This window comes from Schistocerca serialis, chromosome 2 (genome assembly GCF_023864345.2).
Source record: "Schistocerca serialis cubense isolate TAMUIC-IGC-003099 chromosome 2, iqSchSeri2.2, whole genome shotgun sequence".
NCBI lineage: Eukaryota > Metazoa > Arthropoda > Insecta > Orthoptera > Acrididae > Schistocerca > Schistocerca serialis.
The window spans coordinates 147,130,659-147,202,747 of record NC_064639.1 but is presented as its reverse complement, the minus strand read 5'-3'; the positions used below and the strand labels follow the sequence as shown (position 1 = coordinate 147,202,747).

Below are 72,089 nucleotides of genomic sequence, written 5' to 3'. Positions count from 1 at the left end.
CAAAAGTAATAGGGGCCGGCCGAAGTGGCCGTGCGGTTAAAGGCGCTGCAGTCTGGAACCGCAAGACCGCTACGGTCGCAGGTTCGAATCCTGCCTCGGGCATGGATGTTTGTGATGTCCTTAGGTTAGTTAGGTTTAACTAGTTCTAAGTTCTAGGGGACTAATGACCTGAGCAGTTGAGTCCCATAGTGCTCAGAGCCATTTGAACCATTTGAAAAGTAATAGGTCCTTGCAGTAACTCCTGTTGACCAGTCTCATTTGGTGTAATTGAAAATGTATCCACTGTTTTGTACACTGGAAGTGTGCTCCTCCTCCTGTATCTTCTACGACGGTACGGCATGGCTGTGTGCTTCGTGCGGCTGCCTCGAGTCGAATGAACATCCTGCTGCCTCTCCACACAGTTATCAAGCACCATGACGTCATAACTTCCGGCCCCCACTCGCGCGCACAGAGCCAGCGCGCCTTATCAGTGTTGCGCAATCTTGATTTTTCAGCAACACGGGCCTAGTGATACTAGGGCCCGTGTTGCCCGGCAGCTCCGTCGAGCGGCTAAGTCCCGCTCAAGGTCACACGCCTTACACAGCAGCATAAGGCAAATTCACACACAAGGAATCGTCGGAGGATTAATGCAGATGAGAAGATAAATGTTTGGTGCAAACTGTCTGGTGTTTCAACTAAATATATTCTTGTACAAGGAGATATCACTTTGTATTACCATTCCTAATAAAGATCCTTATCCTAAAAAAATGTCTTATCAGCTACTGAAGCATCTTTCTCTTCTATGGGTTGCAGGGGTTACGACCCCTGGGGAGGTGGGTGGGTTTTATTTCATGGCTGTGTGAATTTGCCTTATGCTGCTGTGTAAGGCGTGTGACCTTGAGCGGGACTTCGCCGCTCGACGAGGCTGCCGGGCAACACGGGCCCTAGTATTACTAGTATTATTTGTGATTGATTACTATAACGATGATAACATTGACAGTACAGCACATATTTAACAACGTTTTACGATGTAATAGGTGTCGTACTCATCGGATCTTGTGAGACTCTCGCAGTCAAAAGGCTGCATTTTGAAACCACTTCGTATCCTCTGTTATGCCAGCGTCGCCTGGATCTCCGCCCCCACCCGCTTTTACAAGGCTCTCCAAATCCTTGAACGCCATGCGCTCCGCCTTGCCTTCCGTATCCGCCTTCCTTCCCCCACACGGCTCCTGTATGAACTGATCCCCTTCCCCCACCTCCTCTTGTTCCTCCAACATCTCCGCATCCTTTACATTGTTCGCAGGCTTGATCCCCCCCACCCTCTGGTTTCCTCCTTCCTCTCCACCCCTCGCCCGTTGCCGCGCCTCTATCGCTGTATCCCTCCCTCTCTCCACCTCCACACCCTCCTTCTCCTTCATCAGGGCAATTTCCAACGCCTCCCCCTCCCAGATGACGAACTTCGCCGTGACATATACCCTTCCTTCCAACTATAACCCGGCCTTGTTGCCCCCCCCCTCCCCAGGGCCCCCTTCTCCTCTTTCCTCCTTCCCCCAGAGCGGATTCTCCTCCATCCCCCCCTCCCCTGAGACCCTGCACCCCATACTTGCCTCTCTCCTTCCCACATCCCTCCCTACCTGGCCCTCTTCCGAGCGACCCCCATTCCCCTCCCCCATCTCTTCCCCTCCCTCCCTTCTTCAGGTCTCCCTCATCTCCTTGAACCTGGCAGATCCTCTGTATTGATCATCATCAGTGTGCCACGTCAGTGTTGTGTTTCGTGCTATTTCTCGTGTGCGTCCAGAGGTGTGATTTTAATTGTGTGCTGCCTTGAGGTTCACCGTCAGTGTGCTATGCCATCCGTCAACACCTTCATGCTCCAGTCATACTGTGCCTTGTGTTCTTTTAATCGTCGCAGAGTGTGGCTTTTTGTGTGTGCTACTTTTAAACAGTTTTTTTTTTTTATCTCCATTTTACAGTCACCCCGTTTTTTTGTATATTGCCTTCCATGATGTTCTCCCTTTTGTATATCTATGTTCGCCTTCTTCTCTCCTTTGCTGTTTTTAAATGTCTTCTATTGTTTTGTTCTATGTCTTTCGGCTGAAGAGCAGCGCATATGCTGCTGCCAGTCCGCCCCGATGGGGAATTGACATACAATAAAGAAAAAAAAAAAAAAAAAAAAAAAAAACCACTTCGTCCCCCTCCCGGATGATGAACTTCGCCGTGACATATACCCTTCCTTCCAACTATAACCCGGCCTTGTTCCCCCCCCCCCCCTCCCCAGGGCCCCCTTCTCCTCTTTCCTCCTTCTCCCAGAGCGGATTTTCCTCTGTCCCCCCTCCCCTGAGACCCTACACCCCATACTTGCCTCTCTCCTTCCCACATCCCTCCCTACCTGGCCCTCTTCCGAGCGCCCCCCATTCCCCTCCCCCATCTCTTCCCCTCCCTCCCTTCTTCAGGTCTCCCTCATCCCCTTGAACCTGGCAGATCCTCTGTATTGATCATCATCAGTGTGCCACGTCAGTGTTGTGTTTCGTGCTGTTTCTCGTGTGCGTCCAGAGGTGTGATTTTAATTGTGTACTGCCTTGAGGTTCGCCGTCAGTGTTACGTTGTGTGCTATGCCATCCGTCAACACCTTTATGCTCCAGTCATACTGTGCCTTGTGTTCTTTTAATCGTCGCAGTGTGTGGCCTTTTGTGTGTGCTACTTTTAAACAGTTTTTTATCTCCATTTTACAGTCACCCCGTTTTTTGTATATTGCCTTCCATGATGTTCTCCCTTTTTTATATCTATGTTCGCCTTCTTCTCTCCTTTGCTGTTTTTTTAAATGTCTTCTATTGTTTTGTTCTATGTCTTTCGGCTGAAGAGCAGCGCATATGCTGCTGCCAGCCCGCCCCGCTGGGGAATTGAAATACAATAAAGAAAAAAAAAAAAAAAACCACTTCGCTTAGATAACGGCGGTAGCATAGCGCTTTGTCGTCGGAGGTAAACGATAACATGCGGAAAGGCTTAGTACTGGATGGCGTAGGAAAGGAAAACAGAATGAAACTAAATACAGGGTGTTTCAAAAATGACCGGTATATTTGCAACGGCAATAAAAACTAAACGAGCAGCGATAGAAATACACCGTTTGTTGCAATATGCTTGGGACAACAGTACATTTTCAGGCAGACAAACTTTCGAAATTACAGTAGTTACAATTTTCAACAACAGATGGCGCTGCAGTCTGGGAAACTCTATAGTACGATATTTTCCACATATCCACCATGCGTAGCAATAATATTGCGTAGTCTCTGAATGAAATTACCCGAAACCTTTGACAACGTGTCTGACGGAATGGCTTCACATGCAGATGAGATGTACTGCTTCAGCTGTTCAATTGTTTCTGGATTCTGGCGGTACACCTGGTATTTCAAGTGTCCCCACAGAAAGAAGTCACAGGGGTTCATGTCTGGCGAATAGGGAGGCCAATCCACGCCGCCTCCTGTATGTTTCGGATAGCCCAAAGCAATCACACGATCATCGAAATATTCATTCAGGAAATTAAAGACGTCGGCCGTGCGATGTGGCCGGGCACCATCTTGCATAAACCACGAGGTGTTCGCAGTGTCGTCTAAGGCAGTTTGTATCGCCACAAATTCACGAAGAATGTCCAGATAGCGTGATGCAGTAATCGTTTCGGATCTGAAAAATGGGCCAATGATTCCTTTGGAAGAAATGGCGGCCCAGACCAGTACTTTTTGAGGATGCAGGGACGATGGGACTGCAACATGGGGCTTTTCGGTTCCCCATATGCGCCAGTTCTGTTTATTGACGAAGCCATCGAGGTAAAAATAAGCTTCGTCAGTAAACCAAATGCTGCCCACATGCATATCGCCGTCATCAATCCTGTGCACTATATCGTTAGCGAATGTCTCTCATGCAGCAATGGTAGCGGCGCTGAGGGGTTGCCGCGTTTGAATTTTGTATGGATAGAGGTGTAAACTCTGGCGCATGAGACGATACGTGGACGTTGGCGTCATTTGGACCGCAGCTGCAACACGGCGAACGGAAACCCGAGGCCGCTGTTGGATCACCTGCTGCACTAGCTGCGCGTTACCCTCTGTGGTTGCCGTACGCGGTCGCCCTACCTTTCCAGCACGTTCATCCGTCACGTTCCCAGTCCGCTGAAATTTTTCAAACAGATCCTTTATTGTATCGCTTTTCGGTCCTTTGGTTACATTAAACCTCCGTTGAAAACTTCGTCTTGCTACAACAACACTGTGTTCTAGGCGGTGGAATTCCAACACCAGAAAAATCCTCTGTTCTAAGGAATAAACCATGTTGTCTACAGCACACTTGCACGTTGTGAACAGCACACGCTTACAGCAGAAAGACGACGTACAGAATTGCGCACCCACAGACTGCGTTGTCTTCTATATCTTTCACATCACTTGCAGCGCCATCTGTTGTTGAAAATTGTAACTACTGTAATTTCGAAAGTTTGTCTGCCTGAAAATGTACTGTTGTCCCAAGCATATTGCAACAAACGGTGTATTTCTATCGCTGCTCGTTTAGTTTTTATTGCCGTTTCAAATATACCGGTCATTTTTAAACACCCTGTACATTCAGAATGAAGTGCTGACATTGTGTTAAAGATAGTGATTACATGACTTAAGTCAGAGACACAGAGTCGTCAAAGCATGGAAGCGGAGTACTTGTGGAGTGCACATGAGGGATTTTTATGCTAGGCGGTAGTTTGATGTGCTCTGATGAAAACTCGCCCGTCGATTCACAGCAAGGGAAGCCATATGGCGTTCAGAGTAAAGACACTTTGACTGTCACAATTTTATCAGTAAACTGTCGAAATATTCGTAACAAAGGTTCCGAATTTACTGCCCTCCAGGAAAGTTCTCGCGCTCAAATTATTCTTGGGACTGAGAGCCGGATGGGACCCGAAATTGAAAGCTCTGAAAAAATGAAATGATCGTACGGCATTGTTGGCCGGGACACCCCATGCGGGGTGTTCTGACGCCGAAATTGCAAGTCCTTTATAATTGACGCCACTGCGGCAACTTGCGAGTCAATGATGATGGAAGACACAAAACACCCAGTCATCTCGAGGCAGAAAAAAATCACTCATCCCGCCGGGAATCAAACCCGGGACCCCGTGCGCGGGAAGCGAGAACGCTACCGCAAGACCACGAGCTGCGCGATGTTTAGAGAGTTGTGGAAAGTATATCGGGAAGACAAATTGTAGGCCATAGGAGGGGGAGTTTTCATTGCAATTGACAAAAACATTGTCTCTATTGAGGCAGAAGTTGAGTGTGACAGTGAAGTCGTCTGGTTGCGTATAACAGGTGTAGTTGAAACTAAGCTAATTGTTGGATGTTGTTACCGGCCACCCGATTCCACTGTGGCAGTTCTAGAGTCATTAAAAGGAAGTGTACGTCTATAGCAAGTAAAAACCAGATCATGCAGTAGTAGTTGGTGGCGACTTTAACCAGCTGAGTAGAGACTGGGATGTCTATGGATTCATTGCGGGGATGCAGACGGGGGATCCAGACAGAAGGTCATACGAAATACTTTTGAACACCATTTCTGAAAATTGTCTTGAGCAGCTAGCTCGGCAGCTCACACGCAGTAGAAATAGCTTAGACCTTGTAGTTACAAATAGGCCGGACCTCATCGACAATGTCAGTACAGAAACGTGAATTAAGGATTGTGATGTCAACATAGCAACTATGATTACGAAAGTTAATAAATCAATCAAGAAAGCTAGGAGAGTGGTTCTGCTAGATACAGCAGATAAACAGTTATTAACATCTCACTTAGACAGTGAATTGGCATCACTTAGTACCAGTAAAATGGATGTAGAGGAATTATGGGCAAAGTTTAAGCAGATTCTATATCTTGGTCTGGACAGTTACGTGCTAAGTAAGTGTAATCCAAAGATCCAACATGGTTTAACGACGAAATTATTAAAGTGCTGAGAAAGCAGAGGCTGTTGCACTCTACGTTCAAAAGGGGATGCACAAACGACGACAAACGAAGGTTAGTAGATATTCGTGCGTCTCTGAAAAGATCTATGCAACAACTACCACCGTCACACCTTAGCAAAAGATCTGGTAGAGAACCCGAGAAAATACTGGTCGTACGTATAATCGCCATGCTTGTCAAAGGCTTCCATTCAGCCCCTTGTTGACCAGTCTGGCGTGGCGGTTGAAGAGAGCAAAACGAAAGCCGAAGTTTTAAATTTCACGTTTAAGAAATCTTTAACTCAGGAGGCGGTACAAACATACCGTCATTAGACCATCGCACAGACTCCCGTATGGACTACACAGAAATAAACATACCTGACGCAGAGAAGCAACTTAAAGATTTGAAAACAAATACATCACCAGGTCCGGATGGAACCCCAGTCCGAATTTACAAAAGAAACTTTACGGTATTGGCCCATTAGCTAACTTGCATTTATCGTGAATCTCTCGCCCACCACGAAGTCCCAAGCGACTGAAAAAAAGAGCAGGTGGCTCCAGTATATAAGAAAGGTACAAGAACGGACCCGCAAAATTACAGACAAATATCCCTAACTTCTGTCTGCTGCAGAATCCTTGAACACATTCTCAGTTCGAATATAATAAACTTTCTTGAGGCTAAGCAGCTTGTGACCACGAATCAGCAAGGTTTTAGAAAGCGTCGCTAGTGCGAAACTCGGCTTGTTCTTTACTCACATAATATACTGAGAACTACAGATGAAGGTCAGCAGGCAGAGTCCATATATCTAGATTTCCGGAAAGCATTGCCCCATTGAAGGCTGTTAACGAAGGTACGAGTATATGGAATAAATTCACAAATATGTGAGTGGCTCGAAGACTTCTTGAGTAATAGAGCCCAGTACGTTGCCCTCGACGCCGAGTGTTCATCAAAGACAAGGGTATGGTCAGGAGTGTCCCAAGGAAGTGTGATAGTTCCGCTGTTGTTCTCTATATACATAAATGATTTGGGGGACAGGGTGTGCAGCAGTCTGCGATTGATGATGCCGTGGTGTACGGTAAGGTGTCGAAGTTGAGTGACTGTAGGAAGATACAAAATGACTTAGAAAAAGTTTCCAGTTGGTGTGACGAATGGCAGCTACCTCTAAATGTAGAAAGACGTAAGTTAATGCGGATGAGTAGGAAGAACAAACCTGTAATGTTAGGATACCGTATTATTAGTGTCCAGCTTGACACAGTCAAGTCGTTTAAAGATCTGTGCGTAACATTGCAAAGCGATATGAGGTGAAACGAGCATGTGAAAACTGTGGTGGGGAAGGCAAGTAGTCGACTTAGGATTATTGTGAGAATTTCAGAAAATAGTGGTTCACTTGAAAAGGAGATCGCATGTTGGACGCTGGTGCGACCGATTCTTGAGTACTGCTCGAGTATTTGGGACCCATATCAGGTCAGACTGAAGGAAGACATCGAAACGATTCAGAGGAGGACAGCTAGATTTGTTACCGGTAGGTTCGAACAAAACTTAAGTGCTACGGAGATGCTTCGGGAACTCAAATGGGAATCCTTGGAGGGAGGCGGCGTTCTTTTCGGGAAACTCTATTAACAAATTTAGAGAACCGTCATTTGAATCTGACTGCCGAACGATTGTGCTCCAGCCAACACACATCACGCGCAAGGACCATGAAGATAAGGTTCGGGGAATTAGGGCTCATACAGAGGCTGGTGGTGGTCGAAGTAGAGAGGATATAAAATGTAGAGTGGCAATGACAAGGAAAGCGTTTCTGAAGAAGAGAAATTTGTTAAATCGAGTGTAGATTTAAGTGTATGGAAGTCTTTATGATAGTCCCTTGCAAGCACTTCCTGTAAGTGTCCTCGAGAGAAGATATCGGAAGAGTTTACACACTGCAGGGTGAGAGTGTCTGTGAGGGCTGAGAAATCACTCTCCGTGAATTTTTCTGAAAGTGTTTGTATGGAGTGTAGCCCTGTATGGAAGTGAAACACAGACGATAACTAGTTTAGACAAGAAGACAATAGACGCTTTCGAAATGTGGTGCTACAAAAAAAAAAAATGCTGAAAATTAGATGGGTAGATCACGTAACTAATGAGGAGGTACTGAATAGAATTGCGGAGAAGAGAAATCTGTGGCACAGCTTGACTAGAAGAAGGGATCAGTTGATAGGACATGTTCTGAGGCATCAAGGGATCACCAATTTAGTATTGGAGGGCAGCGAAGAGGGTAAAAACCGTGGAGGGAGACCAAGAGATGAATACAATAAGCAGATTCAGTAGTATGTAGGTTGCAGTAAGTACTTGGAGGTGAAGAAGGTTGCAAAGGATAGAGTAGCATGGAGAGCTGCATCAAACCAGTCTCTAGACTGAAGACCACAACAACAACAACAGAGGCAGACAGACAGTCGTTTTTCCCTCTCTCTATTTACGAGTGAAACAGGAGGGGAAATGTCAAGTAGTGGTACAGGGTACCCTCCGCCACTCACCTTACGCTGGTTTGCGGACTATCTATGTAGATGTAGAAGCAACACCTGCCAGTGGGACTTTCCTGTAACCTACCAGCAGGCAAGTTATCTACATTTAGTGGCAAGTCTTATCTGATCTTTGTCCTCGATAGTTTTACCTCCGTGTCTTGCAGGAAGGCTGTACTCGTGTTGGGTATCAACGTAGTCATTTGAAATAGGAATTTGTATTTTAACGCAGATTTGTTCCTAAATGCAGAATACTTTCTGCTGTGAGGTGGCCACGAAAGTCTGAACCGGACTATCCTGCAACGTCAAAAATCTACAGTCGACTGTCGGTAGTACGAAGTTCAAGGGGCCAAAGAAAAAGTTCGAATAATTGAGAGTGCGACCTACTGAAAGTTTGACTGAGATGGGATAAGGGAAAAGTCGAAGTAAGAATATAAGTTTTTTTGTGTGTACACTGAAGCGGCGTGTGAAAGTTTGTACTAAGGCTGGGAATCTAACCTGTCGCTCATGGTTACTAGGGAGGTACGTTAGCCACTAAGCCACCTTAGCACAGCTTTCAGATAACTGCACGAATGACTCTGTTAAGCCTCCCTCCTTGATCCAAATACTCGCTCCCGCCCCAGACTAATTTAAATTCCCCCTTACACAGGAACAGAATTTCCGAGGCTCTCCATGATCTGGAATCGCGCTTCAACTGAATGACTTTGACTTTTTTATCGCTTAACTTTAGTTACGTATGTTTTGTCCTCTATACTGAACTTCAATACGCATTCTCGAAGAGTCAGGAACGTAACTCTCCGGACCTGTCCCCTCCCGTTGTATGATACTGTTTCAGCAATCTTATCTTTCTGCTTCAAGTTAATGGACATCGAGGAAAACTTTCCGTTACATACTTTTTTTTTTTTGTCCACATTCCAATGTCTTCATAAACTTCTTCTTTACTGCGAAAGTCATACTTCTTCATAGACATTGTTACAACTGCCATGTACTGTAGTAAGTGAATCACGGTTGAGAAAACAAAGGAGCGCGGCGAAGAATTGAGTGACGAAGTAGTTATCCGAACAATTGGCGAAACAATTGGAACTGAAGTGTGTTAGGCCACCTTGTCAGTGGCGCTTCCGCTAGCAAAGCATTGGTTTTTATGGGCGCATTTAGACATGCAGCGCCACGGCGATTCCGTGACATTCAATGGCGGACTATTGCCACCGGCAGCCCAGAGGCGCTGGCGGGACATCGAGTCCAACAGCGGCCATCACGGGACGCCACTTCGTGCCACTGCTGACTGGCCAAGCAGTGGATAACGTCTTATGTTAACAGTCGGGTCGTCACGTGTTGGGATTGTCACTCACTGTTATTTCGTTAGTACGGTAGTGTTGGTCGTACCGTTGACTAGAGATGGAAGTCAATGCAGAAGGTTTCATCTGTGATGCTGAAAACCATCAATGATATGGAACAAGGAGTGTGAGGAGTATTCAGATAAACTACACAAAGTTAAGGTTTTCACTGGACATTGGTAGTAAATGTTCTTCAGAGAAGACGACAACTAGTGAGCGTCAGACACTTTTGTTCTGTAACGTACCCTCTCTCTTATTGTTTTTTTTTGTTATTGTTTTTTTATTATTGTAGTTGTGGAGATATGAAATTATTGTAGCGGTTTGCTTAGTGAGCCGTACTTCGGAATTTTTTGACATTAAATGGAGTCTGAAACTTGCGTAATAAATACTTCGCGTGAAGTGTGATTTGCGGCATAAACAAAAATTAATTGCGGAGATGCAATCCACAGAATATTAACAGAAAAGCTTTAGAACAATGCGCATGACTGACTAGACGCATTCAGAGGGTACGTACATTCGCGTACGAGTGGTTGCGATCTGATGAGAAAGATCTATCTTAATTTTTTTGTGTAAAATAATTACGTCGTAACAAACTCGGAGATTGCGAACGTACAATCAGGGTAGAGGCACGTACTTTCTATCATTCCCCGTGGCCTGGGTAAAAGAATTGCAATTATTTAAATTTAAGAATATTTCTTTTTCAATCGGACTCCTATTTTTATACGAAAAGGAAGATTGCAGGTTCTGAATGTCTCGGCAAAAACACATCGAAATTAACCTTAGCGGCCACCAAAGGAGAGTAGTGAGCACAATCACGTACCTCTATTGTTGAGCAGCGCCGTCGTAAAGATCGTCGCCTCCGTCTAAAATTCGCCTTCTCGAATTAACAGAATAATTTGTACTCCATTGGTATGGGATTTAGGCTTGATCTTGACAGAAATTATAAAACACATTTTTCATCATTTAACACCTTCATTTAACACACACATAGTCATGAAACTATACAGTACGTCTTTACGCCAGCACATCAGAACAAAAAAGGCAGTTAATACTAGAAGCAATAAAACAATCTCGAAATTAGTCCTTTGTCTCTCAATGATAAAAAAAGTTTTTGTAGAGTATTCCTCTGGTATGGCAGTCGAACAAATTTGCTTACTGTATCTTTGAGATTAAATTACAACATTTTTAGTTACTTTTCAGTTCCCGCTTGTATTGGGCCTGCAGCCATATCATGTAACACGCAGATACTCAAGATGTCTTCAAATCTGTACCTTTCTCTCTCAGGAACAAAACTGTGCAACACATAGCAAGGTTCTGCAATGTTTTCAGCAAATTATGGAGTACATTCGGAGGCCGATCAAAGATTCTGCACTCGTTTACGAGAATGCCAAAAATACGTTCCACGGACCTCCTAGCCCTACCGAGACTATATCTGAAAACTCTTTGAAAAGAAACTGTCTTCATATTAAGGCAGTAAGAAAGATGACATGCCGAAACCCCAATCACCAACGCCTATAAGAGGAAAATAATCGTAGCCTTCATACAACTGCCAGTTTTCAGGGAATTTAGTTTCACTGTCAATTAACCTCTAATGAAGCAAACAGTTCGTGAGCAAAGAATTTGGAAATTTGTGGTAAGGACTATGGAACCAAACTGCTGAGGTCATCGATCCCTAGGCTTACACACTACTTAATCCAACTTAAACTAACTTACGCTAAGGACAGCGCACATACCCATGCCCGGGGAGGGACTCGCGCCTCCGACGGGGAGAGCCGCGCGAACCGTCGCAAGGCGCCCAGGACCACACGACTACCCCGCGCAGCTAGTTCTTGAACACAGATCAGCGTGAGTCAAAGTGAGTCTGTGTGGTGGTAATCACGCACTGCCAGCAAAAGTATAAAGAAAATGTTATTATTGTTGTACTAAAGCGACTGACGGTCAGCTGCCTTGATGACACGTATACGTTTACCACTTGTAGCAGCCACACAGTTGGTTAAATTGGCTGCCTTTTTAGTAAAGCTTTAGCTAGTCTTCCTGCGAGAAATATTGGCACCTAGGATTTATTGTAGTTTACCTCATTTTGATTTTGTTATTCAGTAAGAGAATTAAAAGAGAGGCATCGTGCTCATCAGCAGCGACAGATAAAAGCGACGCAGAGCGACTACAAAGGGGCTGCTTCTCTTTTCAGTAGCTCCGCGCCCCGCAGCACCATGTGAAGGCTCGATGCGCTGCAGAGAAGCGCTTCTCAACGGCTCGTGTGAAGGGGGAAGATAGCTGCTACCTTCGAATTATAGGCTCTTTACGGGGCGTATGTAACGACAGTAGCTTAGATTTATCGAATGTACCACAACACATACAATTCCTCCGCTTCATCAAGTTTTTTCAAAGGCACTTGACAAGAAGTTCGAATATAGTCGAATTCGATTTATCGAGATTCGAATAAGCATGGGTCGAATGTATACTCTACGTTGTACAAATAACCTCACAGCTAACCGTTTACAGGAATGGCCTTTACATTCAACCTCAAGGAGTGGTACTATGTGGTCGTCGAGAAACAATGGGGTCTATATATGCATCTTTGTTGGATCACCAGTACCAATACAAATACACAGACATCTCATGTCCAACCAGGGTATTTTTCAGACATTTAACGTCATGCAGACCAAAATATAGTCTCAGTTAATTGTTTAGGTTCATCGGCAATGTACGTGGTTGTCGTTGTCTTCTGTCCAAAGACTGGTTTGATGTCGGCCGCTGTGGCCGAGCGGTTGTAGGCGCTTCAGTACGGAACCGCGCTGCTGCTACGGTCGCAGGTTCCAATCCTGCCTCTGGCATCGATGTGTGGATGTCCTTAGGTTAGTTGGGTTTAAGTAGTTCTAAGTCTAGGGGACTGATGACCTCAGATGTTAAGTCCCATAGTGCTTAGGGCCGTTTGAACCATATGAACTGGTTGATGCAGCTCTGCATGATACTATATCCTGTGCATGCCTCTTCATCTCCGAGTAACTACATCCTCCTGGATTTGCTTAGTGTATTCATCCCTTGGTCTCCCTCTACGATTTTTACCCTCCGCGCTTCCCTCCAGTACTAAATAGATGATCTCTTGATGACTCAGAACGTGTCCTACCAGCCGATCCCTTCTTCTAGTCAAGTGCCACAAATTTCTCTTCTCTCCAGTTCTATTCAATACCTCCTCATTAGTTATGTGATCTACCCATCTAATCTTCAACATTCTTCTGTAGCACACCATTTCGAAAGCTTCTATTCTCTTCTTGTCTAAACTGTTTATCGTCCGTATTTCACATCCATACGTGGCTACACTCCACACAAATACTTTCAGAAAAGACTTCCTGACGCTTAAATCAGTACTCGATTTTAACAAATTTCTCTTCTTTAGAAACGCTTTCCTTGCCGTCGCCAGTGCACATTTTTATTCCTCACTTCTCGACCATCCTTAATTATTTTGCTGCCCAAGCATTAAACCAATCTACTAATTCAAGTGTCTCATTTCCTAATTCAAATCCCTCAGCATCGCTTGATTTAATGCGACTACATTCCATTATCCTCGTCTTGCTTTTGTTGATGTTCATCTTACAGCCTCCTTTCAAAAAAACACTGTCCCTTCCGTTCATCTGCTCTTCAAGGTCTTTTGCTGTCCCGACAGAATTACATTGTCATCGGCAAACTTCAAAGCTTTTATTTCTTCTCCCTGGATTTTATTTCCTACTCCATTTTTTTTCTTTTGTTTCCTTTACTGCTTGTTCAATGTACAGATTAAATATAATCAGGGATGGACTACAATCCTGTCTCATGCCCTTCTCAACCATTGCTTCCCTTTCGTGCCTCACGACTCTTATATCTGCCTTCTGGTTTCTGTACAAATTATAAATAGCCTTTCGTTCCTTGATTTTACCTTTGCCACCTTCAGCATTTGAATGAGAGTATTCCAGAGAACACTGTCAAAAGCTTTCTGAAAATCTACAAATGCTATAAACGAAGGTTTGCGTTTCGTTAGCCTAGCTCCTAAGATAAATCGTAGGGTCAGATCTGCCTCGCGTATTCCTACATTTCTGCGGAATCCAGACTGATCTTCGCAGAGGTCGGCTTCTACCAGTTTTTCCATTCGTCTGTAAAGAATTCGTGTTAGTATTTTGCAACGGTAACTTATTAAACTGATAGTTCGGTAATTTTCACATCCGTCAGCACCTGCTTTCTTTGGAACTGGAATCGCACTCCCAACCTGGGAATTGTGCAGACATTTGACTTCATGCAGGTCAAAATATAGTCTCACTTAAATTCAATTAATTGTTTAGGTTCATCAGCAACGTCCATACAAGTTATAAACGTTTACCATCTGTGTGCGAAGTTCAGAGGAACAGGCCACTCCTTAGACACGTGCCGTACAGTTATTACGAGCCCAGCATTTTCATGGCCGCTCTGGTCCATTGCCCACCTCCCGCTGAGCGGCCCGCAACTTTCGCCGCTGTCGCAGCACCAGGTGTGTCCCGTATATAAGGCTGTGCGCTACTGGTATCCGACACCACTCATCGGCCACCTCCACCCCCGCCGTCATGAAATCCGCCGTGGCCGTCGTCCTCGTAGTGTGCGCAGCGGCCGCCGCCCACGCCGGGCTGCTGCCCCACGCGCCGCCCCCGCCCCCGCAGCACGAGATCATCTACGACTACGTGGCGCCGCCCCAGTACCGCTACGACTACGCGGTGCGCGACGGCCACACGGGCGACGCCAAGACGCAGTGGGAGTCGCGAGACGGCGACCGCGTCACCGGCGCCTACTCGCTCGTCGACGCCGACGGCACGACGCGCATCGTCGAGTACACGGCCGACGACCACAACGGCTTCCAGGCGGTCGTGAAGCGCGTCGGTCACCCCGCGCCGCCGCCCCCGCAGCCTCCGCGTCTTCCCGCCCACCCCGCCCCCGCTCCGCACCCCTACCATTTGCCTTATCACGGTTGATCGACCAGTCCATTGGTGAGGCCTACATTACCATCCTCACTCCACTTTATCAGACGATAAATACTCCACGAACTCTCTCCCTAATCGTCTTTCTTTGATTCAACTTGTACAAAATTGCCTTGTTGATATCACACTGTTTGTTGTTAAATATACTACAATAAAATTGTTCAATTAAAATTCGCTCGGTATTTTATCTTTTCTATCCAAACCAAATGAAAGTTCTCTGTTTTACCTCAAATGATATTAGCTGGAATACCAAGAGGTCTAAGGTGTCAATGGGATTTGGATTAAGAAGAAGCACATGCAGTTGTGGAAAGCCACGGTGCCAGGGTAGCAAAGTGGTTAGTGCATCTGCCTAGTGAACAGGAGACTTGGGTTCGAATTCCTGCCACTGTACAAATTTTCACTCGTCGCTTCAGTCTGCATGTATGCACGATGAAACTATTCCTTCAGATAGCACCGACGTCCATAGCGTGGATAGACAATGTGCCTCTGTGCTGTGGCGCTCGACTCGGATGTAAATTGGTTCGAATCCTGCTCGTGGATGAAATCTTTACTGCCAGTATTTGGCTGACACGGGGAGGTGAGGTGATGGCATAAATTTCCTGATAACCAGTCTTTGTGCCAATGTGTTGCGTTAAATTGTAAGCCTCTCTGCAGTGTCTCATAAAGTGAGGACATTTGACCTGTTGTTCATGATATGGCTATCGGATGGGGACATTGAGCTCGATAGACCCCTTGGTTTTATTTGAGGGAAGTAGGCTATCTGCCAGCTCTAGATTTCACCCTACCCTTTCTCTCATTATTATGGTAGAACACAAACATAGCACAACATTATGCACTCATCCAACACTGCCAACTCACTCCACAAATACACATCGAGCGCAACTCTCAAATACCCGCAAGGAAAGAAGCCATTGTGCTCAGACGAAGAACACCTAAGGGATCGTTGAAAACTGAAATTATGAAGCATTCGTACAAAGAAATATGCATCGTACGCAAATGTATGAGTCCAGCTGCTTCGCGTGTCTACAACGTGATTTTGTAAACGTCTCTTGACCAACGCCCATTCATAGCACCATAGGCGACTATTGTTTTCCGCCTACAACCATTTGCGTTTTGCAGTTGAAAGCAGTCAAAAGCACTTCCAGGTGTCACGGACTTCCTTAAGTTGACTCTATTGTAGAACTGTCTCAGTAGTAAAGAATAAATGTATTAAAACTTCATGCTCGATGAGGCACTTTTTCACGCATCTAAGTATGTATGAACTATGTGTCCAACAATGATCTATTTCCATAGGTACATTTATCGGAATATGTTGATAGTATCTGCAAAATATGTTGCGAATAGAGTCAGTAGCACAGAACTAATAAATTTAAGCGTCATGTATGATGCGGCAGTTATTCAAGCACTTTATTGTTTTCGACGTCGTATCTCTTGAACTAAGAAAGGTAAGTGGTTTTTACTCCGTCAGCGATTGTGGCCTGGCGGTAAGGGATATGTGTTCCACGATTTGTTGAAATCGATCCTGTGGTTAAGGAGGAGATGTGGAAAACACACACACACACACACACACACACACACACACGCACGCACGCACGCGTGTGTAGATGAAATGGTTTTCCCTTTTATAATATAATACTTCTTGCTTCCAGTCACAATTTTTTGCTTCTCCTCTTCGCAGCGCCTCGCAGGAAATGCATATCATCATCAAGTGTCTTTTTAAGTAAGTTCCTCTTCTTAACGTGCACTGTGGAGTATGTAGTGGAGTATACCTTGAGTTAGTTTCCACAAAAGCGGATAACAAGAAATTCGTAAATAATACTTTTAAAATCAACAGCATCTGTGGGGATACATTACAAAATCACGCGTGTGTAGTTAATAGTAAAATGAGCAGAGTAATGCAGTAGCTCACATATCGAAAACATAATGTCTAAAAATGGCATCGTACACTATAAACACACTTTCTAACGGGAATTATTTCCCGAAATGTGTCGTACAGCAAATTAATAAAAAAGTCGTGACTATCAGCAAAAACTGTTATTTTGCAGAAAACAAAACCAGCGGTAATTGCTGACCACAGCAGGATATCTCTGCTGATTTCAGATCTGTTTCTATATTTTTTGCACTTCGTAATTTTTTATGGTGATGTGTGACTGGCCGGCCGGTGTGGTCTAGCGGTTCTAGGCGCTTCAGTCTGGAACCGCGTGACCGCTACGGTCGCAGGTTCGAATCCTGCCTCGGGCATGGATGTGTGTGATGTCCTTAGGTTAGTTAGGTTTAAGTAGTTCTAAGTTCTAGGGGACTGATGACCACGGATGTTAAGTCCTATAGTGCTCAGAGCCATTTGAACCATTTTTTTGATGTGTGACTCAGTGTTAAATAACTGTGGTTATTTGTGTGAAATGAAATGTGAAGAAACTCACGTATAAAGTAAAAAATTGGATCTTCTGGTACAGTAAATTTCGGGAATGCAGCTGCATAAACGCTATGTCTTCTTTTTTCAGTCCATCGGCCATCTTCAGTACTTATTCCGTTGTTTAAAACCACAGATATACAAGCACCAGAGACGTTGATCGGCAACAAAATGTATAAATTGAGTCTGTGACTACGCGGTCGACACATGCTGGAACATCGATGTATTATTATTAGTTGCGCTAAAGCGGCGTCTTTGCAAGTTTATGAAAGAAAGTGCTGGATTCCATGGTTTATCCAGACTGAAACCGTCATCTCTGTTAGCAAATCATGGAATCGTACATTGTCTTTAAAAAGTTCGCAAACACATCGCTACAATGCAGCTAATGGTTGATCGCATACCCACAGATCCATTTTATGCGTAATATTTGGTTCCGATCAGCGTCTCTGGCCCTCGTGTATGTGCGGTTTAAAACCACGGAGGCAGTAACGGAAGGAGCACTGTAGCTTGAATCTGTCGGGTCACCACGAAAATGGCCGAAAAGTATGCGGCCGAAATATTGGAAAAAAGAAGAAATTTTAGCGGCTGCATTTCCGAAATGAAATGGATCGGTTATCGCCCTGAGAAAACACGAAGGCACATATTGGATGTTCTGTTGTATTTTATCCATTTCAGTGTCTACCAACAGTCCGACCTATTTGTGTCCAGCTTCCCTTGAAGCCTTATCTCTTAATTTTCATGTTCAAAATGGCTAGTTGCAGCTGCTCGTCATGTTCATGGCGACAAAATTCCCAGTGGGGGGAAACAGGCGACAATATATGAAGTCGACTTTTTTTTTGTCAACAGTCTCCTGACTTTGATGCGACCCGCCACAAACTCCTCTCCTGTGCTAACATCTTCATCTCAGAGTGGCACTTGAAACACTTGCAATCTACATCCTCAATTATTTGCTGGATGTACTCCAGTCTCTATCTTCCTCTACACCTTTTGCCCTCTACAGCCTCGTCTAGTAGCATGGAAGTCAGTTTCTCATGTCTTAACAGATGTCCTGACACCCTGTCCCTTCTCCTTATCAGCGTATTCCACATATTCCTTTCCTCCCGATCCTGCGTAGAACCTCCTCATTGCTTACCTTATCAGTCCACCTAATTTGCGACATTCTTCTGTAGCACCACATCTCCAATGTTTCGATTCTCTTCTGTTCCGGTTTTCCCACAGACCATACAATGCTGTACCTGTACTCCATAGTACATTCTCAGAAACTTCTTTCTCAAATTAAGGACGATTTTTGATATAGACTACTCTTGGCCAGGAATGCCTTTTTTATCGTAGCTAGTCTGCTTTTGATGTCCTCCTTGCTCCATCTGTCGTTGATTATTCTACTGCCTAGGTAGCAGAATTCCATACATACATACGTACATTAATCCTTGTTCCATAGATCATGAATACATTTCGTAATGACGTGGAATGTGTCACTTTAACTTCATCTACTTCGTGACCATCAATCCTGATGTTAATTTTCTCGCTGTTCTCATTTCTACTACTTCCATTACCTTCGTCTTTCTTCGATTTCCTCTCAGTCCATACTGTGTAGTCATTAGACTGTTCATTCCGTTCAGCAGATCATGTAATTCTTCTTCACTTTCACTCAGGATAGCAATGTCATCAGCGAATCGTATCATTGATATTCTTTCATCATGAATTTTAATTCCGCTCCTGAACCTTTCTTTTGTTTCCAGCATTACTTTCTCGATGTACAGATTGAACAGTAGGGGCGAAAAGCTACATCCTTGTCTTACATCCTTTTTAATACGAGCACTTCCTTCCTTCTTGGTCGTCCACTCTTATCATTCCCTCTTGTCTGTTGTTCACACCGTATATGATCTGTCTCTCCCTACAGCTTACCCCTACTTTTTTCAGAACTTTGAACAACTTGCACCATTTTACTTTTTCGAACGCTTTTTCCAGGTCGACAAATCGTATGAACGTGCCTTGATTTATCTTTAGTCCTGCTTCCATTATTAACTGCAACGTCAGAACTGCCTCTCTCGTAACTTTATCTTTCCTAAAGCCAAACTGATCGTCATCTAGCGCATCCTCAATTTTCTTTTCCATTCTTCTGTATATTATCCTTGTAAGAAACTTGGATGCATGATCAATTGAGCTGATTGTGTGATAGTTTTCGCACTTGTCAGCTCTTGCCGTCTTCGGAAATGTGTGGATGATGTTTTTCCGAAAGTCAGATGGTGTGTCGCCATACTCATGCATTCTACACACCAACGTGGATAGTCGTTTTGTTGCCACTTCCCCTAATGATTTTAGAAATTCTGATGGAATGTTATCCATCCCTTCTGCCTTATTTGATCTTAAGCGCTCCAAAGCTTTTATAAATTTCAATTCTAATACCGTATCTCTTCTAAAACGACTCCTGTTTCTTCTTCTATCACATCAAACAAAGCTTCCCCCTCATAGAGGCTTTCAATGTATTCCTTCCACCTATCCGCTCTCTACTCTGCATTTAACAGTGGACTTCCCGCTCCACTCTTAATATTATCACCCTTGCTTTTAATGTCACCGAATGTTCTTTTGACTTTCCTGTGTGCGGAGTCTGTCCTTCCGACAATCATTTCTTTTCGATGTCTTCACATTTTTCCTGCAGCCATTTCGTCTTAGCTTCCCTGCACATCCTATTTATTTCATTCCTCAGCGACTTGTATTCCTGTATTCCTGAGTTTCCCGGAACATTTTTGTATTTCCTCCTTTCATCAACCAACTGAAGTATCTCTTCTATTACCCATGGTTTCTTCTCAGTTACCTTCTTTGTACCCGTGTATTTCTTTCCAATATCTGTAACTGCCCTTTTAATATTTATTCAATTCTCTTCAACTGTACTACCTGATGAAGTATTCCTTATTGCTGTATCTGTAGCCTTGGAGAACTTCAAGCGTATCTCGTCATTCCTTAGTACTGTCGTATCCCACTTCTTTGCGTATTGATTCTTCCTGACTAATGTCTTCAGCCTACTCTTCATCACTACTATATTATGATCTGAGTATATATCTGATCCTGGGTACGCCTTAAAATCCAGTATCTGATTTCGGAATCTCTGTCTGAGCATGATGTAATCTAACTGAAATCTTCCCCTATCTCCCGGTCTTTTTCCAAGTATACCTCCTCCTCTTGTGATTCTTGAACAGGGTATTTGCTGTTACAAGCTGAAACTTGTAACAGAACTCAATTAGTCTTTCTTCCCTCTCATTACTTGTCCCAAGCCCATATTCTCCTGTAACCTTTTCTTCTGCTCCTTCCTCTACAACTGCATTCCAGTCCCCCATGACTATTAGATTTTTATCTGCCTTTACGTACTGTATTACCCTTTCAATATCCTCATACACTTTCTCTATCTTTTCATCTTCAGCTTGCGACGTCGGCATGTATACCTGAACTATCGTTGTCGGTGTTGGTTTGCTGTCGATTCTGATAAGAACGACCCGGTCACTGAACTGTTCGCAGTAATACACCCTCTGCCCTACCTTCCTTTTCATAAAGAATCCTACTCCTGTTACACCATTAAAGATGTTAAAGAAACATTACACATCCCGTATCCCTAGTCGCATTTAAAAGATTGCACTCGGAGTTCCTCTAATCTTTTGCATTTTGGAAACTACGTTTTTCCTCCAGCACGGTGCTCGACATGGGACGGATAGTAATTATAGTAATGAAATACTTCGAGCCAACTTTAAATAAGCTAGCCTACAAGTGGGCAGCAGTACATCTAGTATTTTCTATAATGGATACAATGTCGGTACATATATAGCCCAGTGTTCAGAGCTGCCTATCAATCGATAGATTAATAGTGAAGATTCTTGAAAGCTTCCGACAATGTTATTGCAGTTTATTTCAATTCTTGTAATATATTAATTACCTTATCTAAGATACTATATAGGTGCCTGCTATGACCTCTGACTTTACATTTAAATTTTTTTGTGTAATTACAAATCCACCTTATTGTATGTTTGGTAAAATTTTGAAGAAGTCACCCTAGTTATGTAGTGATCGTAAACATATAATGGTAAATTTACCACTTATGAAATTTGTGAAATCAGGTTGTAACCTAAGAGAAAACATAATATTTTTATCACAGATATTCGGTTGGTCTTCGATGTATTTGAATTTATTTAGAAGTAGTTTGAGGCTATAATAGATTTTTCCATATTTTTTGCGTAGGTTATGGGCACAGATAATAACTTATTCCCATCGTGACTCAGTTCGTTATATTTAAGTGTAGATCCAGTTCCATACTGCAATAAATCATTTCATATTTTTGTGTAAGCCACGGGCACAGTTAGAAACTTATTCCCATTGTGATCAAGTACAGTTTTCGTGCTCAATTTGGTTGTGCCATAAGCGAAAGCCAGACCTTTAGGTACTCGTGACCGAGTGGTTTTACAACAGCGTTGAGGCCATAGATCTCACAAGACAATATTCGTGAAGGAAGAGCGTCTGAAAACCAATGTGCCTGTCCTGATATACGCATACTTTGGTATCTCGAGGGAGAGCGTTCCATCCTTTTAACGTGTAACGCAGTGGTTCGGCCAGAAATATTCTGAAGTCCTGGACGAAAGCATTTAGATTTCCATGAGGGAATAGATGTGCGCGTAATGTCGAATGGTAACGTAGAAATGGATCATCACAAACAGACATAAATAAAAGCAAAAATAGTAACCTAAAATTAATAGAGCTTCATGTTGATTATTTTTTCTTTCAAATCATAACTTCCTTCTCCTTATTCTAAGATACAGTGGAATGTATTGAGATACGTATACACTATCTAATCAAAAATTTTCCGACACCTGTTAGTGAACATTGATATGGGCTGAGTCCACTCTTTGCTTTTATGACGTCTTGAATTCTGCTGGGAACACTTTCAGTGAGGTATCTGAATGGATGTGGAGGAACGGCAGTTCAGTTTTCCTCGAGAACCGAAACCAGACAAGGTAGTAATGTTGGACACTGGGTCCTGAGCGAAGCCGACATCCTGACTTATCCCAAATGTGTTCCTCTGCGTGAGGTCGGGACTCTGGACAGGCCAGTCCATTCCAGGAATGTTCTTGTCCACAGACCACTGCCTCACAGTTGCTGCTTTGTGACACGGTGCACTGAAGTTCTGATATGCAATCATCGTATCGGAACAGTTCCTCTCCTGTAAGCAGTATACAGTGGTATAAAATGTGCTCCTGTCTTTCCGCATTTAGCGTACTTTAAACGCAGTTAGGGGTCCACAACCTATCCAAGAAAAACACCCCCCTTTCGTAACACTACCTACTGCGTGTTTCACTGTTTATGCGACGCATACTGGCAAGTAACATTCTCAAGGTATTCGACAAACCCATACACTTCCATTGGATTTTCTCAAGGTAAAGTGTGGATCACACTACAAATCACTCGTTTGCAGACATCAACCGCCTAGTGACGTCACTCTTTACAGCATCGCAAGTGCCGCATAGCATCGATTACAGAAATGTGTGACTTATGAGGCCTTGCTCGACAATTGTATCCCATTCTCTCTAACTGCCTACGCACAGCCATTGTGCAGGTTGGACTTTAGCTAGCACTCTGGACTTCAAGAGTGACTCCTTCCGTCGATTTGATTCCATTTTTTAGTCTCCCTTTGCAACGCGCGACGGTCCCTACCTGTCAACACATCAGATTTGCCTGATTTTTGTTTAGCTGTGGTTGTTGCTTCGCGTTTCGACTCCACAGTCACGTCACCAGGGATCGACTTGATCACTTTTAGAGCGGTTGAAATGTCCCTGATAGGTTTGTTACTCGGGTGGCATCTGATGACGGTCACCTGTCCACGTTCGAAAACGCTGAACTTCTTAAACGATCCGTTCTGCTTTTACTTCTTTTGTACTGTCAACACAATATTCCTCACCTCCTTCTATAATGTGGATCCGCCTCTCGTGACATCTAGAGGCCAATTCCGCATAATATATGGGTGTCCGGATACTTTTGATCAGATAGTGTAATACATTACGTAATATAGCTTTCTTTTTACAATTATTTTTATTCTTATGCGGTATTCCAACATAGCACTTGCGCGGAGAGATCCCCAGGGATGGGACTGACTTTTTGAAACAATATATATGGTGACATAGGTTAGGGTCTCGGGTATCTCACCCTGCAGCCATTGACCAGGGTGTGGGAGCGTTTGAGAGTAATCGACGAAAAATATATTTTCGTAACTTTGTGTGATGTTCTAGAGCTATAAAATGACAGAAATAAGTTTAGTGGTGTTGTTGCGTAGTGGATAGCATAGGGGACTGAATTGTAGGACATGGAAGGTTCAACTCTTGTAAAATGTTTCAATTATTTTCCTTTTTAAACAGTTATCGAAATTTATTTGATCACTATTTTTAATCAATTACATTTTCAAACTTTTGAATCCTTTGTCACGTAATTTTATCATTGTTTTAACCTTTTCAATTGCTGTTATTTTTTCTCCCTGTCATTCCGTTTTCATTGGGAATCTTTCTGTATGTGATTTTAATTATTTTTCTGTATTAATTTTCATTTAATTTCTTCCGTTTGTTATCTTGTGTTTTCTTCCGTGTTACTGCGTTCATTATTTCTGTTGCCCATTTTGCGCCTTTATTCATAAGCTCTTCTTTCGTGTAAGTCTTAATCTGCCTTATCATAGTGCAACAGGAATCTTTGTTTTAAATTTTTACATGATGATTACCAACCAAAAATTTGTACTTCTTATACATAATGAAAAATAAAGTTTTGACACCATTGCACAGGCAATATAAATATTTTATTCCGTCTTTTATTTTTTAACTGGCAGATTGACATTTTCATACGCCTAAATATTGTGACAGATAAATAAAACAAATTATAATCACATGAATAAAGATTCCAAATGAAAATGAAATGATAGGAAGAAACAATAAGAACAAAATATAACGGAAACACAATGATTAAAATGACGTGCCAAAGGATTCGAAATTTTAAAATAATACATTAAAATCAACTATCTGAAAAAAATAATGATCAAAGTCGTTCCGATAAGTACTCAAAAACCAAAAAAATTGAAACTTCTGGCGGGATCTGAACCTTCAGCCTTCTGCATGTCAGTCTCATATGCTATCAACTACGTAACAACGCCACTATATGTATTACTGTCAATCTTAGGGCTCCAGAACACCATGCAAAGTTACGGAATATTTTTTTGTCGATTACGCGCAAACGAGGGCCTTTCAGGATGAATGACTGTATGGTGAGATACCTGGGACCATAACGTACATCATCGAATAGACGGTTTCAAAAAGTCGATGCAATCCCTCGGGATCTCTCCTTTTTGTTATTAATCTTAGATATTTTTCTCAGAGTTCCATTATCTAGTCGCTCTTGTTCAACAGGACAGTTAAAAATCCCCAGCCGACTTGCATTATTTCCATAAATCACTTGTAACAAATGTGGGAGTAATTAGTTTAAAAATGGCTATTCTTATTAGTTTGAATTATTCTATATCGATACTAAGAAGACATTACAGACCAACTTTTCATCCTCGTAATTGATTCCAAATCTGATACCTCTAGTCTAGCATGTCTAGGTTACAATACAAGGATATGGATCTGACAAACATTTTCGATTCGCTTTGAGCTGTTAATATTTAGTTTATTCTCAATATTATACGTGAAAATCAGTACTGTTACAGTTTTATGTTTAAAATTTTTACCGTTTGTTTTCTGGAAATTATATTTGAAGAGAGCTCCAGGTAAACTAGCATCACATTATTACTTGCCACAATAATCTGAAATTGAAACGTCCCCTTAGAAAAATTATAAATGACTGTGCTTAAACTGACACACAATATTTTTAGCGCAACGCAATCTGACTTTCAATAATCCCTACAAAAGAATGGCCCTGACTAACAACCTATACCATTCACAAATCACTTACCACACAAAAATCTTCGTTACTCGAACTACTGCAATACAGCGAGCGCCACTACTGCCAGCTAAATAAAAGATTCAAACTACTGAAGGCACTAACTAGTGATAGGCATAGTTAGCAAATGAAAGATTTTGGTAGAGAACAAACAATGTATTTACCTTAATAGTGTTCAAAAGTCATAATATTTATATCAGTCCCTGATATCCAATATTACAAATTTACTCTTTCTGATGCACACACGTCCAGATCGTCCGCTCTGAAAATTCCGCCATCTCTCTCCCCACATCCACCACTGCTGGCGGCTCACCTCCAACTGCGCAACGCTACGCGCTGTTAACAGCCAACTGCCCAACACTACAATAGCATATACTCCAACAATGCAAACGTACCACAGCCTTCTCACAACACAGTGATTTTCGTATAGAGCGCTACGAGGCGTTACCAACATAAAAACCTAAACAGCCTACTTACAAAACGTCAGAGTATCTTCTTTTGTACTAGACTGCTTTTTGACTTTAATTGACACACAGAATGACTTGAACTCCTTGTTTTATGATGTTGAGAACGTGGAAAGTCGGTGAATGCTGAGTTTTGCTGATCAAATTTTCATGTGAGAACGAATATGGATAACAGTAATGGTTTAATTTTTCTGTAAATTCTGTTGTACATGTGTGCATGGAAATCTACTGAGCTGATTAAATCATTAACTTTGGATCAGGTGAAAGCAACGATTCAGTTTAAAAAGAAATGAAAGTGTAGTTTTTAATCATATTTGTTTATTTCAACGTAGTTAACAACAACAACAACATGAGATTAACATAATAGTTTTGTACAAGTAAGCTGCAACAGAGAAAGACGATTAACAAGAATGAGGAGGGAGATAGGTGAAATTCTTATAGTGGGAGTGGGTGATGCAGATGTTACCAGTGCAGCGGCAGACTAACCGTGGTAAGGCAGGGGATAGGCGTGTGGAGCGGGGGCGGGGTGAGCAGGAAGACGCGGAGGCTGCGGGGGCGGCGGCGCGGGGTGACCGACGCGCTTCACGACCGCCTGGAAGCCGTTGTGGTCGTCGGCCGTGTACTCGACGATGCGGGTCGTGCCGTCGGCGTCGACCAGCGAGTAGGCGCCGGTGACGCGGTCGCCGTCGCGGTGCTCCCACTGCGTCTTGGCGTCGCCCGTGTGGCCGTCGCGCACCGCGTAGTCGTAGCGGTACTGGGGCGGCGCCACGTAGTCGTAGATGATCTCGTGCTGCGGCGGCGGCGGGGGCGGCGCGTGGTGCAGCAGCCCGGCGTGGGCGGCGGCCGCTGCGCACACCACGAGGACGACGGCCAAGGCGAATTTCATGACGGCAGCGGTGGAGGTGCCCGGTGAATGGTGCCGGCTGCCGGTAACGCACCGCCTTATATACAGGGGCCACACCTGACGCTGCAACCGCGGCGAAAGTGGGTGGCCGCTTAATGGGTGGTAGGCAGTGGACCAGAGCACCCAGCTCAGATCTGGCCATGAAAACGCTGGGTTCGTAATAACTGCACGGCGCTTGCCTAAGTCGTGTCATTTTCTTCTGAACTTCGTACTCAGTTGGAAAATGCTGATAATTTGTTGGTAGGTTGCCGACTAACATAATTTAAACAATTAATTAATTTTCGCCACGTGATTTTCAGATCTACAAGAATGTGTGTGTGGCATGTCTGAACAGCTGCTCCGCTGGAAATGAGATGTCTGTCAACTGTGTGTCATCAACCGCAACGTAATTATGAATTTATAAGGGCAGTCAGATGAAAATGACACAGATGGAAAAAGGTTAGTAAACTGTTTATTATTTCATAAGTAATCTCCATAACTGTTAATACATTTATCCCACTGTGAAACAAGAGAGTCAATGCCACCATGGAAGAAGTTTGCAGTTTCCTGCAAACCCTGATTGTTCCCAGGCATGTACTTCTTCGTTCGAAGCAAATCTTCGTCCATGAATGTTAAAAACCATTCAAAAGGCAAGATCGCACAAAATATTTTTTATTCGAGGCAACCGGTTTCAACAGTCTTAGCTGTGATCTTCAGAGCTTAAACTTGTTTTTGTAGTAAAAAAATCTCATGCACGAGATGTCAAATGGATAAAATTCAGCACATCATAAACGTTTGTCATTGCTAAAATATTTAAAAAAACACAGCATCTTTTCCAAAAGGTCATGTCGATATACATACTGCTCACAGACACTTGTTACATGATACAAATAAGGTACACAATAGCACACCTGTTTACATATGAGTATGTGCCCGGCATATGTAACCAGATGTGCTATTGTGTATCGTATTTGTATCATGTGACAAGCATGCAATATGCATATGGACATGGCCTTTTGCACAGGATGCTGTGTGTTTTTAAATATTTTAGCGATAACAAACGTTTACAAAGTGCTGAGTTTTATCCATTTGACATCTCGTGCATGAGGTCAGCGTAAAATGAACATGTTTTACTAAAAAAAAAAGAGTTGAAGCTCTGAAGACGATAGGTAAGACTGTTGAAACCGGTTGTCTTGATAAAAAATATTTCGTGTGATCTTCGCATTTGGATGGTTTTTAGCAATTAAAACAGACTGCCCTTCAATATTCTCATATTGAGAAAATTCGGTCAGTTCACTAATGTCTTTTTTCGGGGCTCCAAATATATCGTAATTACATAAGGAGAGATCGAGACTGTACGAAGGATGTGTAAGGGCTTCCCAGCGGAACTTCTGCAGTGTAGTCGGAACAACCTTGGCGACATCTGGGCGAGCATCATCTTGCAACAGAATTTTGCTGTTCCTCAACAATCCTGGGCGTTTGGACTCGATGGTGCACTTCAATTTTTGGAATGTGTCGGTGTCCCACTGTGCGTTAGTTGTGGCGCCTTGTTCCAGAAAGTCAATGAGCAGTGGGCCAATGCAATCAAAGGAGAAGTTCATCGTGACTTTCCTGGAGCTTGCGTGTCTGATATTTCGACTACGCTGCAGAAGTTTCTCTGGGAAGCCCCTTTCACTTCCTACATGCAGTTCCGACATCTCCCAACGCGATTTCCATGTTTTTGGAACCCTGAAGAAAGACATTCCTAGCCGTCAATATGCTTCGGTCGGAGAGGTCATCACCGGGGTACAATCATGGTTGCTTAGGGAACCGCAAACATTTTCCCACAAAAGCCTTGACCGTCTTGTCTCGTAGAGCCATAGTAGTGTATTAACAGTTATGGCGACTACTTTTGAAAATATAAACTGTTTATTTACTTTTTTCCTTCTATCACCACTTCATCTGATTGCCCCGTGTAGAACACAATGATCCCCTGACATCGTAGTTTTTCGCGGCAGTATCCATGTACAAAAATTTTTTCAGTGTTCAGACCATGTCAGATCGGAGTTAAAACTCGATCTTTCAAAGATTAACACCATTTTCTTTGTCAGCAGTGTCGTCTGCTAACGAGAAAGATAGTGTTAATCTTCGAAAGTTCGAAATTTAACACCGATTTTACGCAGGATGTTCTTTTCCACGCCAGTCTGCTTGGATTCCGAAAACATCGATCACGTGAATTCCACCGTCCTTCTCTCACATGACATCGTGAAAGCCGTGGATCAATGCAGAGACGCGCTGTTCCTTGACCTCTAAAATGAATTTGACTCAGTACCACACCAACGCTCATTGATGATAACACTGGGTGTGAAATGAGACTTGTGACTGGATTGAGAATTTCATGACTCAGTGAAACACACAACATTATCTTCGATGGAGTGTGATCGGCAGATGTAGAGGTAATTTTTGGCGTAACCCAAAGTTATCTAAAGATTGGAAACTCTCTTTAAATGTTCAGTAAAGTAATATTGCCCACAAGACAAACTGCGTAAAGGTAGGATAATATCATTATAATATCAGTGAGTCACGACTGGAATCACTTAAATCGCATAAATACCAGTATAGAACAGTTTGTAACGATATTAAATACAATGATTACACAGTCAACTGGAGGAAAACGGGGTACTGAGCATATCTTTTTCACCACTTTTTCACAGTGAAAACAACAGTTCACTTGTTCACGCTTTGTTTATTTACTCGTTTTAGTTACAGCCCATCCATCATCTGAATATGAGTTAAAGAGCATAAAGCCCAGCATTGTGTCACATGATTTCTATGTTAACACAGATGCTCAACGTTAAAGATTGAAATCATGTGACACGATGCTGTGTATCGTTTTATCTGATACTAGCTGAGTACCCGGCGTTGCCTCTGTGTGTATTCCAAATTTCTGTTTATCAATTTCCTGCTTCCCCCTGTCCATCTCCACACTCTGTCCATCTCCTCCTGCACTTCTCTCTGTCCTTCCGCTCTTATCCCCTATCTCTGTCCATCTCCTCCAACTTCCTCTGTCCGCCCATCTCATCCGTTTTCCTTTTTCTGTCTATTTCCTTCCCCCCCAACCCTTTTCTACCTCCTCTTTCCTCTATTTCCATCTCCTCTTTCCCACTCTCTGCCCGTCTCCCCTTCCCACTTTCTCTCTCCACGTTCTCAGCCCTATCCTAATAGCGGGCTGCTAGTTCTTACCTCCACAATATTCCTTTCTAGATATATGTAGAAGTGTACCGATTTTGGCTGAAACCGATCCAGGGGTTCAGGTGAACCCTTTTACCCGCGACTTTGCCAGAATTTACGCATGTGAGATACATTTCACATAATTTATCATATTTCACACATATTTCTACACATATTTCACCTGTTCCCGTAGCGAATTTCGTCATGCTGTTTGGTTTTCATGCAACTCAATCTTTACTACACCATATCTTCTGAACAATGTGTCGTACAAAGACACAATTTTTCAGGTACTTGGATACCATCTGCGAAACGTGTTCGAATAGAGTTTAGAATAAATACGTGATAAATTAAAGCATCACGTATAATTCTCCAGTTCTCCAAACATTATAGAGTTCATTACGTCTTATATCCTGAACTACGTGCCATACAGTGATGTAATTTTGTAGGTACCTTCAAAGGTTCATGTGAGTACTGTCTGCGAATTTTGTTGTTAGCAGAATTAGTAGCAAATAAATAATAAATTTCAATTTGATGGATGAAATGGCGTTTTTCACGCATCTTCCGAACTAAGTGTGGCACAGTGATGTAGTTTTTCACATACATTCACTGGCATACGTAAACACTGTCTACAAAATGAGTCACACAAATACAGATCGCAGTAAAGAAGCAATAAATTAAAACACAAGATGGGCAGTTTTCTGCATGAACAGCGAAAATATAGTAAGCGGCAAAGTTTTTTCCTTTCATCGTTGTGCGGGGCTTCTCAGAGAGAAAAAGTTTCGTAAAGGTTTGAAATCATGCGTTAAGTTTTTTGCAATTCACAAAGTTCTCCCGTTTCCAAATACTGGGCAAATAAAGTCTGGATATTTGCGTCTCGTGGCTATCCTACGTTTTCATCCCCACCCCCACCACTTTGATAGGTTGGTGGTTCTTACCTCCACAGCGACCCTTTCGAGACAGCAAATGATATGTGTATTAAGTTTGATTGAAACTGATACATTGACTTAGGAGGATGTGTGGAACATACATACATACATTAACACATACAAATACACTAATGTGACAAGTAGTGGGATAGCGATATGTACACATACAGACGGCGGTAGTATCGCGTACACGAGGTATAGGAGGGCAGTACATCGCCGGAGCTGTCATTTGTGCTTACGTCATTCATGTGAAAAGATTTCCTACGAGATTATGACCGCATGATGGGAATTAACAGCCTTTGAACGCGGCGTGATAGTTGGAGCTAGACACATGGAACATTCCATTTCGTAAATCGTTAGGTAACTGACTATTCTGAGATCCAAAGTGTGAAGAGTGTACCGTGAAAACCAAAGTTTAGGCATAACCACTCACCATGGACAACGCAGTGGCCAACGGCCGCCTCTTAACGACCGATAGCAGCTGCGTTTGGGCAGGATTGTCTGTGCTAACAGACAAGCAGCACTGCGTGAAATAATCGCAGAAATCAATACGGGACGTACGACGAACGTATCCGTTAAAACAGTGCGGCGAAATTTGGTGTTAATGGACTATAGTAGCAGACTACCGACGCAAATGACTTAGCTAACAGTAAGACATCGCTTGCAGCCCCAATATCGGTTGGACCCAAGACGACTGGAAAACCGGGGGGGTCTTCAGATGAGTCCCGGTTTCAGTTTGTAAGAGATGATGGTAGGGTTCGAATGTGGTGCAGACCCCACGAAGCCATGAATCCAAGTTCTCTTAAGGCACTGGGCAAGCTGGTGGTGGCTCCATAATGATGTGGGCTGTGTTTACATAGAATGGATTGAGTGATCTTGTCCAACTGAACGGATCATTGACTAGAAATTGTTATGTTCGGCTACTTGGAGACCATTTGCAACCAGTCATGGACTTCATGTTCCCAAACAACTATGGAATTTTTATGGATGATAATGTGCCATGTCACCTGCCCACAGTTTCTTTTTGCTTGTTTGAAGAACATTCTGAACAGTTAGAGCGAATGATTTGGCCACCCAAGTCGCCCGATGTGTATCCCATCAAAATTTATGGGGCATAATGAAGAGGTCAGTTCGTGCACAAAATCCTCCACAGGCAACACTTTCGCAATTATGGACAGCTATAGAGGCAGCATTGCTCAATATTTCAGCAGGGGACGTCCAACGACTTGTTGAGTCCATGTCACGTTGCGATGGTGCACTACGCCAGGGAAGATGTCAAACACGATAGTAGGAGATATTCAATGACTTTTGGCACCATACATTATGGATACTGAAGATGGACTATCACTAAAGCAGTAATTAAATATTAGCTGTCAAAAATTGGTGGAAAATACACTCCTGGAAATGGAAAAAAGAACACATTGACACCGGTGTGTCAGACCCACCATACTTGCTCCGGACACTGCGAGAGGGCTGTACAAGCAATGATCACACGCACGGCACAGCGGACACACCAGGAACCGCGGTGTTGGCCGTCGAATGGCGCTAGCTGCGCAGCATTTGTGCACCGCCGCCGTCAGTGTCAGCCAGTTTGCCGTGGCATACGGAGCTCCATCGCAGTCTTTAACACTGGTAGCATGCCGCGACAGCGTGGACGCGAACCGTATGTGCAGTTGACGGACTTTGAGCGAGGGCGTATAGTGGGCATGCGGGAGGCCGGGTGGACGTACCGCCGAATTGCTCAACACGTGGGGCGTGAGGTCTCCACAGTACATCGATGTTGTCGCCAGTGGTCGGCGGAAGGTGCACGTGCCCATCGATCTGGGACCGGACCGCAGCGACGCACGGATGCACGCCAAGACCGTAGGATCCTACGCAGTGCCGTAGGGGACCGCACCGCCACTTCCCAGCAAATTAGGGACACTGTTGCTCCTGGGGTATCGGCGAGGACCATTCGCAACCGTCTCCATGAAGCTGGGCTACGGTCCCGCACACCGTTAGGCCGTCTTCCGCTCACGCCCCAACATCGTGCAGCCCGCCTCCAGTGGTGTCGCGACAGGCGTGAATGGAGGGACGAATGGAGACGTGTCGTCTTCAGCGATGAGAGTCGCTTCTGCCTTGGTGCCAATGACGGTCGTATGCGTGTTTGGCGCCGTGCAGGTGAGCGCCACAATCAGGACTGCATACGACCGAGGCACACAGGGCCAACACCCGGCATCATGGTGTGGGGAGCGATCTCCTACACTGGCCGTACACCACTGGTGATCGTCGAGGGGACACTGAATAGTGCACGGTACATCCAAACCGTCATCGAACCCATCGTTCTACCATTCCTAGACCGGCAAGGGAACTTGCTGTTCCAACAGGACAATGCACGTCCGCATGTATCCCGTGCCACCCAACGTGCTCTAGAAGGTGTAAGTCAACTACCCTGGCCAGCAAGATCTCCGGATCTGTCCCCCATTGAGCATGTTTGGGACTGGATGAAGCGTCGTCTCACGCGGTCTGCACGTCCAGCACGAACGCTGGTCCAACTGAGGCGCCAGGTGGAAATGGCATGGCAAGCCGTTCCACAGGACTACATCCAGCATCTCTACGATCGTCTCCATGGGAGAATAGCAGCCTGCATTGCTGCGAAAGGTGGATATACACTGTACTAGTGCCGACATTGTGCATGCTCTGTTGCCTGTGTCTATGTGCCTGTGGTTCTGTCAGTGTGATCATGTGATGTATCTGACCCCAGGAATGAGTCAATAAAGTTTCCCCTTCCTGGGACAATGAATTCACGGTGTTCTTATTTCAATTTCCAGGAGTGTATGTGCTTAGTGTTCACATAAAGGTCTCAGGCCTCCTGTACGACCTTATGTAGCAACATATACTTAAGGTAAAGCAGGTAACGTTGATAGCATACTGGAAAAATCCAGTCAATGTGCAAAGTAGATCGATTACGTAACTCTTGTGTGGCCTCTCCTAGAAAATGTTCAAAGTATGTGGAATCCATACCAGTCGTGACTAACTAGGGATATTCAGCGTTCACAAAGGAGGGCAACACGTACAACATGTTCACATGTTTGTTTAATACGTGGGAGAGTGTCACGAAGGTGCTGAAAAATCTTAAGTGGTAGCCACTCAAAGATATACCCCAATTATCCTGCGAAAGCCTACTTACAAAGTTTCAAGAGGCAACATTAAGTCAGTGAAATACTACGGCCCTCTATATATCACTCCATAAGGAACCGCAAAGACATGCTTAGACTAATTACAGCACGCAAAGAGGCATTTAAGTAGTAATTGTTCCCACACTCCCCATTAGAATGGAACAGGAAAGAGCCACAATAAGCTGTACGTGGGATGTATTTCTTGCCATACATTTCACCGTGGTTTGCAATATACAGCTGTAGAGGTGGACATAAGAAGAGGACCACTGTTAATGCTGGTGATACAAGAAAAATGTAAATGTTTATCGTAATGAGTCCGGCCTTCATAAACATATGGATTTACACCTTGACAGCCTAAACACCCCACCAGCCTTTACTGTTTGCACACTCTCCGCAGTATTTATTAAGACGAATGTTGCACCCACAATGTTACCCTGGAGTGACAGTGACTGGTTGATGGAATCTGAGATAAAAACGAGAGCATCATTCGCTAGGCACACTCGCATGCGATGGGCATTCAATATTAATTAAGTAGACAAACTGATGCACAAATGAAACAGCTTGTAGAATGGCTTTTGTACTTCCATGACTGTAGGTTGGCATCACTGGGATGAGCTGAGAACAGGTGACGGATAAAAATTGTTTTTCTTATAACCTCAACGTTGCATTTAACGATGGCATGTCCGCCTGAAATTTCCACTTTAGTTCAACAACGCTCAGCGATCGGTTTCTTACTTTCTCAAGATTAGAACCAGCTAAAATCTTCTCTCGAATGATTTTACAATACGGTAAATGTTGTACGAAACGCAGAAATTTTTATAAGAAGGCAGAACAGTTCGAAAAACGGGCGAACCTCAGTGACTTACGAACAGCTTCCTGGACGACCAGTTGAAAAGTCAACTAGTTTGCTTCAAACCCGCACTGACGACATTATTCGTGAATACTGAAGTATTATAGTAGAACGTCTAAGAAAAACATTTGCAGTAAGTGTTGTGGCATAGTTCAATAGTTGTTAGTGACAAGCAAAAGTACTACAAAGCAAATCAACATGGGTCCCGAAAAAGTTACCACAACAACCCAAAGAAATATGACTCAAAGTGTAGACAGCTTGAAAGAATGCTATGAAAGGGAAGCTGACACTTTCCTAAACAAGGTTTTAACGTATGATGAAACTTGGGGGTCACCATTTTAAACCGGAGTTCGGAAACAACGAGGAGGTCAAATAATTTGTGGGAAAGTGCCTTTAAAAAAAGGGGGAGAAGACTTTTTTGCGTCAGGTATAAAAACTATATTAATGTTGATGGGGACTATCTCTAGAAGTAATAGAAGTCTCATTTTTAAAAATACAGTTTTTTTAGCATCAATTTTTCTCTTCAATTATTGAATGTCCCTCATACATAAGGTGTACTGCACAAATGGTGAGACGTCCTTTTGTCATCAGTATGATTTGACCTCATTTTGTTTCCAATTGCGTATGGAGTGCAAGTAGACCGAATGTCGGTAAGACTCTGTATGAACTCGAATTTCTCTAATTTTTGCGTCATTATCGTTCCGTTCGAGTTTTGTTGAAGAAATGTTGTTATGGTCTTCTGGGAAAGGAGGTGCTCTCGAAATTTTAACGGTAAATCTGTTCTTGATGTACAAAGCCTATCCTGTACCTTATACACTCCTGGAAATTGAAATAAGAACACCATGAATTCATTGTCCCAGGAAGGGGAAACTTTATTGACACATTCCTGGGGTCAGATACATCACATGATCACACTGACAGAACCACAGGCACATAGACACAGGCAACAGAGCATGCACAATGTCGGCACTAGTACAGTGTATATCCACCTTTCGCAGCAATGCAGGCTGCTATTCTCCCATGGAGACGATCGTAGAGATGCTGGATGTAGTCCCGTGGAACGGCTTGCCATGCCATTTCCACCTGGCGCCTCAGTTGGACAAGCGTTCGTGCTGGACGTGCAGACCGCGTGAGACGACGCTTCATCCAGTCCCAAACATGCTCAATGGGGGACAGATCCGGAGATCTTGCTGGCCAGGGTAGTTGACTTACACCTTCTAGAGCACGTTGGGTGGCACGGGATACATGCGGACGTGCATTGTCCTGTTGGAACAGCAAGTTCCCTTGCCGGTCTAGGAATGGTAGAACGATGGGTTCGATGACGGTTTGGATGTACCGTGCACTATTCAGTGTCCCCTCGACGATCACCAGTGGTGTACGGCCAGTGTAGGAGATCGCTCCCCACACCATGATGCCGGGTGTTGACCCTGTGTGCCTCGGTCGTATGCAGTCCTGATTGTGGCGCTCACCTGCACGGCGCCAAACACGCATACGACCATCATTGGCACCAAGGCAGAAGCGACTCTCATCGCTGAAGACGACACGTCTCCATTCGTCCCTCCATTCACGCCTGTCGCGACACCACTGGAGGCGGGCTGCACGATGTTGGGGCGTGAGCGGAAGACGGCCTAACGGTGTGCGGGACCGTAGCCCAGCTTCATGGAGACGGTTGCGAATGGCCCACGCCGATACCCCAGGAGCAACAGTGTCCCTAATTTGCTGGGAAGTGGCGGTGCGGTCCCCTACGGCACTGCGTAGGATCCTACGGTCTTGGCGTGCATCCGTGCGTCGCTGCGGTCCGGTCCCAGGTCGACGGGCACGTGCACCTTCCGCCGACCACTGGCGACAACATCGATGTACTGTGGAGACCTCACGCCCCACGTGTTGAGCAATTCGGCGGTACGTCCACCCGGCCTCCCGCATGCCCACTATACACCCTCGCTCAAAGTCCGTCAACTGCACATACGGTTCGCGTCCACGCTGTCGCGGCATGCTACCAGTGTTAAAGACTGCGATGGAGCTCCGTATGCCACGGCAAACTGGCTGACACTGACGGCGGCGGTGCACAAATGCTGCGCAGCTAGCGCCATTCGACGGCCAACACCGCGGTTCCTGGTGTGTCCGCTGTGCCGTGCGTGTGATCATTGCTTGTACAGCCCTCTCGCACTGTCCGGAGCAAGTATGGTGGGTCTGACACACCGGTGTCAATGTGTTCTTTTTTCCATTTCCAGGAGTGCAGTTCAACGAGCATCTCGGTCATGCTTTCGCGCTTACCAAAAGAACATGCGACGAAATGAGGCTCTCTTCTTTGGATCTTGTATAAGTCTTCTGTAACTCGTATTTCATAAGGGTAGAACGATGGTTTTGTAAGTTCTCTCTTGTGTGGTTTATATTGCCCCGAGATTTTTTTTTAATCAATATCAATCTAATATCTGCTTTCCCTGCAAATAATTTCATTGTTTTAAGGAGTCGGAGATTTCCAGCATCTAATAAATGATCAAGAATCTTGATTTGCATAATGGCTGTATGTCACTTTGTTGCAAACGGCTACTTTTAGTGACAATATCATCAGGTATCTACGAGGGGCGGTCAATAAATGTTAACAATTTTTCTGTAGTTGTATTTAGGTTGACTACCCGCTAGATGGCTGACTTCGCCTGTGGAATGGTGCAACGTTGTCATAGTCTGCTTTGCGCTGTTGTGACGTAAAGATGGCCGCGGCACTCCGTTTGCACCATTGAAGAATAGCGTTCCGTAATTCGTTTTTTGTGGTGTGAAGGTGTACCGGGGGCATAAATTCACAGACGACTTTCAGCACAATACAGGGACAATGTTTCGCCACAGCAGAGCGTTTACCAGTGGACTGAGGGTTGGGTTGTTTGGGGGAAGAGACCAAACAGCGAGGTCATCGGTCTCATCGGGTTAGGGAAGGACGGGAAAGCAAGTCGGCCGTGCCCTATCAAAGGAACCATCCTGGCATTTGCCTGGAGCGATTTAGGGAAATCACGGAAAACCTAAATCAGGATGGCCGAACGTGGGATTGAACCGTCGTCCTCCCGGTTGCGAGTCCAGCGTGCTAACCACTGCGCCACCTCGCTCGGTACCAGTGGACTGAACAGTTCAGACGTGGTGGAACGAGCGTGAAGGATGAGGAAAGAGTGGGAAGTTCAGCTACATTCACAACCCTTGCCAGTACCGAACAAGTCCGTGGCTTGATTCTGAATAACAGAAGAGTGATTGTCATCGATGTGGTAAGCCATACAGAAAGTAGTCATGGTTCTGGGCATGAAATCAAGCATAACGAGCGAGATGGGTTCCAAAGCAACTCAATGAAGAGCACAAGCGTAATGGTGCGAAAATCTGTCAGCGCCTACTGAACCGTCATGCTAACGAGGATGAAACGTTTCTGAAACAAATCGTCAATGGAGATGATACATGAATTCAGCACTTGGAACCAGAGAGCAAACGCCAGATCATAGAATCGAACTACCCTGGATCCCCATTCAAAAAGAAATCCAGGATCAACTTTCTGCTGCAAAGTCATGTTTTCAGTTTTTTGGGACTCAAAAGGACCGGTTCTGGAATATTACCTGGAAAAAGCGTCAACAGTAAACGTTCAGTGGCACGCTGTTCAACGAAATTTGCAGTAATTGGAGGGCACAGAAGCCGTTAGTCGCAAGGCATTCTTTTGTTAGGTGACAATGTGCGTCCACATACCGCAACCCACACCGCTCTGAACTCTTCAGACGCCGCGTTTCGGGAAGCTGGAGCATCCTACATCCAATCCCGACCTTGGCCCGTCGGTTTAACATCTGTCTGGTCATTAAGAGGTCATTGGTTCAGCTCCGATCAACAGGTGGAGGAAGCGGGGCATACAAGACTTGGTGCGCAACGAAAACCTTTTTTGCAGAGGATATCGGAAAGCTTGTGCATCGGTGAAACAAGTGCGTTGAAAACCAGGGTGACTAAGCTGAAAGATAATATCAGTCAAAATTGTGTATTCTTGTTGTAATAAATTATAAAAGTTGATTGCAAATGCTTATGACCTACCCTCCTACGTACAAAGAAAAATTCCGTTCCTAGTCGAAGTGATAACAAACAAAAACAAACGTCATATATCCTTACAATATTCGTCACATAATCATACAAAACGACATCAGTTACAGGATACGTGACAGATCAGGGAAACTTGTGTCTAGATTAATGCCGAAAACTAATAGCATCAAAACTACAGGTTGCAGGAAAGTATGAAACTCACACATGCGATAACGAGTTAACGGAGCTCACATAACCAACTCGAGGTAGCATATGTTTCCTTATCACAAAAATTGTGTCGAAGATTATACTGTGCCCACGTTTTGGAGTTTGTTCGAATATTTTAACTTTCAGGATAATATTGTTCAGCATGTTCTTGTTGTCAACTTTGACACAGTAATATTTTATCTGTCAGAATGATGGAATGAGTATCACGCTTCTTAATTTATAAGGGATTCTGACTTCGTCATTGGTATCTTGAGATCAAACATTTTGCAAATTAATTGTTGGTTCAAGGTACTGCATTTGTTTAATACACTGCCTGAAAAAGAAAGTAAAACATTCAGAAGGCATGGCGGGATGTCAGTGTAACTTTGCACACTTACTCACCATCGATGGGTATCAGAATTGTTAGAGCTGTAGTTCTTTGTGACAGGTTGTAACGACATATCAGTATTTTTTCTTGTGCTAGTAAAATTACTTTTACCAACTATAATGAATTAATTATACAGTGAAACATTAATGACAAAAAAAGGAGCCTTACTTATAAAATATGATTCCATAGTGTTTCAAAATCTGGAGGAAGGGGTTTATTTATTTATTTACACTTCAAGTTCCATACGACCAAATTGAGGTCATAGAACGCGTCAGTACATGAAATTACAGCATGAAAGTAAGACAAAAACAAAATGTTAATGAACCCAAAAAAGTCAATCCATAAGTAAGTAAACGCAATCAATAAAACAACAAGAATCAGCTTAATTTTTCAAGGAAGTCCTCGACAGAATAGAAGAAGTGACCCATTAGGAGACTCTTCAGTCTCCATTTGAAATCGTGTGGATTGCTGCTAAGATTTTTGAATTCGAGAGGTAGCTTATTGAAAATGGATGCAGCAGTATACTGCACACCTTTCTACACAAGAGCTAAGGAAGTCCGATCCAAATGCGGGTTTGATTTCTGCCGAGTGTTAACTGAGTCAAAGCTGCTTATTCTTGGGAATAAGCTGATATTGTTAACAAGAAATACAGTAACGACTATATATATTGAGAGGTCAATGCCACAATACCCAGACTCGTGAACAGGGCTCGACAAGAAATTCAGCTTACACCACTTGTTGCCCGAACCGCCCGTTTCTGATTCAAAAATATCCTTTTAGAATAAATTACAACAGCTTTGTGATGTGACCTCTGTCTTTTGCCTGTCTTTTTTCTTCTCTCGTTTCCTCCTCCTGGACTTGTACTGACCAGACGCACATATAAATGTAACTTTCTTTAAGTGAAAGTAATCAATCGTTTTTTTTGTCCAAACCTTATATTATGGCCTTTCTTTACGCCAATGTCACCCTTTACATGTTACTAACAGGTTTTGTAACGAAATCGGCTGAATCTTGCTGTATGAAGGGTGATAACCGAAATGGGTGAATATCGCATAGCCGCCATTATGGCTATCTCACCGAGATAGCTACGGACTGTAGTAACTGCTTAGAACCTTCATATCATTTGATTTTAAAAAGTACGACTGCCTAGTGCTAATCAAATTAGCGCACTTGAGCTATTGCGAATCTTCACGGTCGCGTAAATATGATGCCACCCAGCTATTCTGAGAGAATAGTGTTCCGTGCCTTGCAAATTTCAAATCTATAGATCTTTCGTCAATTTAACTTGCCTGGCCATTTTTACGCTGAGTTAGAAGATAGAATGACCACCAGAATACACTAATGATATTCCTGATCAATGTTGTTAACTATGGAGAACCCAGCGTAATCAGCACTGATAAAATTTGAAAGGGGCTTCATTGTGGGTCTCCATTTGATCCTGCAACTGTAATTGTGCAGTATCCAGACTTGTGTGGCATTTGGATGTGGCCACGTCTGACCACGACGAGGGAGAACCGCTTGTTGTAAACGAAGCACCTTGTAACCCCTTCCCATATGTGCGTGCGTGGTGTTCTCCTTGCAACATTCTGTGTCATCCTGGACCATTGGTGGCTGGCTGGTAACAGCTGGGCTGCGGAATTACCATCCCACGCGCAGGCCAAAGTTAATGCTACAACACAAAGGGCTGCGTTGGGAGTTGTACCATTACCGGGAAACATGGACTGCTGGTGAATGGCTTCGTATTAGTATTATAAGTGAATCACGATTTCGCACTAACCAGCATGGCGTTGGCTGAATTTTCATTCTTTCAACATTTTGGAAAGGCACAGTGGTGTTATTCCTGGCGTCATAGTGTCGAACTAGGACTGTAGATATATTTAAACATGTCGGGTTTCCGAAATATCGATATTTAAAAGGATGTCACGGACAGCTCTCGATACATCGAAAAAGGTATCGATACATCGATACACTGAAGTGACAAAGAAACTGGTATAGGCATGCGTATTCAAATACAGAGATATGTAACCTGTCAGAATGCGGCGCTGCGGTCGGCAACGCCTATATAAGACAACGAGTGTCTGGCGGAGTTGTTAGATCGGTTACTGCTGCTACAATGGCATGCTATCAAGATTTAAGTGAGTTTGAACGTGATGTCAGAGTCAGCGCACGAGCGATTGGACACAGCATCTCCAAGGTAGTGATGAAGGAGAGATTTTCCCGTACGATCATTTCACGAGTGTACCGTGAATTTCAGGGATCCGGTAAAACATCAAATCTCCGTCATCGGTGCGGCCGGAAACAGATCCTGCAAGAACGGGACCAACGACGTCTGAAGAGAATCGTTCAGCGTGGCAGAAGTGCAACCCTTCCCCAAATTGCAGCGGATTTCAATGCTGGGTCGTCAGTAAGTGTCAGCGTTCGATCCGTTTAACTAAACACCAGCGATATGGGCCTTCGGAGCCGAAGGCCCACTCGTGTACCCTTGATGACTACATGATACACAGATATACGCCTCGCTGGACCAGCCAACACCTACATTGGACTCTTGATGACTGGAAACATATTGCCTGGTCGGACTAGTCCCGTTTAAAATTGTATCGAGCGGATGGACATGTATGGGTGTGGGACAACTTCATAAATCCATGGACTCTACATGTCATCAGGGGATTGTTCAGGCTGGTGGATGCTCTGTAATGGTGTAGAGCGTGTGCAATTGGAGTGATATGGGACGCCTGATACGTGTAGACACGACTCTGACAGGTGACACGCACCTAAGCATCCTGTCTGATCACCTGCGTCCATTCATGTCCATTTTGCATTCCGACGGACTTGGGAAAATTCAGCAGGACAATGCCACACCATACGCGTTCAGAATTGCTGCAGAAACGCTCCAGGAACTCTCTTCTGAGTTTAAACATTTCCGCTGGCCACCAAACTCGCCAGACATGAACATTATTGAGCATATCTTTGCTGCCTTGCAACGTGCTGTTCAACTGTTCAGAAGATATCTCCACCCACTCGCACTCTTACGAATTTGTGGACAGCCCTGCAGGATAAATGGTGCCAGTTCCCTCCACCACTGCTTCAGACATTAGTCGAGTCCATGACACGACGTGTTGCGGCACTTCTGTGTGCTCGCGGGGCACTACACTATGCTGGGTAGGTGTACTAGTTTCTTTGGATCTTCAGTGCGTGTCGACGTACTTGCCTAAAAAATATCGGCTGCACATTGTAAATATACTGCCGGTTTTAGAGATGTATATTTAAGTATTGATTCATTATTAGATATTCCGTAAATGAACAAGCTAGCAGCCTACCTATACCTCTTAGAGCAAGAATTGAAAGGAAAACAATGCACGTTCACATTTTGCAATAGCCACTTTGCTAACAATGATTACTGTATGTTAAGTGGCACAATAAAAAGTGTCTGATGAGTCCATCGTTAGGTTTCGACACATATCGATTATGTCCAGCACACTTCATGCCCAATTTCCTGTTTCTTCATTTCTCCAAACGCCAGCGACCTAGCTGTAGAGAAAATTGCCTGGTAAAGCTAAACGTTGTAGTTTCTGTTGGTAGCACCGAGCGGCGACTACGTCAGCATTTACCCTCACACGTCTTCGCCCACCGCAACGACCAATCTTGTCCCTTAGATTTTTGTTCGTCATTTTCTGCAACTCTTTTTAAAGGTAGTCGATGTGAAATATAGCACACTAGTTGCGTTAAAAACTGTTTTTTAACGCAACTGGTGCGTTGCTTCTTCACATAGGAAATCTTGTTATTCCATTCACACCGCCACCCCACAGTGCAATCGGCGTTCATCATTTGTGCCGCATATACTTGCTTTACACAGTCAAATATAAAGGTTGGGCGTGTTGGAAACCCAAAAGGTAGTAAGACTCCTTCACACAGTGAAAGTAAAATTATGTCTTATGTCAAAAGAACACCTTCAAATTTTTCCGAAAATTGTGAAAAAATATAAAATAGAAATACCGGCACTCAGTACTGTCGTTTTGGTATCGATATACCGGGGAAAAAATATCGCTGGCTGAAAATGACTTACAAGTTCGTGGCGTCCACCGTCGGCAATGCTGGAACACGGTGTTTGCCCACCCTTAGCCATGATGACAGTTTACGTTCAATCAGGTGCTGGAAGGTTTCTTGAGGAATGGCAGCCCATTCTTCACGGAGTGAACCACTGGGGAGAGGTATCGATATCGGTCGGTGAGACATGGCACGAAGTCGGCGTTCCAAAACACCCCAAAGGTGTTCTATAGGATTCAGGTCAGGACTCTGGGCAGGCCATTGTCATCTAACCATTGCGCCACAGGCCGTGCATTATGAACAGGTGCTCGATCGTGCTGAAATATGCAATCACCATCCCCGAATTGCTCTTCAATAGTGGGAAGCAAGAAGGTGCTTAAAACATCAATGTAGGCCTGTGCTGTGATAGTGCCACGCAAAACAACGAGGAGTGCCAGCATCCTCTATGAAAACAAAATCACTCCACAACGCCATCACCTCCGAATTTTGCTGTTGGTTCTACACAAAATGATTCTGAGCACTATGGGACTTAACATCTGAGGTCATCAGTCCCCTAGAACTTAGAACTACTTAAACCTAACTAACCTAAGACATCACACACATCCATGCCCGAGGCAGGATTCGAACCTGCGACCGTAGCGGCAGCGCGGTTCTAGACTGAAGCACCTAGAACCGCTCTGTCACAACGGCCGACGGCACTACACGCACTGGCAGATGACGTTCACCTGGTATTCGCCATACCCACACCCTGCCATCGGATCACTACATTGTGTACCGTGATTCGACACTCCACACAACGTTTTTCCGCTGTTCAATTGTCCAATGTTTACGCCCCTTGCGCGAAGCGATGCGTTGTTTGGCATTTACTATCTGTCTTAGTAATTGCAGTTGATCCTGATGCAGTCTGAAATTGCTCTGTGATCGTCTGGTTAGATGTCTGACTATTACACATTACGATCCTCTTCAACTGTCGCCAGTCCCTGTCAGTCAACAGACGAGTTCGGCCTGTACGTGTCCCTTCACTTTTCCGTTTCACTATCACATCGGAAAAAGTGGACCCATTCTGCTCTCCCACAATGTCTAATGACTACTGAGGCCACTGATATGGAGTACCTGGCAGTAGCACAATGCATCTAATATGAAAGATGTATGTTTTTGGGGGTGTCCGGATACTTTTGATCACATATATACTATTTTTGAAGATATCGATATTTTATCAACAGTGCTAGTGAAAGCTATGGGTTACACTTTCAGGTCGTGGCTAATGGTGATTGACGGAAATGTAGTGCCACAACGTTACGTCATAGACATAGTGCACTCTCGAGTGTTACCTCCCACGCGACAGTACCGTAGTGCTATTTTTCAACAGGACAATGCTCGTCCGCACATGGCATCTAGTACTTTGATTTTTCTGCGTGATGTCGACGTACTTCCAAGGCCAACAAGAGCGCCAGACCTGTCCCCAGTAGAATATGTCTGGGACCAGCTTATATGGTAAAGCGTGTCCCACTGCCAGTATCCGGGATTTCAAGGACCAATTACGGCAGTTGTTGGCCAACTTGCTTCAGGAAAAGATACAACGTCGTTATGACACCCATCTCAACCAAATCAACTCATACATCCAGGGAGAGGTTGTGCAGGGTCCTCCTGATAAGTGAACCCATACTGCCAAGTTCTTTGTAAATTTGATTCTATATTATAAACATTGACATAACATCACATACGCTCTCAACCCGTAGAGTATTATTCCGTTTCCTTCCCCATTTCTGGGTGCTTCGCTTTGTTTGTAAGCTAGCGTAGAATGTATGATAAAACAGGAAGGTATAGACTGATGTACTTAAGACAGAAGTACCATAGATACACTGCCTGAAAATTTTTGATGAGGCTAAAACAACCCCCTACAAATTTCGATTTGTCCATTCATTTTCTTTGTGGATTTGTGTGGTTCAATTGGCTCTAAGCACTGTGGGACTTAACATCTGAGGTCATCAGTCCGCTAGACTTAGAACTGCTGAAACCTAGCTTACGTAAGGACATCACGCACATCCATGCCCGAGGCAGGATTCGAACCCGCGTCCATAGCAGCAGCGCGGTTCAGGACTGAAGCGCCTAGAACCGCTAGGCCACAGCGGCCGGCCCAAGGATTTGTATGATGCGCTTTAATAAGCATTGTGCTGTAAGTTCTCCCTTCAGTAGAAAAAAAGGATTTTACAATATTTAATGTTTAATATATTCATACGATGTATGTGAGTGTTTGGTAGATTCTAGCAGGTTTCCATAGTCAGTCTTTCTACTTATGCAGTAATGTACTCATTTTTATAAGTGGTTTATAAACATAAACTTTGTAACTGGCAAGATGATAATATACAGCACGTCTAGTGGACATTGCCATTTCTAACCTGTCGCTAGCACCACAGATGCACTTTGTATTACTATTCATTTAGCCAAACAGGACATCTATGGAGTGAATTTTACACTTTGTGACACTGTTTTTTCACAGATGAACGTATGACACTTGAGTCTGTACGTATTCTTCGCCCCATTAAGTTATTATTTCATGTATGGGTTGGAAACGTTCCTACGTTTTATGTTGTTGATGCAATTACTCTGTAGCATTGATGTAGATTCAAGCTATCACCATCTGTTACATATCCTGTAAGTGACGCTATTTTGTAACTGTAGATTACGTTGTAAAGGCATAGGAAACTCTTTTGGTTTGTGAGCACTGTGCCTAATTATTTTGATTTTCACCTAATGCTGTGGTTTAGTCAAGTAGTAATGTGGATTCGGGATACTTGTGCACAATATACAAAATTTTCTGGCACTCCGACTTTCCTATATGCAAAGGCTTCCACTGTGAACAGCTTCATCGAGTTTCAGACGTTATTTAATTTTTATATGATATTTATAATTTGAGTTTTGGGTACTCTCAATATTACTTTACCATTCGATGAGTTCACTTTTATCGTGCAAAGCACCTCTAATAATGTAGGGAGTTACTTTCAATGATGCGAACAATTCTGTATTGGTGATAATTTCATGAATGTTTGACAGTGTGGTGTCAGCTATAGGAATGTGATCTAAAGTTGAGTGGCAAGCAATGGCATGTAGGTAGAAGTATTCATCTAGGAGAACAATGGTACAAATCACTACAACGTTGTCTCCAATTGTTCGACTGGTCAGGTACAAAGGATCGCCAAACCTGGTTAGCATGTGCGAGACATGATGGGGTGACGTCTGTGATCCATGGAAATCAGTCTCTCGGTATAGAGAAAATGGCTCTGAGCGCTATGGGACTTAACATCTGAGGTCATCAGTCCCCTAGAACTTAGAACTACTTAAACCCAACTAACCTAAGGACATCACACACATCCTTAACCGAGGCAGGATTCGAACCTGCGACCGTAGCGGTCACGCGGTTCCTGACTGAAGCGCCTAGAACCGTTCGGCCACACCGGCCGGCTGTCGGTATAGAGATTGCGATACAAACCATTTATATACAGTGCACAAAAGCTGATGCATATATAATAATTGCTTAATGGTGATGAGTTTTCATTTTCCAGCAGTAACTTTTCCCTCTGAAGACAGTTATGAAGCTTTCTGAAGGACGATCACTGGCACAAATTTCGACAGTCCAAATTAACGTTTGTGAGAGTGGAAACTAGTTGAGGACTTGAGAAGTCACTAGATATTCTGTTGACTAGCTTTTCGTCCAAGCAGATGTATAGACAAAACTAAAAGTTTCATTTTTCTATCACTTCGGTATTACGCTAGATTCTTGCTAATCCGCCCATTTCTTGCACATATGGGTGCCGTATTGGCGGAACTGCCGTATTAGATAGTGTCTTAAGTTTAGTGTAAAGTTAGGGATTTATTAAATCCAAATATATGTTCAATTTCATAGAAGACTTAGTCCTTCCTTGAGTGCATTCATCTACAGTAGTATCACTCGGTACGAAAAATGCCCCTAATTTTTGGCTGTCACAATGATGATACGCAATGGCAGTATTGTTTAACACACAAAGGCCTTATGGTCATTACATCAGTAGTGCACGCTTCTGATTGTTGCATAACGTACCCTAAGCATATGTCCTACAACCTCTTCTTCATCACTAACGTCACGAGTTCCCTGTATGCTTTTGAATATCTCTTCGCATGTTAAAGTTTGGTCATAAATAGTTGCTCGACCAACATTGTACTCGGCAGAAAAGGCTTTCTGCGAAAAACCTGAGTTGAGCTTTACTCGAATTTCGAGCTCATCCTTGAGGTCTGGTATACCGAATTTGCTGTTAGAAGCCTTGACGCTGAACCGTAAAAAAAAGCCACAATATCAAATATGTATAGCATTGTTCCACATGCTAGTTAGCTGACAACAATGTTGCACAGGAGAATTTATTTTGTATGCGCCATTTCTGCTTGAGCGGTTAGATTACTGAGAGGCCGAACTAGTGCGGGCCGGATTGGAAATTACTCTAGAGCAGGGGTTCCTAACAAAATTTTCTCGAGGACCCCCTCATCGATCATGATTGGTACCTTGTCGTATCACAGTATCAAGTACATAAAAAAAAACAAATTAAGAGTCTTTTTATACGTTTCCTATTTTTGGTACTTAGAAAAAACATTGACTGATGACCTCAGATGTTAAGTCCCATAGTGCTTAGAACCATTTGAACCATACAAATCCACAAAGAAAATGAATGGACACATCGAAATTTGTGGCGGGTTGTTTTAGCCTCATCAAAAATTTTCATGCAGTGTATCCACGATACTTCTGCCTTAGGGACATCAGTATATACCTTCCTGTTTTATCATACATTCTACGCTGCCTTACAAACAAAGCGAAGCACCCAGAAATGGGGAAGGGAACGGAATAATACTTTACGGGTTGAGAGCGTATGTGATGTTATGTCAATGTTTATAATATAGAATCAAATTTACAAAGAACTTGGCGGTATAGGTTCACTTATCAGTAGGACCCTGCACAACCTCTCACCTGGATGCATGAGTTGATTTGGTTGAGAAGGGTGTCATAAGAACGTTGTATCTGCTCCTGTAGCAAGTTGGCCAACAACTGCCGTAATTGGTCCTTGAAATCCCGGATACTGGCAGTGGGACACGCTTGCCATATGGGCTGGTTCCAGACATATTCTACTGGGGCAGGTCTGGCGCTCTTGTTGGCCTTGGAAGCACGTCGACATCACGCAGCAAAATCGTAGTGCCAGATTCCATGTGCGGACGAGCATTGTCCTGTTGAAAAATAGCACTACGGTACTGTCGCGAGGGAGGTAACACATGAGAGTGCATGATGTCTATGACGCAACGTTGTGGCACTAGAATTTCGTTAGTCACCATTATCCATGACTTGAAAGTATATATTGTGATCAAAAGTATCCGGACACCCCCAAAAACATACGGTTTTCATATAAGGTGTATTGTGCTGCCACCTACTGCCAGGTACTCCATATCAGCGACCTCAGAAGTCATTCAAAAATGGTTCAAATGGCTCTGAGCACTATGGGACTCAACTGCTGAGGTCATTAGTCCCCTAGAACTTAGACCTAGTTAAACCTAAGTAACCTAAGGACATCACAAACATCCATGCCCGAGGCAGGATTCGAACCTGCGACCGTAGCGCTCTTGCGGTTCCAGACTGCAGCGCCTTTAACCGCACGGCCACTTCGGCCGTCAGAAGTCATTAAGCATCGTGAGAGAGCAGAATGGATCGCTCCGCGGAACTCTCGGATTTCGAACATGGTCAGGTGATTGGGTCTCACTTGTGTCATACGTCTGTACGCGAGATTTCCACACTCCTAAACATCCCTATTCATTATTGAAAAAATACTGAGGGGCCAGAACAAAAAATCTGTTATCATACGAAATATATTTAATATAGTTTTAATTCTAATAGCATCTTGCGGATCCCTCTGGCATAGCTCGCGGACCCCTGGGGGTCCGCGGACCACCCTTTGGGAACCAATGCTCTAGAGAATTAAATAATTAATGTTTGGATAAAGTTAAGGAAAAGAATGTTAGTTAAGTTTGAACAGAAATGAAAATAGTATGTAGATTTTAATCAAAGTTGTTTATTTCAACACATTTAACAACAAACAACATGATATTAACATGATAATTTTGTACCAGTAAGTTGAAACACAGAAAGACGATTAACAAGTGTGAGGAGGGAGATAGAAGATGAAATTGTTGTAGTGGGTGTGGGTGATGCAGATGTTACCAATGTAGTGGCAGACTAACCGTGGTAAGGCAGGGGGTGGGGGGCGGGGGCGGGGTGGGCGGGAAGACGCGGAGGCTGCGGGGGCGGCGGCGCGGGGTGACCGACGCGCTTCACGACCGCCTGGAAGCCGTTGTGATCGTCGGCCGTGTACTCGACAATGCGGGTCGTGCCGTCGGCGTCGACCAGCGAGTAGGCGCCGGTGACGCGGTCGCCGTCTCGGTGCTCCCACTGCGTCTTGGCGTCGCCCGTGTGGCCGTCGCGCACCGCGTAGTCGAAGCGGTACTGGGGCGGCGCCACGTAGTCGTAGATGATCTCGTGCTGCGGGGGCGGAGGCGGTGGGGGCGGTGCGTGGTGCAGCAGCCCGGCGCGGGCGGCGGCCGCTGCGCACACCACGAGGACGACGACCACGGCGAATTTCATGTCGACGGAGGCGGAGGTGGCCAGCGAGTGGTGCCGACTACCGGTAACGCACCGGCTTATATAGGGGGCCACACTTGGTGCTAAAACCCGGGGAAAGCGGCGTGCCGCGCAACGGGCGGCCCGGGCGCCTACCGGCGACAGCGCAGCGAGAGAAGGGCGCGCGGCCTCCGCGCCTTATCTCGGCACAGCCAGCCTCGCTCAGTTCCATTCCCGTCTCGAGCAGGGCTGTCCGTGTCCACTACAACTGTATCTGTACAAGCATTCCTGACAGCATTTACTGGCAGGCGAAGGTAGGCTATCAGCTGTACGTTGCCGGTCTCCAGCTGAGATCTTAATACGACATGCAGGATGAACATCAACTGCAGAAGATTTTTACCGAACAGTCAGAAGTTATTATTTTATTTACACGTCCTTTTTCGGCATCTCATTAACGCCACCTCCAAGCCCCTATGAGTTCCATGTATAGAGAATCAGATACATGGATGCATGCGTAATCGGAGACCACAACAACTCAACATTTGTTGTCATCAAGTCTTCGAAGTACACACTCCATAAAAAAAAAAGGTCACAGAATCCTGGTATTGGCTCAGGTTCTGCCTGCATCGATTTATCTGATTCTCTATACATGGAGTGCAAAGAGCACTGAAAATGGCGCTAATGAAGTGACAATACTCGTCGTGTAAATAAAGTAACTTTTGAAAACATGGTGTTGCAGAAGAATGCTGAAGATTAGATGGGTAGATTACATAATTAATGAGGAGGTACTGAATAGAATTGGAGAGAAGTTTGTGGCACAACTTGACTAGAAGAAGGGATCGGTTGGTAGGGCATATTCTGAGATATTAAGCGCTCTCCAATTTAGTATTGGAGGGAAGCGTGGAGGGTAAAAATCGTAGAGAGGGACCAAGAGATGAATGCACTAAACAGATTCAGAAAGATGTAGGTTGCAGTAGCTACTGGGAGATGAAGAAGCTTGCACAGGATAGAGTAGCATGGAGAGCTGCATCAAACCAGTTTCTGGACTGAAGACCACAACAACAACAACAAGGCTGTGTGATGACTGTTTTTTTTCGTATATATCTTACTGTCCGCTGTCCCGTATCGAAGATGGATCAACAGAGAACTCAACAAGATGTTGATTCATTTTATTCACTGTGGATGACGAACTGCAGTTGTCATTTAAATTGGCGATTCATTTGGGTGTGGAACTGGTCTCCAGAGCACATTCGTAGCACCAGGCCTCAGCTCTCGTAATGATGCAGATATCCAAGAACGTCTGACCACGGTGCTTCAAGCGATGCCACAAGGAGCGTTTGATCAATTTCCAATATACAACTGATGTCAGAAGTTCGATGTAGGTAATACAGACTGCTCCGAAGACCAGTGAAGATGTTTTGTTTGTAGTTCTTGTTTTCTTTTTCTTTGGAGACCATTTACTTAATTTTTCAGACGCACTTTGTACCTTCACAAACTAAAATCACCTCTAACAATCCTCCACGAACAAACTGAATCAACGCAGAGATTTTTCTTCCAGAATTTCGAACACATCCTTCCACCATAACACCTTCACCAAACACACTAATAAGATATATTCGTTCTCTTGTAACAGCTATTGTTCTCTTATTCATGTTACAACTGCGCCACTCAGTTAATTTGTAAGTATTTTCCGCCTTATTGCCATGACTGTAAGGAGAAAAGGTCCATGGAACGCACTAATAACCCATTAACTTTTTAATTATGTAGTCAGGAAGGTTGCAGTTCGTAGTAATAGACGGCAAATCATCGAGTAAAACTGAAGTGATATCAGGTGTTCCCCAGGGAAGCGTCCTGGGACCTCTGCTGTTCCTGATCTATATAAATGACTTGGGTGACAATCTGAGCAGTTCTCTTAGGCTGTTCGCAGAAGATGCTGTAATTTACCGCCTAGTACGGTCATCCGAAGACCAGTATCAGTTGCAAAGCGATTTAGAAAAGATTGCTGTATGGTGTGGCAGGTGGCAGTTGACGCTAAATAACGAAAAGTGTGAGGTGATCCACATGAGTTCCAAAAGAAATCCGTTGGAATTCGATTACTCAATAAATAGTACAATTCTCAAGGCTGTCAATTCAACTAAGTACCTGGGTGTTAAAATTACGAACAACTTCAGTTGGAAAGACCATATAGATAATATTGTGGGGAAGGCGAGCCAAAGGTTGCGTTTCATTGGCAGGACTCTTAGAAGATGCAACAAGTCCACTAAGGAGACAGCTTACACTACACTCGTTCGTCCTCTGTTAGAATATTGCTGCGCGGCGTGGGATCCTTACCAGGTGGGATTGACTGAGGACATCGAAAGGGTGCAAAAAAGGGCAGCTCGTTTTGTATTATCACGTAATAGGGGAGAGAGTTTGGCAGATATGATACGCGAGTTGGGATGGAAGTCATTAAAGCAAAGACGTTTTTCGTCGCGGCGAGATCTATTTACGAAATTTCAGTCACCAACTTTCTCTTCCGAATGCGAAAATATTTTGTTGAGTCCAACCTACATAGGTAGGAATGATCATCAAAATAAAGTAAGAGAAATCAGAGCTCGAACAGAAAGGTTTAGGTGTTCGTTTTTCCTACGCGCTAGAGATAGTATGATTGTGGTTCTATGAACCCTCTGCCAAGCACTTACATGTGAATTGCAGAGTAATCATGTAGATGTAGATGTAGTAAATGTTTCAGTCTGTTTGTCTGAGTTGACTGCTTTGACTGCTTTCCAGACCTCGGAAAAAGCGAATGAGGTACCGGGAATCGAACCCGGGTCCTTCTGCGCCAGCAACGCTAATTATCCGGTTGCGGAGGCGGTCTTTGCGTAAATTTTGATCCTCATTTCAAGTGTATTTTCGACGCATGAACACATCTCCATCTTAAATGTTCCCTTACGTCCATTGTGTATGCTTTAAAATATTTATTCTACAAATATTTATTCCATTGGCAAAAGATTCCGGAATAGTCCCCCATTCGGATCTTCGGGAGGGGACTGCTAAGGGGAAGGTTACTGTGGTGTCACCGCCAGACGCCACACTTGCTAGGTGGTAGCCTTTAAATCGGCCGCGGTCCGTTAGTATACGGCGGATCCGCGTGTCGCCACTGTCAGTAATTGCAGACCGAGCGCCACCACAAGGCAGGTCTAGAGAGACGTCCTGGCACTCGCCCCAGTTGTACAGCCGACGTTCATAGCTACAGTTCACTGACAACTACGCTCTCATTTGCCGAGACGATAGTTAGCATAGCCTTCAGCTACATTTGCTACGACCTAGCAAGGCGCCGTATTCAATTGATATTTATTATATGAAGCATGTATCATCAAGAGCGATGTTCTACAAATGTGGATTAAAGTTAAGTATTACAGCAACTGCGTCCATTTTCTAAGTTCTCAAGACATTGTCCTGTTCCAGACCTCACGCTAATCTGCGTGAGCTTAACGCGTGCCTTTCGGCTACCACCGAGTGGCGTGGCTGTCTTGCTACGCCACTACAGTTACCATCAGAAAAAGACTGAATAATCAAAGTAAGGATAACGTTCTACGAGTCGGGGCGTGGAATGTCAGAAGCTTGAACGTGGTAGGGAAACTAGAAAATCTGAAAAAGGAAATGCAAAGGCTTAATCTAGACATAGTAGGGGTCAGTGAAGTGAAGTGAAAAGAGGACAAGGATTTCTGGTCACATGAGCATAGGGTAATATCAACAACAGCAGAAAATAGCATAACAGGAGTAGGATTCGTTATGAATAGGAAGGTAGGGCGGAGAGTGTGTTACTGTGAACAGTTCAGTGATAGGGTTGTTCTTATCAGAATCGACAGCAAACCAACATCGACAACGTAGTTCAGGTATATGTGCCGACGTCGCAAGCTGAATATGAAGAGATAGAGAAAGTGTATGAGGATAATGAAAGGGCAATACGGTATGTAAAGGGGGATGAAAATCTGATAGTCATGGGGGACTGGAATGAGATTGTAGGGGAAGGAGTAGAAGAAAAAATTACAGGAGAATCTGTGCCTGGGATAAGGAATGAGATAGGAGAAAGACTAATTGAATTCTGTAACAAGTTTCAGCTAGTAATAACGAATACCCTGTTCAAGAATCGCAAGAGGAGGAGGTATACTTGGAAAAGGCCGGGAGATAAGGGGAGATTTCAGTTAGAATACGTCATGGCCAGACAGAGATTCCGAAATCAGACACTGGATTGTAAGGCGTTCCCAAGAGCGGATATAGACTCAAATCACAATATAGTAGTGATGAAGATTAGGCTGAAGTTTAAGACATTAGTCATGAAGAATCAATACGCAAAGAAGTGGAATACGGAAGAACTAAAGAATGACGAGATACGCTTGAAGCTCTCTAAGGCTATAGATACACCAAAAAGGAATAGCTCAGTAATACAATTGAAGAGGAATGGACGCCTCTAAAAAGGGCCATCAGAGAAATTGTGAAGGAAAACATAGATACAAAGAAGGAACAGCGAAGAAACCAAGGGTAACAAAAGAAATACTTCAGTTGATAAAAGGGGGAAGAACAAAAATGTTCCGGGAAACTCAGGAATACAGAAATACATGTCGCTGATGAATGAAATAATGAGGAAGAGCAGGGGAGCTAAGACGAAATGGCTGCAGGAAAACTGTGAAGAAATCGGAAAAGAAATGATTGTCGGAAGGATAGACTCAGCATACAGATAAGTCAAAACATTAAAACCAAGGGTGGTAACATTAAGAGTGCAACGGGAATTTCACTGTTAAATGCAGAGGAGAGAGCGGATAAATGGAAAGTATTAGACTCAGAATTTAAAAGAGCTTTGGAGAAGGGATAGATAACATTTCATCGGAATTTCTAAAATCATTGTGGGAAGTGGCAACAAAACGACTATTTACGTTGATGTGTATAATATATGAGTTTGGCGAAATACCATCTGACTTTCGGAAAAGCACCATCCACACAATCCGAAGACGGCAAGAGCTGACAAGTGCGAGAATTATCGCACAGTCAGCTTAACAGCTCATGCATCCAAGTTGCTGACAAGAATAATATACAGAAGAATGGAAAAGGAATTTGAGGATGTGCTAGATGACGATGACTTTGGCTTTAGGAAGGATAAAGGCACGAGAGAGGCAATTCTGACGTTGAGGTTAATAATGGAAGCAAGACTAAAGAAAAATCAAGTCACGTTCATACGATCTGTCAACCTGGAAAACGCGTTCGACAAAGTAATATGGTGCAAGATACTCGAAGTTCTGAAAAAATAGGGGTAAGCTATAGGGAGAGACGGCTTTTATACAATATGTACAACAGCCAAAAGGGAGTAATAAGAGTGGACGACCAAGAACGAAGTGCTCGTATCAAAAAGGGTGTAAGGCAAGGGTGTACTCTTTCGTCCCTACTGTCCAGTCTGTACATCGAGGAAGCAATGACGGAAATAAAAGAAAGGTTCAGGAGTGGAATTAAAATTCAAGGTGAAAGGATATCAATGATACGATTCGCTTATGACATTGCTACTCCGAGTGAAAGTGAAGAAGAATTACATGATCTGCTGAACGGAATGAACAGACTAATGAGTACACAGTATGGATTGAGAGTAAATCGAAGAAAGACGAAGATAATGAGAAGCAGTAGAAATGAGAACAGCGAGAAACTTAACATCAGGATTGATGGTGACGAAGTAGATGAAGTTAACGAATTCTGCTACCTAGGCTGTAAAATATCCAATGATGGACGGAGCAAGAAGGACATCAAAAGCAGACTAGCTATGGCAAAAAAGGCATTCCTGGCCAAGAGAAGTCTACTAATATCAAATATGGGCCTTAATTTACGGAAGAAATTTCTGAGAATGTACGTCTGGAGTGGGAAAACCGGGCCAGAAGAAAATCGAAGCAATTGAGATGTGGTGCTACAGACGAATGTTGAAAATTAGGTGGACTGATAAGGTAAGGAATGAGAACGTTGTGCGCAGAACCGGAGAGGAAAAGACTATGTGGAAGACACTGATAAGGAGAAGTGACAGTATAACAGGACTGCTGTTAAGACACGAGGGAATGACTTCCATGGTACTAGATGGAGCTGTAGAGGGCAAAAACTGTAGAGGAAGACAGAGATTGGAATACACCCAGCAAATAATTGAGGACGTAGGTTGCAAGTGCTACTCTGAGATGAAGAGGTTAGCACAGGAGAAGAATACGTGTCGGGCCGCAGGAAATCAGTCAGAACACTGAACAATATATATATATATATATATATATATATATATATATATATATATATAGTGATGTGACAAAGTGTATAGACTATTCACATTCTCTGTGACTAGAAACACAGAAGGAGCCTCCTATAAGATCGTATAAAGATTGGGAGTCGCTGGAAGCTGTATGCAGCCGCCTTATAGCTCTAAAACCAGTACACCACCGGGAAACATAAATGTATACAAAAGGACCTTTTGAGAACCAGCCTTAAAAATGATTTCAATTAACAGTGAAGACTTGCCTGCAAATAAGAACTTTTACTCTCCGGCATGTGCAGCAAAGGCAAACGCGATATTTTAATCTCGCAGGAAACCTATAGAGAACCCACTAGCCACAGCCCAAAAATCAAAAGCATGATATTAGCTTCAGAAAGACTCCATCATCAGTGGGAAGTTCAATATTCACAAAGCCAGCCTTATAGTTCGGTTAGTGGTGATGACGCATATAAATAGTATAGAAATTTAAGAATCGAATTGAAGAAATGCACAGCGACCCTCCATCTACAAGTTACGTGGGGCAGATTTCGGGTTCAGAGAACGAAGTAACTTTCAAAACCGGTCTTTCAAGTTCATAATAGGAGGTTTTCATAGTCACAGCACAACACGGGGCTACCATGAGACGGGTTCCAACGGCGAAAAAGTCGCAAGATGTGCAGAGAGGTCTGGACTCAAGCATATACACTATCCCAAATTATCAGCCTCTTTTAACTGTGGACGATAGGGACTTGTATACAACCCCAACAACATACACTCCTGGAAATTGAAATAAGAACACCGTGAATTCATTGTCCCAGGAAGGGGAAACTTTATTGACACATTCCTGGGGTCAGATACATCACATGATCACACTGACAGAACCACAGGCACATAGACACAGGCAACAGAGCATGCACAATGTCGGCACTAGTACAGTGTATATCCACCTTTCGCAGCAATGCAGGCTGCTATTCTCCCATGGAGACGATCGTAGAGATGCTGGATGTAGTCCTGTGGAACGGCTTGCCATGCCATTTCCACCTGGCGCCTCAGTTGGACCAGCGTTCGTGCTGGACGTGCAGACCGCGTGAGACGACGCTTCATCCAGTCCCAAACATGCTCAATGGGGGACAGATCCGGAGATCTTGCTGGCCAGGGTAGTTGACTTACACCTTCTAGAGCACGTTGGGTGGCACGGGATACATGCGGACGTCCATTGTCCTGTTGGAACAGCAAGTTCCCTTGCCGGTCTAGGAATGGTAGAACGATAGGTTCGATGACGGTTTGGATGTACCGTGCACTATTCAGTGTCCCCTCGACGATCACCAGTGGTGTACGGCCAGTGTAGGAGATCGCTCCCCACACCATGATGCCGGGTGTTGGCCCTGTGTGCCTCGGTCGTATGCAGTCCTGATTGTGGCGCTCACCTGCACGGCGCCAAACACGCATACTACCATCATTGGCACCAAGGCAGAAGCGACTCTCATCGCTGAAGACGACACGTCTCCATTCGTCCCTCCATTCACGCCTGTCGCGACACCACTGGAGGCGGGCTGCACGATGTTGGGGCGTAAGCGGAAGACGGCCTAACGGTGTGCGGGACCGTAGCCCAGCTTCATGGAGATGGTTGCGAATGGTCCTCGCCGATACCCCAGGAGCAACAGTGTCCTTAATTTGCTGGGAAGTGGCGGTGCGGTCCCCTACGGCACTGCGTAGGATCCTACGGTCTTGGCGTGCATCCGTGCGTCGCTGCGGTCCGGTCCCACGTCGACGGGCACGTGCACCTTCCGCCGACCACTGGCGACAACATCGATGTACTGTGGAGACCTCACGCCCCACGTGTTGAGCAATTCGGCGGTACGTCCACCCGGCCTCCCGCATGCCCACTATACGCCCTCGCTCAAAGTCCGTCAACTGCACATACGGTTCACGTCCACGCTGTCGCGGCATGCTACCAGTGTTAAAGACTGCGATGGAGCTCCGTATGCCACGGCAAACTGGCTGACACTGACGGCGGCGGTGCACAAATGCTGCGCAGCTAGCGCCATTCGACGGCCAACACCGCGGTTCCTGGTGTGTCCGCTGTGCCGTGCGTGTGATCATTGCTTGTACAACCCTCTCGCAGTGTCCGGAGCAAGTATGGTGGGTCTGACACACCGGTGTCAATGTGTTCTTTTTTCCATTTCCAGGAGTGTATATGTAACAGATCTGATTGCTCGGCAATCAATTAAGAGTCGGGAGAAGACGCGCTACCAAGGTCTCAACATAGACTCATCACACTGACCATAAAAGCTGTAGTTTGTCCAGGTACCGCTCCATTTAAAAGGCGGTCCAGCTTCGAAAAGGCGCGTTGGACATTCTCACAGAAGAACTGGATACCTAGATCGATGAGATACCTCTAGTCTCTAGCTCCTATGACACATTTAGACAGCTCACGAGACATACTCCTTGAGCCTGCCGGAAGAAATACCTAGCTGGGCCTACTGGCAGTATACAAATAATCCTAGAAAAGCATAAGCAGCTTTTCAATGCAGATCCTTTCTCTGAAGACACCTTAGACACTAATATAAGGGAGAGATGGTGTGACTTAGTCACATCACTGGATAGGAAACAGGGCAGCTGACAAGCCTGGAGTAACTCACAGATTTTCAGCTTCTACTCAATGTAAAAGCCGCCCACAGATTTCCCCGTTCCATAAATGACCAGGAAAATGAATATCATTCATTTGAGGGACCTTTCACAGCTGCGAACAGTAATAGAAGAAATGGAAAATAATAAGGCAGCCGGGGATGACGATTTAAGGACGATCAAATGAAACACGTTGGATCAAAAACCTAATGAACAACTACATCACCACCAGACAGATCATCAGGGTGTGGAGAAAAACAAGAAAGGTAACCCTACCAAAACAGGCAAGGATCCTTAGATGTTAAGAATTTCCGTCTCTGCTGTGCCAACTGTTAAAGGCCCTCCAGAGAAAGCGTGTAGTTGAGGTCCTAAGGCCTGAACAAGCCGTATTTAGACCCCGCACTTGGCAAATTTGAAATTTAACCCAGCACAATGAAGATGGATATGAAACAAAGCAGGTGACCGGCGTGGCTTTCATTGATGTGAACACAGCCTGTGATACTATTAACCACAGTAGACTGATATTCAACAGTAGGCTCACATACAAGGTTTACCCGGTAACTAAGGAGTTTGGATTTTCAAGATTTGTGCAGTGTGTACCACAGAATAAGCGCATCTGTGTTACCATGCAATGAAAAAATAATAGGTGGAGAAACAAAAAATTGGTCTCATTCAGAGTAATGTATTAGCTCCGTTGCTGTTCATTATACTCCAAGGACCAGCCACCGCATCCCCATGGCAGGTACTTTATACATGCTTATGACAAGGGTGTGCCTACCCAAGGGGACACCTTTAACGAAGTGGATGAGAAATTAACTGGCAGCCTTGAAATACTGGTGAATTACTATCACCAACACTACTTGAATTCAAACCCAGCACAGACGCAAGTTCGCAGTTTCCACCTGAGGAATACGGAAGCCAAAAGAAAATTGCATTTGAGTTGGAAAGAGTAAGACCTAGAGCAGTGCTTCACTCCCAAATATTTAGGCGTGAAGTTGGACAGAACTCTGTCATTTAACCAGCACTGTTTGGACACTAACAAAACTTCAGCGCTAGGAATAATGTTATTCGCAAACTGCTAAACACAGATTGGGGTGCTGACCTACAAGTGCTTTGAACAACAGCCACTGTACTCAGTTCGTCGACAGCTGAATAAGCCGCGCTGTGTGGCAAAATTTGGCCCACGTGAAACGCATTGATGTGGCCTTAAATGAGTCATCCCGCATCATACCAGGATGTTTGAGGCCCACGCCGACAGAGACGATATACCTTCTCATACGGATAGCCCGCCCTCCAGTTAACGGCAGCAAGTAGCTGTCGAGGTGGAAAGGACGAAAAAAATAATCGTCACCCTATACACGGGGACCATCATAGTCCAGGCGGCCTCGCTCAAGAAACACCTTCCTTTGGACGTTAGAGCGAATCAACGTCACCGCGAAAGAGAGGAGACATAAGCTATGGAAGGAAGCAACACCAAAACCTATCCTGTAGCTGAGGGAGGAACTTGCGGCTGAAAGTAGTTAATCTCTCACAACCTGGAAGGCTAACAGGAAAAGGACTAGGGTCTCAGACTGCAAGTATAACCTTGCCCGATGGAGCTTCTTCGATGAGGAACCATTAAGTTGGCCGAGCGGTTCTAGGCGCTTCAGTCTGAAACCGCGAGACCGCTACGGTCGCAGGTTCGAATCCTGCCTCGGGCATGGATGTGTGTGATGTCCTTAGGTTAGGTAGGTTTCAGTAGTTCTAAGTTCTAGGGGACTGATGACCTCAAATGTTGAGTCCCATTGTGCTCAGAGCCACTTGAACCATGTTTTGAACCATTAAGCGACAGTTACGGTCAAATAAGGCAGAAGGGATAGATAACATTCCATCAGAATTTCTAAAATCATTGGGGAAAGTGGCAACAAAACGACTATTCACGTTGGTGTGTAGAATATATGAGTCTGGCGACATACCAACTGACTTTCGGAAAAGCATCATCCACACAACTCCGAAGACGGCTAGAGCTGACAAGTGCGAGAATTATCGCACAATCAGCTTAACAGCTCATGCATCGAAGCTGCTTACAAGAATAATATACAGAAGAATGGAAAAGAAAATTGAGAATGCGCTAGGTGACGATCAGTTTGTCTTTAGGAAAAGTAAAGGGACGAGAGAGGCAATTCTGACGTTACGGCTAATAATGGAAGCAAGGCTAAAGAAAAATCAAGACACTTTCATAGGATTTGTCGACCTGGAAAAAGCGTTCGACAATATAAAATGGTGCAAGCTGTTCGAGATTCTGAAAAAAGTAGGGGTAAGCTATAGGGAGAGACGGGTCATATACAATATGTACAACAACCAACAGGGAATAATAAGAGTGAACGGTCAAGAACGAAGTGCTCGTATTAAGAAGGGTGTAAGACAAGGCTGTAACCTTTCGCCCGTACTCTTCAATCTGTACATCGAGGAAGCAATGATGGAAATAAAAGAAAGGTTCAGGAGTGGAATTAAAATACAAGGTGAAAGGCTATCAATGATACGATTCGCTGATGACATTGCTATCCTGAGTGAAAGTGAAGAAGAATTAAATGATCTGCTGAACGGAATGAACAGTCTAATGAGTACACAGTATGGTTTGAGAGTAAATCGGAGAAAGACGAAGGTTATGAGAAGTAGTAGAAATGAGAACAGCGAGAAACTTAACATCAGGATTGATGGTCACGAAGTCAATGAACTTAAGGAATTCTGCTACCTAGGCAGTAAAATAACCGACGACGGACGGAGCAAGGAGGACATCAAAAGCAGACTCGCTATGGCAAAAAAGGCATTTCTGGCCAAGAGAAGCCTACTAATATCAAATACCAGCCTTAATTTGAGGAAGAAATTTCTGAGGATGTACGTCTGGAGTACAGCATTGTATGGTAGCGAAACATGGACTGTGGAAAAACCGGAACAGAAGAGAATCGAAGCATTTGAGACGTGGTGCTATAGACGAATGTTGAAAATTAGGTGGACTGATAAGGTAGGGAATGAGGAGGTTATACGCTGAATCGGAGAGATAAGGAATATGTGGAAAAAACTGATAAGGAGAAGGGACAGGATGATAGGACATGTGCTAAGACATGAGGGAATGACTTCCATGGTACTAGAGGGAGCTGTAGAGGGCAAAAACTGTAGAGGAAGACAGAGATTGGAATACGTCAAGCAAATAATTGAGGACGTAGGTTGCAGATGAAGAGGTTAGCACAGGAAAGGAATTCGTGGCGGGCCGCATCAGACCAGTCAGTAGACTGGTGACCAAGAAAAAAAAGTGACAGTGTAAATGTCGAAACGGACGACCAACTAGTGACGTGTCCAAACCTGTCAAAGGAGTTAGTGCGAGTTGCGATAGCGTTTGCAACAAAGCTTTGGTTTGAATGCCAGTACAAGCTGTACCCCTCCAGATTTACAGCTAGCTAATTATTGGGTAAAACGTATTCAAACTTTCAATTTTATTACAGTTGACGTATTCTATATTTTAATGTACAGTGTTTTGGAAGCGAAAAATAAATTCTTTGTACTTATGTTCAGAGTTTGTTTTCTGTAAAACCAAATAAGTATTACCAATTTTTCATGAATACCACAGACAGTGCAACGTAAGTGATCCAAAATGCACTGATGTTTTGGTTTTATAAATATTTCGTTAACTAAATTTATGTTATTTCCATCATCACCAAGACACTATTGTCTAGCTGCAAGAGATCGATATACCGTTCCTGTAACATCGTCGTATGATGAAGATCTTCCGATGTCTTCAAAACTACTTAATAGTATCATACGTCGTATCAAAATACAAATAAGCGACTGGTTGGTTATTATAGCATATGAACGACCAGAGGTTGTTTACAATAGTGCTAGAGCTAAATATGCACAATGTTATCCTCAGGCAGACTACTAACCTGAAGCTGATAACGACGAGGAGGGAAATAGGCTATGGGCTTGTTTAAGAAACCGTTGAGTATTCACTTGAGCTGATTTAGGGAAACTATGTAAAATCTTAATAAAGGCGGTTGGAAGGAGATTTTAATCCCATTCATAGCAAGAACGATTCAAAATTTAACAACTCTCTATCTAGCAAATAACTGATAGGTGCATTTACCTAGGTTTCGACACCTGCTGAGGGTGTCTTCATCACAATGAACCTTTTGATAAAAAGTGAAATTACATTGCGAAAAAGGAACGGTCAGAAATTAGAGCAATTATCCTCAAGTCAAAAATAAAATACAACGTTCCAGCCTTTGACAAATGCGCCTAGGTAGGAAAAAAGGCTGGAACGTTTTGTTTTATTTATACTTGAGCATAGTTGCTCTAATTTATGATCATTGCTTTTTCGCAACGTTATTTTACCGTTTATCAAAAGGTTCATTCTGATGAAGACACTCTTAGTAGGTGTCGAAACCTAGGTAAACGCACCTAACAGTTATTTGCAACCGGTTGGCTGTATAATCCTGTGTTGAAACTAGTATACGGTTGCTGAGTAACAGCCATGTTTAACACTGTAATATAGGGAAAACTTTGGTAATTTCGTGAGGATTTCTGTATTAAGTTAATTTACAGTACATAAAAAATATTTTGAAAGCCTGCTGAATTACATATGTAGGCCTGTCCTTAAAAGCATTACTCAGTATGCACAATGTTATGATCAGTTGATTCTACATCCTCTCCCTTACGGTTTCATGAACTAAGAATTTTGTAGGTTATTTCGTGATACCCCTTGGTAAGTTCGTGACATTACGCTGGTAATTTCGTGATAATGCATTAATTAAATAATGAAAGCATTGTATTTCTATAAAAGATTTTATTTAGTCATTTTACGACATTGAGGCTTATTTATGATAATAATGATAAAGTACTGACTAAGTAATGAGCAAAAACACTGAACTGAATTTACTGATTAAAAGAAAGCCTCATTTTAGTCTTCAGCAGAAAGGTTTTGACACTTGTTGCACATAAAAACGTCCTCACTCTCTTCAAAAGTATGCTGACACTTAGAATGGTACCACATTAAACAAAAACTACACCGTATCCATAGGGCCCATGACTTTTTCCTCACGTCTTCTAAATAATCGTGGCCAACGGATCCACATTTATCGTCATCCTTCGTCCTCTTCTTTGTCACTCCAGAGGTGCTGGGTTATGAGCAAAAACACTGAACTGAATTTACTGATTAAAAGAAAGCCTCATTTTAGTCTTCAGCAGAAAGGTTTTGACACTTGTTGCACATAAAAACGTCCTCACTCTCTTCAAAAGTATGCTGACACTTCGAATGGTACCACATTAAACAAAAACTACACCGTATCCATAGGGCCCATGACTTTTTCCTCACGTCTTCTAAATAATCGTGGCCAACGGATCCACATTTATCGTCATCCTTCGTCCTCTTCTTTGTCACTCCAGAGGTGCTGGGTTGTGGATTTAATGTATCTTCCTTCCGTGGCCTACCTATAAATCAATAAATTTCATTAAAATAAATAAACAACAACTGAAAGGAACAACTGTCAACTCTGTTAATGGACCACGTGAGATAATATTTTAGAAAATGCATAGGCCTCTGGTTCTTTTGGGAGCTGCTTCTTGAAGTGGAGTCAGACATTTTGCCTTGCTATCTGTCTTTCTCCTCCGCTTGCATTTGTTCCCATCATATGTTAAGACAGGCAGAGCAAGAAGTTCATTCACCTCTTAATGACTTTCTGAATCACCTAATGCTGGTTCCAGATTGTCTTCTGTAGGTTTGTCTGTCAGCTTTGATGTTGCTATTGCCTCATCAGACACAGCGACAGGATTAAATGCATATATCGCAGTCTTTCTAAAAGTTGATACGATGGTCTCAGGACAGAAAGCACTGCAGTAAGCAGGTTTGAACAATTTGTGGAAATCAGATCTGTTGGATCCGAGAGCTTGATTATTGACCATGTAGCTATTTAAAGATTTTCCCCGTGATCTTTTAAGTTGCGTATATACACCTACATCCAATGTTTGCAGAATGTGAGTAGTGTGAGAAGGAAATGACAGAAGAAAGATCTGGTTCTTCTTGGCTAGATCAATGACCTCCTCTGAAATATGGGATCCATGGGAATCCATTAATGAAATTATAGGTCTTGCAGGAGGTATACATTGTATGAAATAATTGAACCATTCCAGAAAAGTTCTCCATTTATCTACCCTTTTGGTGATAGTTTCAGAATGGTGCCTGGAATTACGCCTTTCAGAAGATTTTCTGACATTTGAACATCCTTAAATATAACCATAGGTGGTATCCAGTGACCACTAGCATTGACACAGGCAATCAGTGTGTGATTTTCACCTCGATCAGGAAACATTCTGCTATATACATACTTTTTGCCAATTGCTGTAACGATCTTGGATGCTTTCACCACATATGAGAGTCCTATCTCATCGCAATTCCATACTAGATCTGGACGATCTTGAACTCCTAGATGCTACGGTCGCAGGTTCGAATCCTGCCTCGGGCATGGATGTGTGTGATGTCCTTAGGTTAGTTAGGTTTAAGTAGTTCTAAGTTCTAGGGGACTAATGACCACAGATGTTAAGTCCCATAGTGCTCAGAGCCATTTTGAACTCCTAGATCTGTAACTAACGCTTCTATTTTTTGATAAAAGTCAGTTATTATTGGCCTATTTCCCACTGAAAACCTATAAGCAGCTATATTTTCAGGCACTCTTAAGGTAAGCCCATTATGTGTTTTAAAATCTTTCCACCACCAGTCCCCTGCAGCTTGTTCTTCATTGAAGGTATGTTACCTACCAGTTGCTGTAGCTAGCTTATACGCTGGTTTTCGAATCTGAATTACAGTCAATCCGCATCCTAGGTCCTGCATGGAAAGTGTGTAATTGCATATTCTTTGTTCGATTTGTACAGGTAAAGCAAACGGTTTCCCTAATTTAGGTAGCCCTACACATTCACCTTCAGTCCTGCTAAGAAAGTCTTTCAGGGCAGACCATGGCACTTCACATTGCTTTGATGCCTTGTAAATTGAGTACTTCTCCTCTTTTACCAACCTTGCTGCTGTAATAATATTTTGGTGGCATATTTGCGATATTTTGGAGACATCTAACATGTAGATGAAAAAACTGGTTAAGTTCGTGATAGCTTGGTTAATTCGTGATATGTAAATTTAATGTATTATCTGGTTTAAAAGAAGTGCTGTGTCTATACCACGGGAATGCTACTAAAAACAATTAAATATCCGCTTTTAAAAACATTTATTAGCCAGAATTTGCGAAGACTGTCTAGGACGGCGCAAGATGGCAGTTAAAATTCTAAGAATTTTATTAGCGCAGCTAAGGCTATTCCGTCTAAACTAACGAACGCAAAAACACAAACCTTAATCAGAAAAATTTATTTATATCACATAAACAACTGTGCAAAATCAAAATATGTTACCTTGTTAATATGAGGAGCAATCAGCACTTTCAAAACACGTGGGATTCTGCAGCACGAAAGCTAAAGACAACTGCCCCTAACGGAAGAAAACTCACGGTGTTCTCAAGGCCACTGGTAGCGCGGCGCGAAATGCCGCTGCAGGCAGGGGACATGTGCTGCTAATCGTGGGTCAGCGACTGCACTTCTGGCGTGGTTGATAATTCTGTGAAGAGGAATCCACAAAGTATCACGAAATAAGCGATGCCACGAACTTACCAAGGTTTACCCTACACCAAAAAGTTTCCGTTCGAATCGAAAACAGCACGGAACTTAGAGCACCACTCCACAACGGTGGTTTCCGACTGACATGCTGCCCTATATACATTTTTCACTCTCCGATAGGTGTCAATTGGTGTTTGCCCTTCGGTATCCAAGAAAAGACTAATAGGGCGTTGGTCCTGTTTGAACGCATTTGCTAATAACTTCGTCGTTGTTCACTTTACAGCATTTAGCGCACGAGCGACGAAAAGATATGAGCGCCACACTAATACATTGCCTACATGTAGGTGCTTATATACTCGCATCGGAGTCTCTCTACGTTGCATATAAGCTGCAGCAAGCCCTCAAACGAAAAATTTTGCATCGCACCTTCTGGAAACAAATCACATCTGTTGGTAGGTATTTTTACATTAAATCTGAAAATATATGTCCTGCCTGCATGTTGGTGCTTATATGCCCTCATCGGAGGCGCTATACGTTGCATATAGGCTGCAGCTACACCCACAAACGAAAAATTTTTCATCGCCCCTTCTATAAAGGAATCGCATGTATTGGCAGGTATTTTTACATTAAATCTGAAAATAAGTGTCCAAACTACGAAAAAAATTCGGTCTTGGCGGTCGGGAAGAGTATCTGGCCAGCCACTATCCTAAAAATGGCAAATCCGAAATAACCCGCTGACACGGCAAAGACACGGGTTGAGGCCAGCAAGAAATAGAAGAAGATCCACGTGGTAGGCTCGATCTCGACCGACAAAATAATATCTAAGATTGTTCAGAGATATTTTTTGGGTATTCTGATGTGAGGGATGTTCCCGAAAGTGTCAGTGCTACGTTAACAACGGCACACAGCAGGTTTACTGATGAAGAGCTGGCCGATACGCACCTCGTCCGCAGGTTCGCTTGGTGCAGTGGAAGAGCAGCACACCGACACCAAGCTCAGCTGGTCCCGCGGCGACAGCAACCAAATCTCACTTACACTGCTGGCCATTAAAATTGCTACACCACGAAGATGACGTGCTACAGACGCGAAATTTAACCGACAGGAGGAAGATGCTGTGATATGCAAATGATTGGCTTTTCAGAGCATTCACACAAGGTTGGCGCCGGTGGCGACACCAACAACGTGCTGACATGAGGAAAGTTTCCAACCTATTTCTCATACACAAACGGCAGTTGACCGGCGTTGCCTGGTGAAACGTTGTTGTGATATCTCGTGTAAGGAGGAGAAAAGCGTACCATCACGTTTCCGACTTTTATAGAGGTCGGATTGTAGCCTATAGCGATTGCGGTTTATCGTACCGCGACATTACTGCTCGCGTTGGTCGAGATCCGATGACTGTTAACAGAATATGGAATCGGTGGGTTCAGGAGGGTAACACGGAACGCCGTGCTGTATCCCAACGGCCTCGTATCACTAGCAGTCGAGATAACAGGCATCTTATCCGCATGGCTGTAACGGATCGTGCAGCCACGTCTCGATCCCAGAGTCAACAGATGGGGACGTTTGCAAGGCAACAACCATCTGCACGAACAGTTCGACGACGTTTGCAGCAGCATGGACTATCAGCTCGGAGACCATGGCTGCGGTTACCCTTGACGCTGCATCACAGACAGGAGCGCCTGCGATGGTGTACTCAACGACGAACCTGGGTGCACGAATCGCAAAACGTCATTTTTTCGCATGAATCCAGGTTCTGATTACAGCGTCATGATGGTCACACCCGTGTTTGGCAACATCGCGGTGAACGCACATTGGAACCCTGAATTCATCATCGCCATACTGGCGTATCACCCGGCGTGATGGTGTGGGGTGCCATTGGTTACACGTCTCGGTCACCTCTTGTTCGCACTGACGGCCCTTTGAACAGTGGACATTACATTTCAGATGTGTTACGACCCGTGGCTCTGGCTCTACCCTTCATTCGATCCCTGCGAAACCCTACATTTCAGCAGGATAATGCACGATCGCATGTTGCAGGTCCTGTACGGGCCTTTGTGGATACAGAAAATGTTCGACTGCTGCACTGGCCAGCACATTCTCCAGATCTCTCACCAATTGAAAACGTCTGGTCAATGGTGGCCGAGCAACTGGCTCGTCACAATACACCAGTCACTACTCTTGATGAACTGTGGTATCGTGCTGAAGCTGCATGGGCAGCTGTAGCTGTACACGCCATCCAAACTCTGTTTGACTCAATGCCCAGGCGTATCGAGGCCGTTATTACGGCCAGAGGTGGTTGTTCTGGGTACTGATTTCTCAGGATCTATGCACCCAAATTGCGTGAAAATGTAATTACATGTCAGTTCTAGTGTAATATATTTGTCCAATGAATACCCGTTTATCATCTGAATTTCTTCTGGGTGTAGCAATTTTAATGGCCAGTAGTTTATTTTGCATCTGAAAGGTTGTAGCTAACTCCGCGTTTTGTGGCGTACATTTTTATTTTTTTTTGGTCATCGGTCTACTGACTGGTTTGATGCGGCCCGCCATGAATTCCTTTCCTGTGCTAACCTCTTCATCTCAGAGTAGCACTTGCAACCTACGTCCTCAATTATTTGCTTGACGTATTCCAATCTCTGTCTTTCTTTACAGTGTTTGCCCTCTACAGCTACCTCTAGTACATTTTAATGGTGGTATATTAAAGGCTTTTTCACTTTTGTGAAGGTAGTTTCAAGTAGAAAAGGTAAAAGAAAAAACAACACCGTTCCTCACAAGCGTCTTCTATCCAAACTGCCTACGACGTATCTCCTCAGTTGTGCTACTGGCCGGCCAGAGTGGCCGTGCGGTTCTAGGCGCTACAGTCTGGAACCGAGCGACCGCTACGGTCGCAGGTTCGAATCCTGCCTCGGGCATGGATGTGTGTGATGTCCTTAGGTTAGTTAGGTTTAAGTAGTTCTAAGTTCTAGGCGACTAATGACCTCAGAAGATAAGTCGCATACTGCTCAGAGCCATTTGAACCATTTGAACCATTGTGCTATTGGATTCGTGATTTCCTGTCAGGAAGGTCACAGTTCGTAGTAACAGGCGGAAAGTCATCGAGTAAAACAGAAATAATATCCGGCCTTCCCCAAGGAAGTGTTATAGGCCCACTATTGTTCCCTATCTATATTAACGACATAGGAGACAATCTTAGTAGCCGTCTTAGATTGTTTGCAGATGATGCTGTCTTTTACCGTCTTGTAAAGTCATCAGATGATCAAAACGACTTGCGAAATGATTTTAAAAAAAATGGTTCAAATGGCTCTGAGCACTATGGGACTTAATATCTTTGGTCATCAGTCCCCTAGAACTTAGAACTACTTAAACCTAACTAACCTAAGGACATCACACACATCCATGCCCGAGGCAGGATTCGAACCTGCGACCGTAGCGAAATGATTTAGATAAGATATCTGTATGGTGCAAAAAGTGGCAATTGACCCCGAATAAGGAAAAGTGTGAAGTTATTCACATGAGTACTAAAAGAAATCCGTTAAATTTCGATTACGCGATAAGTCACACAAATCTGAAGGCTGTAAATTCAACTAAATACTTAGGAATTACAATTACAAATACCCTAAATTGGAACAATCACGTACATAATGTTGTGGGTAGAGCCAAGCAAAGACAGCGAATCATCGGCAGAACACTTAAAAGGTGGAACAGGTCTACTAAAGAGACTGCTTACACCACGCTTGTCCGCCCTATTCTGAAGTATTGCTGTGTGGTGTGGGATCCACATCAGATGGGAGTGACGGATGACATAAAAGTACAAAGAAAGGCAGCTCGTTTTGTACTATCGCGAAGTAGGAGAGATAGTGCCACAGACATGATACGTGAATTGGAGTGGCAGTCATTAAAACAAAGGCGTTTTTCGGTGCGACGGGGTCTTCTCACGAAATTTCAGTCACCAGTTTTCTCCTCCGATTGCGAAAACTTTCTTTTGGCACCAACCTACATAGGGAAAAATGATCAGCACAATAAAATATGAGAAATCAGGGCTCCCAGAGAAAAATTTAATTGCTCGTTTTTCCCGCGAGCCGTTCGAGAGTGGAACGGTAGAGAGACAGCTTGAAGTGAATAGCAGAGCAGTCACGTAGATGTAGATGTAGAAAAATCCAAATCTGTACTACTATATAAAGACAAGTCGTAGTTTAAAGTTGATACAAAAAATTTCAAAAAGTACGTAACCGATTTACTTCAGAGTTTTTCACGATCCTCTAATAAAATTTCTGTCTGACACAAGCTACATTTTTTACTATATATGTTCTATAACAACCGGTATATATTCACTATGTAAATGGGAAGCATTGTTAGCGAAATTCGACGCAAGTACTTTACCAATTTACTTCAGGTTTGTGCACGATACAGCAATAAGCCTTCGGATTGACAAAGGCTACAGTTTCTTAAATTTATTTTGTGTTTAAAACCTGTGTCCCAAGACGAAGACAAATTGTTTACCGTTGTTACCAGGTATCTCGAAAAGTTCGTGACCAATTTACTTCACATTTTTACGCGATGCTCTAATAAAAGTTCGGACGGACATAGGCTATACTTAAAAATATATATATTTGGTATGTACACTCAACAAAAAAAGCATATTTCCAAATTACAAAATCATTAGTCACTATGTGTTGTGTACATAGTTCCGCGTAGTCAGCGCGAACACAACTTTCCCACTAGAGCGCGCCCCGCTAAGCACAACAGCGCAGGCGCAGCGCTCGTCCGTCTCCCCACTACGAGATGGCACTGTCATAGAGACGGACCAAATTCTGCTTCCGCCGATCCGCGTATTAATATGTAATGCAGCCAATGAGATTGCTGCTAACGTAGAACCTTTTCTCCTCGCGGATCACATTCGCGCAGTGATACCTGAACGCGCGAGGTATTATAACGAGTGTACAGACCTCCGATTAATCAGTCTGCATTAGTCTGTAGTCAAGTTTCAGTCTGCGCTTAATAAGATTATCATATTCCTGTACATAGCCATGAAGATAAATGTATAAACACTTTGTCAAGTATCAGAGATATGTGAGAATAAGATTAACGTACCAAGACCAAAGGAACTTCAGATTGTCAATTGTAAATAGCATCCAGAATAAAGTTAAGTAAGGTTTATGATTGTTATTTTAATAAATGTGTGTGAAAATTAATCAAGTTCTGTTTAAAGTTGGTCACCGTCAATCTGCTTCTCTAAGCGTGCAAGTGGCATTTCTATCGTCTGACCTAACGGCAGAAGATAAACACGCCACGATAAGACCACGAGACATATTTTTGACACTCGCCTACTTCGTTAGAGCGACAAGTCAAATAATCTGATGGTGTGTGTACCGAAGGTCTTACAGTACGCACACCACACTATGGATGTTCCTTTTGTGTTAATGTAGGAACGTGGTTGTGTACATAATGCGAATTCGTTCGTCGTTGCCACATTGCCTCGTTAGCAGCCGCGCGTTCACGGCTTATGAACAAACGCAATACACCAGAACTGAGTTCTTGTGAAAGAACGGTTGTCCGTGTGACTTGTAGTGCAGCACAATGCCTCGGAACAGGTTCAAATAGCTCTGAGCACTATGGAACTTAACATCTGAGGTCATCAGTCCCCTAGAACTTAGAACTACTGAAACCTAACTAACCTAAGG

The 72,089-nt window shown here is 43.8% G+C and overlaps 2 protein-coding genes across 2 annotated transcripts; one reads left to right on the top strand and one right to left on the bottom strand.

Annotated features, from left to right (window-relative positions):
• The first annotated feature begins 14,334 nt into the window (after positions 1–14,334).
• Positions 14,335–17,870, top strand: LOC126455812 (cuticle protein 19-like). Its single transcript, XM_050091573.1, has 2 exons — positions 14,335–14,666; positions 17,828–17,870. The coding sequence occupies exons 1-2, from the start codon at positions 14,335–14,337 to the stop codon at positions 17,868–17,870; spliced, it is 375 nt and encodes a 124-aa protein (XP_049947530.1).
• Positions 17,871–18,531: 661 nt separating this feature from the next.
• Positions 18,532–65,852, bottom strand: LOC126455811 (uncharacterized). The gene is made up of 7 exons (XM_050091572.1): positions 65,823–65,852; positions 50,058–50,284; positions 49,896–49,962; positions 49,585–49,823; positions 26,405–26,495; positions 26,124–26,362; positions 18,532–18,538 (listed from the first exon to the last, which is right to left on the bottom strand). Exons 1-7 carry the CDS (start codon positions 65,850–65,852, stop codon positions 18,532–18,534), a joined length of 900 nt encoding a protein of 299 aa, XP_049947529.1.
• Between the last annotated feature and the right edge of the window lie 6,237 nt (positions 65,853–72,089).

Bases quoted from the DNA above. Each gene is read 5' to 3' on its own strand.
- LOC126455812 (XM_050091573.1), top strand. From the start codon at position 14,335: ATGAAATCCGCCGTGGCCGTCGTCCTCGTAGTGTGCGCAGCGGCCGCC. The intron at 14,667-17,827 runs GCAGCCTCCGCG...TATCCATTTCAG, and splicing joins CACCCCGCGCCGCCGCCCCC to TGTCTACCAACAGTCCGACC.
- LOC126455811 (XM_050091572.1), bottom strand. From the start codon at position 65,852: ATGCCACCAAAATATTATTACAGCAGCAAG. The intron at 26,496-49,584 runs GCAGCCTCCGCG...CGTTACCGGCAG, and splicing joins CACCCCGCGCCGCCGCCCCC to CCGGCACCATTCACCGGGCA. The intron at 26,363-26,404 runs GCCGGGCTGCTG...CCGCCGCCGCAG, and splicing joins GCGCAGCGGCCGCCGCCCAC to CACGAGATCATCTACGACTA.